This window comes from Bufo gargarizans, chromosome 3 (genome assembly GCF_014858855.1).
Source record: "Bufo gargarizans isolate SCDJY-AF-19 chromosome 3, ASM1485885v1, whole genome shotgun sequence".
Taxonomy (NCBI): domain Eukaryota; kingdom Metazoa; phylum Chordata; class Amphibia; order Anura; family Bufonidae; genus Bufo; species Bufo gargarizans.
This window is the reverse complement of record NC_058082.1, coordinates 572,919,947-572,992,035: the sequence shown is the minus strand read 5'-3', so window position 1 is coordinate 572,992,035 and position 72,089 is coordinate 572,919,947. Positions and strand designations below refer to the sequence as shown.

General features: G+C 44.1%; 1 protein-coding gene across 2 annotated transcripts; it reads left to right on the top strand.

The window, feature by feature from the left end:
- Positions 1-17,050: 17,050 nt before the first annotated feature.
- Positions 17,051-58,430, top strand: C3H21orf91 (chromosome 3 C21orf91 homolog). Of its 2 annotated transcripts, none has more exons than XM_044284315.1 (5): positions 17,051-17,155; positions 32,183-32,316; positions 52,491-53,015; positions 56,416-56,478; positions 57,608-58,430. In XM_044284315.1, exons 2-5 carry the CDS (start codon positions 32,190-32,192, stop codon positions 57,772-57,774), a joined length of 882 nt encoding a protein of 293 aa, XP_044140250.1. In that variant the 5' UTR covers positions 17,051-17,155; positions 32,183-32,189; the 3' UTR covers positions 57,775-58,430. The 2 variants fall into 2 exon arrangements, with proteins under 2 accessions (XP_044140250.1, XP_044140249.1); XM_044284314.1 differs by lacking the exon at positions 17,051-17,155 and adding an exon at positions 17,352-17,620.
- Positions 58,431-72,089: the final 13,659 nt, after the last annotated feature.

Below are 72,089 nucleotides of genomic sequence, written 5' to 3'. Positions count from 1 at the left end.
TTCACAAAGCAAACGTAAATGTGTTTGAAACCTAAATTGCAGCTTTTTCATCACCCTGAACAATGTATTCAGGGACAAGAGTGTCAAAACAGAACTCCCTGCAAACTAATAGCCCATCACTTTACTGTTAGGACGAGGCCTGCATTCATGAATCAGCAAGACCCCAGTCATTATACCATCATACATTACTGGATACATGTGACAATCCAGCTGGAAAATGATGTTACTGAAATGTACAAGTCACCTATTTTGTAGTCTAGTTATATCAAATGATGGATTATTTTCAGTTATTTATGCAATTGTCCTTTTTTGTAACTGATGTTCTTTTTTGTATAACTCAAGTAGTATGTGAAATACATGCATGAAATACAATATCTTTTTAGGGAAAAGGTGACAATTTAAACTGCCAGCAGTTTATTTTCCATTTTCTCTAACTATAGGCTTTCTTTAATGTTCAGAAATTTGCTACTCACAAAAAACAACATTTAGTATAAAATATTCTATAGGATATGCATAGGATAAATTTGCAGCTCCCTTGGCCGGCGTGCAGTAGAAGGATAGCACCAGATTCCTTTGGGGCACTCTCAGGGTTACAGGCGTTCTCCTGCCGGATGGTAGTCGAGGTGCCCTTGATGGTTTGGGTTTTAGGTGCAGGGAAGGCAGGGTCCAGAGGCCAGGAAGCAGAGGCCACGTAACAGTGGACTCGGCCACAATTCTCTGTTCATAAAAAAAACAACTCTCAGAATGGTGTAAAATTAACCCCTTCAGAACACGGCCTTATTTCACCTTAAGGACCAGGCCATTTTTTGCAAATCTGACAAGTGTCACTTTATGTGGTGATAACTTTAAAACGCTTTTACTTAGCCAGGCCACTCTGAGATTGTTTTTTCGTCACATATTGTACTTCATGACACTGGTAAATTTGAGTTAAAAAGAATCATTTTTATTTATAAAAAAATACCAAATTTACCCAAATTTTGGAAAAATTAGCGAATTTCTAACTTTCAATTTCTCTACTTCTACAATACATAGTAAAAAGTCAAAAAATAGTTTTTTGGGTTTTTTTGAACAATGATTTTTATTGTCATTTTCATGAGAATAGGTTACATACTGAATAAGTAACAGTCACATGAACAAAATTTGTAGCAAGGAAAATTAAGGCATTTGTAAATTATCTAGCGTTGGTGATAATTGCATTTCTTAAGACACATATTATTGTATCAATAAGAGTGTACATCGTAACAGGTACATGAATAATAGGGTAAGCACTAGGGTATAAACGTCCATAACATAGAGTGTGAAATTTACAATCTAATGGATGCATTAAGAGGTATTTTACATTTATTATTATTTAGCCACGCACCCCAGTTCTTTAGGAAGAGGACTTTCGAATTTCTAGAGGATGCCCATAGACCTTCATATAAGCAGCTGTTATCCAGAGATCTGGAAATTCTATTAATATTAGGCAAGGTTCCAGATTTCCAACAGGCAGCAATTTTCATTCGAGTGGCAAATATTAAATGGCTGGCCTTAGATCTGAAGTGTAAGGGAAGGTCTAAAAGACCTATAGATAGAAGAGCCATCTTAGATGAAGGTCTAAGAGGATAGCAGGCTAATGATGATATAAACTTAAAGATTGTGTCCCATAAACATTTAACTGTAGGGCAATCCCACCACATGTGAAGATATGAGCCCGGAGCTTGGCCACATCTCCAGCACTCTGAGGACATTTCAGGGAAGATCTTATTTAAATAAACAGGGGTTCTGTACCATCTATACAAAAATTTCTTGCCCCTTCTAAGTGATCAGAGCATTTAGAGAGTTTAGATACAGAGATAAAAGCTTAGTTCCAGTCTGAATCCGTGAGAACAGAGCCCAACTCGGAAAATAGTTATTAATTTACATACCCCATATGTCTACTTCATGTTTGGATCATTTAGGGAATGCCATTTTATTTTTTGGGGACATTACAAGGCTTAGAAGTTTAGATGCAAATCTTGAAAATTTTCAGAAATTTTCAAAAACCCACTTTTTAGGGACCAGTTCAGGTCTGAAGTCACTTTGTCAGGCTTACATAATAGAAATCACCCAAAAGTGACCCCATCCTAGAAACTACACCCTCAAGGTATTCAAAACTGATTTTTACAAACATGATTAACCCTTTAGGTGTTCCACAAGAGTTGATGGCAAATGGAGATGAAATTTCAGAATTTAAATTTTTTGCCACATTTTCAATTTTAATAAATTTTTTCCACTAACAAAGCAAGTGTTAACAGCCAAACAAAACTCTATATTTATTGCCCTGACTCTGCGGTTTACAGAAACACCCGATATGTGGTCATACACCACTGTACGGTCCCACGTCAGGGCGTAGAGGGAAAGGAGCGCCGTGTGGTATTTGGAAGGCAGATTTTGCTGGACTGGTTTATTTATACCATGTCCCATTTGAAGCGCCCCTTATGCACCCCTAGAGTAGAAACTCCATAAAAGTGACCCCATCTATGAAACTACACCCCTCAAGATATTCAAAACTGATTTTACAAGCTTTATTAACCCTTTAGTTGTTCCATAAGATTTAATCGAAAATGGAGATAAAATTTCAGAATTTCACTTTTTTGGCAGATTTTCCATTTTAATAATTTTTTTCCAGTAACAAAGCAAGGGTTAACAGCCAAACAAAACTCAGTATTTATTGCCCTGATTCTGTAGTTTGCAGAAACGCCCCATATGTTGTTGTAAACTACTGTACGGGCACATAGTAGGGCGTAGAGGGAAAGGAGCGCCGTGTGGGTTTTGGAAGGCAGATTTCGCTGGACTTGTTTATTAAAACCATGTCCCATTTGAAGCCCCCTGATGCACCCCTAGAGTAGAAACTCCAAAAAAGTGACCCCATTTTGGAAACTACAGGATAAGGTGGCAGTTTTTTTGGTACTATTTTAGGGTACATATGATTTTTGGTTGCTTTATATTACACTTTTTGTGAAGCAAAGTAACAAAAAATAGAAATTATGAATTTTCATCTCCATTTGCCATTAACTATTGTGGAACACTTAAAGGGTTCAAAAAGTTTGTAAAATCAGTTTTGAATACCTTGAGGGGTGTAGTTTCTTAAATGGGGTCACTTTTTGGAGTTTCTACTCTAGGGGGGCATCAGGGGGGCTTCAAATGGGACATGGTGTCAAAAAACAAGTCCAGCAAAAACTGCCTTCCAAAATCCATATGGCATTCCTTTCCTTCTGCGCCCTGCCGTGTGCCCGTACAGCAGTTTACGACCACATATGGGGTGTTTCTGTAAACTAAAGAATCAGGGCAATAAATATTGAGTTTTGTTTGGCTGTTAACCCTTGCTTTGTTATGGGGAAAAAAGGATTAAAATGGAAAATTTGCCAAAAAATACCGTTGGCACCGTTTTTAGTTTTTATTATTTAGAACGTTCATCTGACAGATTAGATCTTATGCTATTTTTATAGAGCAGGTTGTTACTGACGCAGGGATACCGAATATGTTTACATTTTTAAATTTATTTAAGTTTTACACAATATTTTCAAAACAAAAGAAAATCCTTTTAGTGTCTCCATAGTCTGAGAGCCATAGTTTTTTTTATTTTTTGGGCGACTGTCTTAGTTAGGGTCTCATTTTTTGAAGGTTGAGATGACTGTTTTAATGGTATGATTTTGGGGGTGCGTATACCTTTTTAATCGCTTGCTATTACACTTTTTGTGATGTAAGGTGACAAAATTATGGCTTTTTTGACACCATTTTTATTTTTTATTTTTACATTGTTCACCTGAGGGGTTAGATCATGTAATATTTTATAGGTTCTTACGGACACGGCAATACCTAATATGTATATTTTCTTTATTTTTTAGTTTTACACAATAATATTATTTTTGAAACAAAAAAAAAACATGTTTTAGTGTCTCCATAGTCTGAGAGTCATAGTTTTTTCAGTTTTTAGGCAATTGTCTCAGGTTGGGTACCATTTTTGAGGGATGAGATGCTATTTTAGGGAGCATACGACTTTTTGATCGCTTGCTATTACACGTGTTCATCTCAGGGCTTAGGTCATGTGGTATTTTTATAGAGCAGGGTCTTCCGGACGCGACGATACCTAATATGTCATACATAAAAAAAGCATTATTGAAACAAAAAAATCATGTTTTAGTCTGAGAGCCATAGTTTTTTTAAATTTTTTGGGCCATTGTCTCATGTAGGGGCTCATTTTTTGCGGGATGAGGCGATGGTTTGAATGGCACTATTTTGGCGTACATACAACTTTTTTGATCACTTTTTTATTCCCTTTTTTGGGAAGTAAGGTGGGCAAAATTTCAATTTCATCATATTTTTTATTTTTATTTTTTATGGCCCTCACCGTGCGGGGAATGTAACATGACCATTTTATAGATCAGGTCGTTATAGACGCGGTGATATATAAAATGTGTAGGGAATTTTTTTTTATTTTACTTTTTTCACTTTAAAAAATATTTTTTTTTTACCCAGACCCACTTGGTTCTTGAAGATCCAGTGGGTCTGATGTCTGTATAATACACTACAGTACACTATATGGTGTACTGTAGTGTATTTCACTTACACTTTGTCTGAACAGATCTCTGCCTTTAGCACAAATCTGTTCAGCACCATGGACAGCAATATGCCTGAGAAGGCGTCCTGTTGCCATGGGAACCTTCCCCGTCTGCCACAACTGAGCAGACGGGGAAGGGGAGATAGGGGGGCTCCCTCACTCTGTGACACTATCCTGTCCGGGGACTGCAAAGGCACAGCAGCTCCCCGATGGGAGAGGGAGGGAGGTCCCTCCATCATCACCACTTCAATACAGCGGTCCCTACGGACCGCAGCATGGAAGAGGTTAGAACGGCTGACATATGCACAGATGTCAGCCGTTTGAATCAAAGTGTCAGCAATGAGCTGACACTCTGATTCAACCGCTCGGCCATCCTGAAAATAAACGGAGGGGCGAGCGGAAGATCGCGCCCCCGCCCCCCACACGCCTCCCGCCCCGCCCGCAATCCCCCCCCCACTGCGCCAGCAGGCACAAAAACATAGAGGGCTGCGGGGGGGGGGTTAACTTTCAAAAATATGGGCACTTTAAGGTTTTTGATCCCTGCGGTCACGGACCACAGGGATCAGAAACTTGCATAAGTGCTAAAAAAACACAGGTCTGAATTGACCTGCGGTTTGTATCGATCGGCAATGCGGGGGGGGGTCACAGGACCCCCCTAGGCATTGTCACAGGGTGCCTGCTGAACGATTTTAGCAGGCACCCCGTTCTGATCACTGTCGGCTGTGCGGCAGTGATCAGAACTACACAGGACGTACGGGTACGCCCTGTGTCCTTATTTACCAGGACATCAGGGCGTACCGGTATGCCCTGTGTCCTGAAGAGGTTAATAAAAGAAGAAATACTTACTTTATGGATCCCCAAAGCCCCGTCCCCACACTTCCAGGCATCCTCACCGGCCTCTTTCCTAGTCTCTGCTGCAGTCAATCACTGGCTGTAGAGACCAAGCTACATAAAAGTCGATTCGAAAATACTACATAACTTTCTGCAAAACGCCAATTAAAATATTGCCCATTTTTTATACCAGCCAATAATATAATATTCCATGAATTAAATAGATAACCGAGAAATCATCAAAATCCCTAAAAAAAAAAATCTGGATTTAATGAGCACCTTAAGTCGCTGTGCTAGAATCCAGGTTATTAAGTTTCCGCTATACCGGCTCATGGTGTACATCATGTCAATTATTTCTCAGCTTCATTCCACCCGAGAACCACTCTGGGGAGTTCATGACTGATTATATCCATACATCTGCTTAAACTTTACAGCGAACTACTTAGTAGAAACAGGTCAAATTTATGCAAAAATGGGGCAGATAATTAGCAGAAATATCACATGTTCGAGCAGGACGTGGAAGTTGCCTCATTTTAAGAAATACTGCACATATGGAATATCTTGTCCTGTAGACCATACCACGCTCCCCAGTAATTCTAATATAATAATCTATACAGAATTCAAATGTCCTCCCACCTACAGCCTGCTTATGCTTTAAAAAAATTAGGGTTAGGGCTCATGCACACGGCCGTAACGTACCCGCAAAAGGGATAAGAATATTTCAATTTTTTTGCAGGTGCCGCAAAACGGCCCCATTGACGTGAATAGGTCCACATCTGTCCTGCAAAAAATGCGGATCGGATGTGGACCAAAAAACACGGTCGTGTGCATGAGCTCTAATTCAATGGTGGCTACCCTCAGATTTCTACGATAACAGCAGCATTGATCACTGGTGATTTTATTCTGGAAAAAGTATTAATAGTCATGTTGCAAATTGTATTTTTAGGTGTCCTCTTTTTCTGCAGAACTTTTCTATTTTGATTGGACTTATTATGTTGTTCATTCTGATACAGCAAACCTGCTGTCAAAGCACTTTTCAGGCATGCATCTAAGGGGTATAACTGGCGAAGTAGAGTTACCTCCGATCATGGCAGTTGCATTGGTAGCAAGGCTGTGTATTAAAGCCATGCTCCAGACACACACACACTGGGAAGTGCAACGTGCTAGTCCGCTGGTTGCTGAGTGCTTGTGCGGCTGGGCCCTTGGTCTAGGTTTTGTCGTGACGTCAGCACCTTGAAGGTGCAAAATGTTGAGAGTAATAGTGGTGTGGAGTTAGAAGAATGAGGCAGGTTTAAATTCAACTGGGAACTTAACTATAACCAGGTTCTTGATAACAGTTTACATCCAGTTATTAAACATAACATACACATGCAAGTTGGATGTGATTAATCTCAGTAACAGTGTCACCGCCACTTCTGTGAGAAGGTCTATTAGATGTTCTTCTCTACCTGCATTAAGTTCTTTGTTTTGGTTTCACTTTGTCATCTCCTTTCCTTCTCCCAGCTGTCACCTATTTACACTAATTGTCTCCCTTTATATTCCCTCCCATACTGCCTCACTTTGCGGTTTATACTTCTTCCTGGATTGTGTTCACTGCTGGAGGCTGCTTCCTCAGATAAGTCTGTTTCCTTTATTTGTGTTTCCTTGCTGGCTTGATTCTAGGTGACCCTGACTCCGTCCAGTATTAAAGGGGTTCTGCACTTTCAATTAACTAATGCTCTATCCTCTGGATAGATCATCAGCTTCTGATCGGCGGGGGTCCGACACCCGGGACCCCCGCCGATCAGCTGTTTGAGAAGGCAGCGGCGCTCCAGCAGCGCCGCGGCCTTCTCACTGTTTACCGCCGGGCAGCCCGCCCACTGACGTCACGACTTGTATCAACTAGAGTGGGCGCGGCTAAGCTCCATTCAAGTGAACAGAGCTTAGCCGCGCCCACTACTAGTTCATACAAGTCGTGACGTCAGTGGGCGGGCGGCCCGGCGGTAAACAGTGAGAAGGCCGCGGCGCTGCTGGAGCGCCGCTGCCTTCTCAAACAGCTGATCGGGGGGGTCCCGGGTGTCGGACCCCCGCTGATCAGAATCTGATGATCTATCCAGAGGATAGTGCAGAACCCCTTTAAGTGCAAGGAGTCGGTGGTCGTGTCCCCTCACTATTATAGGGTTTTCAGGTGTCACATAGTATGAGGTCTGTGGACATGCAATCGTCTACCATAAAGACCTTTGCATGGGCATAGCAGTCAGGGAGAGCTCTAGAGGTTTTATAGGGCTCACCCATATGCTCCTTAGTTTGGGATCAAGCCAGTCGGATGTTTATTTATAAGTTCCAGCTTTCTGCAACACCATCCGTGACAAACAGGCTGTGCTGCTAGTAATGTGTCAGGCTTAGGATAGTTAGTTATGTACTCACTGAGAAACAGCTCTTGGCCTTGCTTCAGTTTTAGTTGAGGTAGTCACAGCCTTGATCTTCTACACAAGTGATATGACAGAATCCTTATCTGTCTCCTTCCCCCTTAGCTCCTCACTCCATCTTCTTCACACTTCCAACTCTCAACTGAGAGAACCCCTAACTAGGCCAGAACTACACTATTTATACTGTGGTGCTACCCCATCTAGTGGTGGATGTATGTAGTGCACCTGACAGACTGGTAAATAGGAATATCACAGGATAACATAATACAGCATGATATACAGATGATAACAAAAAGCTTTTTCAGCTTCCAGATAAGCTAGTGGAACGCTGCATACCCCCTTGGTTTAATATGTGTCGACCTTGACACATTCTGGACAAAGTCTCCTGAAAGATACAAAAGAGGCAAGCATGCAGACAAGCATATAGGTAAAAATAACAACTAACATTAAAATGCACATTATAAAAATACACTTTATAGAATTACATAATAACTTTCGCATATGAAACTTTTAAATGCAAAAAGTCTGTTGAAATTGCAAACATAGGAATTGCACATAAACAATTCACAGAAAAATGTATTTCTGGATAAAATAACTTTAAAGAACATGATAGTCCTGTTGCATAACCCTCATCAAACTGAAGAGGGAATGGGAAAGGAAAAACTGTGCGCAAACCAGGCGCAACTTGGGCGAAAACGGTTATAAGGCAGGAAGTCCTGAATGTTAAAGGGCCAGCAGGCTGTGTAGTGGCCTAGTGAACTGCCACTTGCCATGGTGAACTGGCATCAGTCCATACTGGGACAAAAGAAACATTGGCTCCATTTGACAGTTTTTGTAGAATGTCCTACAAGCCTGCTTACGAGTATGGATCAGGTGAGGAGGGCACATCTGTGGATAGTGGACTCCCGGAATCCCACTCATTCGGAGAGGAATCATCAGGGGCAGCTCCCACTAACCAGTGAACAGATAGGGCCGGTAACCTCAGTTGTCTCCTGATTTCATCGAATATATTAGCTTTGTCTCTTGGCACCAACTCGCTCCTCTCTGATGACACTTTCTGCAAGGACAAGCTTTGCAGTCCCCGGATGCACCCCTCTTCGTCACCCATCTTCCCAAAAACGGCGGTCTTCTTTTTCGGGTGTCTTCTCCGAGACTCGGGTCGAGGACCTTGAGGAGCAGATACGATAGGTAGGCTGCCACACTACATTAGCGCTAGCCGTTCCCATCGCGTACAGGCACTGCGCTGGAGTGGTGGATGGCCTTTGCGGGAGACTCAGCCACTCAGGATTAGGGCATCCCTCCCTGGTCTTCTTCTGCCTCCGGTTAGGCCGCGGCCTACTGGCGGATACCGCTGGTGTCCTGTCTGCTCCTTCGGCAGTGTTGGAAGTAAAGAACTGCCGTTGAGCATGCAGAGGCTCCTCTGCCTGCAGGGCGGCCTTAGGTGATCCCGACTTCACTTCTTCAGAAGTGGTAAGCGATTCCAGCTCCTTGTTGGACCCGGCGGGCACATTTGCTGCCATGCTCGCGAGTCTGTCTCTCTGTATGTCTGCAGGCAAGAGCACATCTGGTAGTGTCGTCCACTGATCGCATTGACTCCACCTTTCTTTTGGCACGCCCCCTAGGTTCTGCAGCATAGGGGAGGCGGCTCTCACATTATAATCTATGGTAATGAAGCAGTAGTGGCACAGCAGAAATAGCTTTCCTGCACTTTTGCAAGGGGCGGCACCCTATTTTCCCACCGTACAGGGCGTTTTGCAGAGTGATGGTGCCAAAAATCAGACAAGAAGGCCTCCGGTGGCCATTTTAGGTTCAAAGTCAAAGTCAATTCAATCGCAGCAAGCAGTTCTAGTGACGCAAAAATATCTGATTTACTCAATTTTAACAGTGCGATTTCAAAGCAGTCAATTGGCACAGTATATTCTTGCAATTTTAAGCAGTTTAAACAGTTCTTTAGCCCAATAAAAACAGTCAAACAAATGGGGCTCATTCACATAAGGCACCGAGGATATTGATCACAGTGTCTATCATCTATATTATCCTTCTTCTCCTCTCGATTTCTAAAACTTAACATGGATAAAACAGAATTCATCCTCTTGCCCCATCTTGCTCAGCCACCCCAACAGACCTATCTATCACGATCAATGCCTGCACATTCTCCCCGGTCAACCAAGTCTGCTGCCTTGAAATGACCTTGGATTCTGCCCTCTCCTTCCGACCGCACATCCAAGCCCTTTCCACCACCTGCCGCCTCCAACTAAAAAATATCTTCCGCATCCGCACATTCCTGAACCAGGAGTCTGCAAAAATGCTTGTACACGCCCTCATCATTCCCCGCCTAGACTACTGCATCATTCTCCTCTGTGGCCTTCCATCTAGCACTCTCGCACCCTTCCAATCTATCCTAAACTCTGCTGCCCGACTAATCCACCTCTCACCCTGTTACTCCTCTGCCTCTCCCCTCTGCCAATCCCTTCACTGGCTCTCCATTGCCCAGCAAATTCACTTCAAAATACTAACAAGTACATACAAGGCCATCCACAACCTGTCCCCTCCCTACATCCCTGAGCTACTTTCCCGATACACCCCCACGCGCAATCTCCGATCCTAACAAGACCTCCTTCTCTCCTCTCCTCTTATCACCTCTTCCCACAATCGCCTCTAAGATTTCTCCCGTGCATCCCCCACACTCTGGAACTCACTACCCCAACATATCAGACTCTTACCTACAGTGGAATCCTTCAAAAGAAACCTGAAAACCCACCTCTTCAGACAAGCCTACAACCAGTGACCCTGCTGCCTCTATACCGCCATGACCCGCTTCACCCGCACCTACTGTGTCCTTCTCCCATACCATGTAGATTGTAAGCCCTCACGGGCAGGGCCCTCTCTCCTTCTGTACCAGTTTGTAACTCGTCTTGTTTATGATTAGTGCAATTGTCTGTATTATGTATGTATACCCCTTCTCATATGTACAGCGCTATGGAATGAATGGCGCTTTAATAATAAAAATAATATTGATCCTGTTCTATAAGGCACAGAGGATAGTGAATCCTGTTCATGACGCCAAATTTTTGTTGCAACGTGCCAGTCCGCAGGGGTAGAACACGTGAGGTGCGCGGTGGGCCGGAATGTACATACTGTTCATCGGTTACTCACGGTTTAGCAGTCGCCTCCCTGGGCCAGCAGTGCAGTGAAGAGGAGAACAGCACTGGATTCTCCTGGGCACACTCGATTACAGGGGACACCGGCCAGGTGGTGATTGAGGTGCCCTTGATGGTGAATGGTTGCTGAGTGCTTGTGCAGCTGGGCCCCTGGCTTAAGTAATGTCGTGACGTCAGCACCTTGATGGTGCAAAATTTTGAGAGTAATAGTGGAGTGGAGTTAGAAGAATGAGGCAGGTTTAAATCCAACTGGGAACTTTACTATAACCAGGTTCTTGATAACAGTTTACATCCAGTTATTAAACAGTCTCTGATACACATGCAAGTTGGAAGTGATTAATCCCAGTAACAGGCTGTGCTGGTAGTAATGTGTCAGGCTAGGGTAGATAGTTATGTACTCACTGAGAAACAGCTCTTGGCCTTGCTTCAGTCTTAGTTGAGGTAGTCTCAGTCTTGATCTTCTACACAAGTGATATGACAGAATCCTTATCTGTCTTAAAAATAACGGTGAGGCTGACAGAAGTTAATAAGTCCTTCACCTAATTACAAAGGCGCCTAGAGCCTATAATTATGGCCTTGTCCTTCCTTTGTCTTGATCGAATAATACAAGAAATCCACTTGTTACTCCTGAAGAATGCATAGTAGAATGTAGACTTTCCTCTGCCTGTCTTCCTGGCTTTGATAGTGAGATGCACGATGGCTTCTCTGGGCCGTGGAGCTCCAGAGAGAGCTGAGAGGAGAGGTGACCTCTCCTTCCCCCTTAGCTCCTTACTCCATCTCCTTCACACGTCCAACTCTCAACTGAGAGAACCCTTAAAGGGAACCTGTCACCGGGATTTTGTGTATAGAGCTGAGGACATGGGTTGCTAGATGGCCACTAGCACATCCGCGATACCCAGTCCCCATAGCTCTGTGTGCTTTTATTGTGTAAAAAACCCGATTTGATACATATGCAAATTAACCTGAGATGAGTCCTGTCCCTGACTCATCTAACGTACAGGACTCATCTCAGGTTAATTTGCATATGTATCAAAAAGGGTTTTTTTACACAATAAAAGCACACAGAGCTATGGGGACTGGGTATTGCGGATGTGCTAGCGGCCATCTAGCAACCCATGTCCTCAGCTCTATACACAAAATCCCAGTGACAGGTTCCCTTTAACTAGGCCAGAACTACACTATTTATACTGTGGTGCTACCCCCATCTAGTGGTGGATGTATGTAGTGCACCTGACAGCCTGGTAAAAAAGAATATCACATGATAACGCAACACAGCATGATATTACAGATGATAACAAAAAGCTTTTGCAGTTCCCACATAAGCTAGTGGGACGCTGCGGAAGTATCCTCAAGCACATACATGCGACGGATATGAGGAAAAACTAAAAATGGCTGAACAGAATAGTAAACTACACAAATGGACATTTCTGGGACTTATATTTCAAGACCATTATTTTGCCTAATAGCAAGTAATTTACTCCAAAGTCAGCTCCAAATAAGCTTGTCTCCTGCTGGACCTTTGGGTCACTATAGTATGAGGGCCAGCTATTGCATCAGAACCTGGTCCCATCCGAAGATCTTTTGTACTGACCCATGACCAAATAATAAAATAATCGAAAAAACAAAATGAAGCAATTTTATGCACAATGCACAAGCTATAACCTGCTCTGAAGTCTCCAGCATTAAACATTATTTTCATTGCCATTGAATGCCAAGCCTTCAGGACAAGGTATTCTCGTTCCTCTTCATTTCCTGCCATCTTCTAATTTTATTTAATATAATGTTTGACATTTCAAAGCAATAAATCACATGTAATATTCTTAAATTCTTTAGTTTTGTGAATCCCAGTGATGTACTATAGGATTTTATCACCACTTACTCCACAAGACTCCAAAAATTGGCTTAGAATTCATGTGTAAGAAAGCCAGATTCTTCTTCTGCATCTTGTGTGTGGTCCAAAGAGAGTCAAGTCATAACATTTCATCAAACCATAAGGCCCCTTTCACACGGGCAAGTATTCCGCGCGGATGCGATGCGTGAGTTGAACGCATTGCACCCGCACTGAATACCGACCCATTCATTTCTATGGGGCTGTTCACATGAGCGGTGATTTTCACGCATCACTTATGCATGAAAATCGCAGCATGCTCCTCTTTGTGCGTTGAGGTGCGATAATCCACGCAACGCAGGCCCCATAGAAGTGAATGGGGTTGCGTGAAAATCGCAAGCATCCGCAAGCAAGCAAGTGCGGATGCGGTGCGATTTTCACGCACGGTTGCTAGGAGACGATCGGGATGGAGACCCGATCATTATTATTTTCCCTTATAACATGGTTATAAGGGAAAATAATAGCATTTTGAATACAGAATGCATAGTCAAATAGCGCTGGAGGGGTTAAAAAAAAATTAAAAAAATTTAACTCACCTTAGTCCACTTGTTCACGTAGCCCGGCATCTTCTTCTGTCTCCTTTGCTGAACAGGACCTGGGGTGAGCATTATTTACATGAACAGGACCTGTGATGACGTCACTCCGGTCATCACATGTTTCATCACATGATCTTTTACCATGGCGATGGATCATGTGATGGAACATGTGATAACCGGAGTGACGTCATCACAGGTCCTGTTCATGTAATAATGCTCACCCCAGGTCCTGTTCAGCAAAGGAGACAGAAGAAGATGCCGGGCTACGTGAACAAGTGGACTAAGGTGAGTTAAATAATTTTTATTTATTTTTTAACCCCTCCAGCGCTATTTTACTATGCATTCTGTATTCAGAATGCTATTATTTTCCCTTATAACCATGTTATAAAGAAAATAATACAATCTACAGAACCCCGATTCCAAACCTGAACGTCACACAAAAATCTAAGTTGGATGGATTTTTTTGCAACTGTTGTGCCGCAGTCGCAGGATGTCGCATGTCACAGTGCAACACCAGTGTTTCCCGAAGTGAACATGCTCATGTGAAACTAGTCTTAAAGGGAATCTGTCACTAGCATATTAGCAAAAAAAATTTTTTTATGAATCCATGTGTAATAAAGTACCTTATTTCCATATGTCTTGTTCTTTTTATTCTGTGTCTTGTCATTTCTTCAAAAAAACGCTTTTTATGATATTCAAATGAAGCTGTAAGGAGCCCAGAGGGGTGTTATTCTTTGTCCACGGTGCCCAGGAACGTCCCTCTAAATTTGAAAACTAAGAACTCCTCCAAGATCGCCTAAATCGCTTCCCAGAGGCGAGGCTAAGTGATCCCCCCCAGCGCAGTGACGGCGATTGCCTGCGCGATGATAAGACGACTGAGGGCAACAGCTTCAACAGCGTCACTGGGCATGCGCCGATCCCAGTGACGTGTTCGCTGTTTCCTCAGCCAGCTGGAAGCTGAAGGGGTTGTCCCCTGTCCAGTGACGCTGTTGAAGCTGTTGCCCTTAGTCGTCTTATCATCGCGCAGGCGCAGGCAATCGCCTGCACTGCGCCTGCGCGGGATTTCAGATGTGGGGGAGAGGAGGATCGGGGGTGTTTGCCGTAGAGCGCGGCGCTGGGGGGGGGATCTTGGAGGAGTTCTTAGTTTTCAAATTTAGGCGGGCACGGCACTTCAGAGGGGCATTCCTGGGCACCGTCGACAAAGAATAACACCCCTCTGGGCTCCTTACAGCTTCATTTGAATATCATAAAAAGCGTTTTTTGGAAGAAATGACAAGACACAGAATAAAAAAAACAAGACATATGGAAATAAGGTACTTTATTACACATGGATTCATTTTTAAAAAATGTTGCTAATATGCTAGTGACAGATTCCCTTTAAAGGAACTCTCAAGCTTTTTTTTAACTTTTAACCCTAGCCTATTGCTGAATAAAATCATACTCACCAGCCTTCTGGTCCTGTTAAAGGGAACCTGTCACTGGGATTTTGGGTATAGAGCTGAGGACATGGGCTGCTAGATCGCCGCTAGCACATCCTCAATACCCAGTCCCCATAGCTCTGTGTGCTTTTATTGTGTAAAAAATACGTTGATACATATTGATATAGCCGTTTTCTCCTTTGTCTCGATCTCACAACCGAAAACGACCGCCAGAAGTACAATCGGGAAATCCTTGGTGTAGTGTGAATATGTGTGCGCAATTCCTCCAAATTAACGTCACAGAGACGTTCTCAAGTAGGATCCAATAATGTGCCTGCTTCCAACAGCTAGGCGAGGTTTATTTATACCAGAAGATGGAAGGCGGTCCTTACAATCATGACCAATGGGGAGACAGGTTATGGTATGAAGTGATTGGCTGGCGACGATGTGAATGATCGCGCGAACACTTATTCGCGCCCTTTTCGTTGCCGCACTTATGCTCGCTGATGAAGAAACCTTTGTTCAACGGTCCCCATTCCTCCCGCCTCAGCCGGCGCCATGACACTGGTATCCTGCACCAGGCCGGGCACAAATTAGCTACAGGTCGGGACGACCAGACCATCGTGCGAAAGTTTCTGCACAGATGCGAACGAATCTGCGCATCTCCATAGGATAGATGGCGACCATACGGCGAACAATTATTTTTCCACAACAGTATGCAAATTTTTTGACACAATAAAAGCACACAGAGCTATGGGGACTGGGTATTGCGGATGTGCTAGCGGCCATCTAGCAACCCATGTCCTCAGCTCTATATACAAAATCCCGCTGACAGGTTCCCTTTAACCTCTGGACAGACTTCAGTAGGAAAATAGTTTTACATGACCATCCATGTAATGCCTGCACATGCTGGGCCCATCAGAGTGGCTCTCAATTCTGGCATGTAGAGCGTGGTGCCAAGCAGCATGGACAAGGATTGTCTTGATGAGAGAGGTTTTCCAGGAACAAAATATTTATGACCTGTCCGTAGGATCAGATTGGTGGACCGTGGAAGTCCGACACTGGGGCATCCACGCAGATCAGCTGTTTGAAGGGGCTATGGCTGTGCTTGGTATTGCAGCTCAGTACTGTTCATCTAAATGAGACTGAGCTGCACAAAGGCCACTGTGACCTGATGGACGTGACGTCAGAAGCCGAGGGAGAGGCCGCCATGCTTGCCGAGTCCTACAGCCCCTTCCAACAGCTGACCGATCCTAAGATTAGGCCATCCAAAATTTAAAGGAGTATTCCAGTTGTGTGAAGCTATCGTCGGTCTACAGGATAAGGGATAACTATTAGATAGGGGGGGCGTCCTACTACTGGAACCCCCACCGATCATGAGAACAGGGACCTCGTACCTGTGGAGGCCCCTGAAATGAACAGAGCGGTCAGTCAGGCACATGTCCAGATTCTCCATGCATTTCTATGGGAGTGTCGGAGTTAGCTGAGTAGAGCGCGCCGCTATCTACAGACCTTCCAAATCATGCCCGACCGCCCGCTCTGTCCATTTCAATGGCAATATGGACAATGACAATACATTAGTAAGTGGCTTGTATTAACTTTGATACATGCCACTTGCTGAAGTGTGACAACCGCCTTTAACGGATGAAGCAGGGTGGCGTGTTTGGCCACACGTTCCTCTACCTGCCGCCATTTAACAGGTGGAGGCGCCGTCCTAATTTGCACAGAAGGCTGGCCGAGGAGGTTCGTGGGTTGCTTCAACAATCTACCAAACAGGCGAAAGCGCCACGTGATACATATTAGGACTCTTAGAGCCCTTTAAAATTAGCCCCTAAAACGAAATTAAAAAATCTAATTGGTTGCTATGGGTAACTGATGAACTTTCTTTGAAACTAGTTTTGATAAACCTTCCCCATAATGCTTATTTTTATGTTTTACTTTAGTTTTTTTGGTTTTGTTTTTTGCTTTAAACAATAGATAAAAACTACTGATGTATTCTTGTATATTACTACTGTTCTGCAAAAGACAAGCCAGGGCGGACGGTCGGGTGGCTCTAGAAAAAAAAAAGAAGAAAAAAGCAGAAGGGCGGGCGCAGGACTCAACATAAATGCGTTTGGAAAGGGGAGGGGCCGTGACGCAATTCTACTACGACCGCAGCTACCAATCAGCTTCTGGAGGCGTGGCCACGTGGGATCCCTGTTTTCATTGTCTCTTTCCGTTCTGCTTCACGACGTCTCATTCTATGACGTAAAGAACAGCGTGTACTTTCCTCGGGAATATACACAGGTGGACCGTACCACACACCGTGGACGATACGGAAAGCCAACCGAGGTAAACCACTCTCCCTGTTAAAGAACTACAGATTTATAGAAGCGAGATATATTTATTTCCTGTTGGACTACCTTGTATTTCTTTAAATAACGGGACATATCGCTCCCGACTCCCCTCTTTATAATGGTTTCGTCTTCTACAGGGCATGAGAGTTATGTGATGCTGTTGCTTTTTGAGCAGAACCATAATTGTTACAGAGTAGGGGGGGGAAGCTCGCGCGTGTTCTTACTTTTTTACTACAATTTCCATGCAGTTTTTGTTACTATTTATTAGTAATAGAAAGCCAGGAAATAACCGCTATTGCGACTTTGTTGCGGTTAGTTTAGAAGACCGTTTCCCCTCCTGATGTTGGTATGATCCAGTAGAGTGAGTGGGTGACTTGGTTGGGGATGTCCATGCTGCTTTAGTTCAGGGTAAGAAGGGGAGCTGGCATCTTCCTTGTTTCCTTCAAGAGTACAGCTTCAGGTAAGTACATGGCTTGTCAGTAAGTGCCCTTCCTGATGGCTGTCCACCTCTCTATGGGTTTCTTCTGTTATTATGTGTCTTATATGCAGAGCTTATGTTATTCGCTAGCTGTGCGGAGACCTCCATGCACCCTCTGGTGGGATTTCTAGGAGGACCTTATACTTGTGGTTATTATGTGATGTTGTTGTGTTTCTTATAGGATTGTTACATATATTGTCACCCTTCATAGGATTAGGAGCAAGTAAAAACAAGTTTCCTCTTCTCTACATTGTTTCTTTATCTGCTTTGTTGTGATGTGACTGTACTGACACCATGGGGGGGGTTAGAAGAAGCATTGCCCCGGGGGCTCTAAATCCCCTCTCCTGTAATTACAGTGCCTCATGGCTTGTCCTTCTGGCGTCCTGTCGGGTCCTATCTTAACGGGGTTGGTAAATGTTGCTTGAAATTTTCCTCCTTTTTATAGTTAACTCTTTTTATGGCGTGAGTTTACCAGACAAGAGTAAGCCTGTGTCTTTAAGACGTCTTAGAAGATGACCCGAAATTGTTCTTAGATTCACAAAGGACTTGATGAAAGCCCTGGCGAGGTTCTAGGACTTCCTGATTTTGTTTCAGCCGCACAATGGGTTGTGCTTGATGGTATTGTCAAGTACGAGGGGCTTTTTTCTCAAGGAAATTACATGTAGTAAATAATAATATCGACTTCTTAGTAAAAAACAATAGCAACCTGTAGGCACCAAGAGCTTTCTTGTAAGGTCAATAGTCCTCTGGGTCATAAATGTAGCTATAGAGTATTGTAGAGAGGGACAGTAGCCAAATTATCGGACAGTCAGGGAGTATTTCAAATGTATGGACTACAATGGCGATCCAATGTGATAAGCCTACACACAATGCTTCTTGTAGTCTGAGTTGTCTCCACTCGGTCTTCTGCTTTTGGTTAGGGATGAGCAAACTTGTGCTTTCAAGTTCGGCGCACAAGGTTCGGGTTCTCTAAGAATCCCGTTATGGATTCTGCTACCACGGACCATAACTTATGGTCCGTGGTAGAGGATTCCATAATGGAATTCATAGATAACCCGAACCTTGTGCGCCGAACATGAAAACACAAGTTCGCTCATCCCTACTTCTGGTCTTGTCGCTAACCTAAAGTGGTAGATTACCGGCTGCTGGTTTAAAGGAATTTCACAGAAGTCTGGAACCTGACAAATATCTGTAAAAAAAAAAACATTGGAATGCATTGTGTAGTCGACTACGTAATCGTAATTACAAGAGCGTTTTTGTCATGCATCTAAAGCGGTTTAAAAAAAAAAAAGCCTTAGGCCTCGTTCAGTTTTTGTAAGGCTACTTTGAGATCTGGCAGAAGATCTCAAAACCGAGCCAAAATGGTTCTGTTTTGGGCCAATGCATTCTGAATGGAGTATGCTTCGTTCAGGATGCCATTTTGTGACCGGACACAAAACCGCTGCAAGCTTCGGTTTTGTGTCCGGTCATCGACACTGAACAAACCGGGTCCGTCACTAAAAACAATGTAAGTCAATGGTGACCCGTTTTTTCAGTATCTTAAAAAAAACGGATCCATCACCAATTGACTTTCAGTGTATTTAGTGATGGATCTGGTTTGTACCGTTTCGATTTAACACAACCGCATCCTAAGGGAACGGGTGCATCCTGATGTGTAACTCAAAACTGAACCTTTTTGGTTCAGTTTTGACATCCTCGGCCAGATATCAAAACCGCAGAGGTGAAAGGTAGCCTAAGACAAAACCAGGAGCGGGTCCAGGACCCAGAAGAGGCACACAGATTTCTGTAGCTTCCACTCTTGGTTTTGGCTTACAGGTACTGACTGTGTGAAAGAGGCCTTATGGGTCATCGATGATCAGTGATCTAAAATGCACACGGACGAGACGTGGTCCCAGGAGCTCGGGTGGTGCAGAGGCTGGAATGGGACCTGGCAGGAGAGCCACGTAAGCACCACGGGACGTGAGGATTCCTTTTTCCAACTCGCCGCAGGTGAAATCCGAGAGCAAGCAAATGATTTTGTGCAGATTTCCCTGTGGATTCTTGCGGAATTTCTGTGGAAATTTTCTGCAGAATTTCTGCTGCATGCGCAGGTCGCCTGAATAGCACTGGATATTGGTGTTCTATGGTATAACCCCGGGATTCGCGGCTTCCTTAACTATTTCCCCATAGGCTGCACACGTTCAGAAGACCCCCATTCTCCAGGTAGACCCCATCTGTGGGACTCCAACCTATCCTGTGGATTTGCTGGACCGATCTGTAAGACTATGCAGCAGCCACTAATCTATTCCATAACTAAACCTTGGAGGGCTCCAGGGTCCCCCATCGGTGGACTATGTAAACTGCTGCATCCATAGAGTGCAAAATGGTGGAGGTGACGTCGCTTCCCACGTGACCGCTTTCTGTGCTGTCCCTGGACTGATCCTCTTCTGCGCTTGTGCTGAACATGTTCATTTACTGTTCTGTGCAGAAGAGACTCGGTCCAGGGACAGCACAAAAAGTGTGAAATGCGTCACCGCCACCATCATGCGCCCAGTGGATGTAGCAGTTTACATGGTCCATAGATGGCGGCTTTAGCTGTTTGGCGTGGGTTACATATGATACAGATGTATAGGACTCCAATCATGGGGTCTACTGCTAAATACTGTTTACAAATTACCAACCCCTTTAAGATGCAGCCACATTTATAAGTGTTCTGTGTTTTATAAAGCCGCCATAGATGACATTATATACACCCGAGCAGAGTTATTGCGGTGACACATGTGACGGATCATCCAGTGTGACTTATGCCGCTGATTCCTGTTTAATTGGGCTCGTCAGGACTCTGCGCAGCTCCGGTCGTCTTGTTCCATCATGTCCTATCTGAGTCAAAGGCAAAGGCATGTGCCCTGAGTGTTCAGAACAATGTGTGATCAGCACACATGTTATTGTTGTGGAACTACTACTCCCAGCAGGCTGTGGCAGCATGAGATTTCCAGGTTGTATTGGGTGCTGTAGTTACACAATCACCTGAGACTGGTCACGGGACTACTCCATGCCCCACGCTGACCTGTAAAACACTGGACTATTCTGCCTTCACCCACTATAAAAGCTAGTGACCACCACCCCCACCATCCGCCAGGTCACGGTTCATTTCTGCAGACTTGTTGGAGGCGGTTTCAGCACGGCTAGCATGTTCCGCTTCATTATTTCTCCAATGAGCTGTTTGAACTTGCAAATTATACCCCACTGCTTTGATCCCAGGCCTGATCTTGACATGAGCAGGTGGTAATCTGGGCCCCCAGCCAGGGATTCACATTTACAGAGCAGATGGCCCCGCTTCAAGGTTTAGCCCGTCCTTCTTCTTATTTTACAATATATCTGTTTCTGGGAAAGCTGAGTGATCAGTACGACAGACATTACATCTTTTAGAAGACTCTGGGGGTCATTTACTAATGCCACATTCGACATGAAGGAGTGTTAAGGGCAGAACGAGGGCGTGGCGGGAGGCCGGGACCTGGATTTTACGCCGAAAAAAGGCGTAAAAGTTTCTGGAAAGCATTCCGTAGGATGGCATAGATTTTTCCAGAGGCGCAGGAACTACCAAAGATGCGTCTCATTTTTTATGAGGCGCAAACCCATCTTAAATTGGGCACATCTTCCAGCAGCAACGCTGACGTAAAAGATACTTTAAAAAAAATAACGGTCTTAATAAGTGATCCCCTCTTCATGCATTGATAGATCTTAAAGGGGTTATCCAAAGTCTAAAACATGCCCCTTATATAGATTATACTTGCCCTGCTCCTGGACACCCGTGTCGCTCCTGATACCCGCACGCCACTGCTTCTCCTCTCTAGCGTCACCCACCATGCTGTGGAGACTCGTCCTTATCGCAGCCTGCTATGGGGACTGGATATTGCGGATGTGCTAGCGGCCATCTAGCAACCCATGTCCTCAGCTCTATACACACAATCCCGGTGACAGGTTCCCTTTAATCCTATTTTATTTCATGTTTGTGTGTGTCGTTAAAAGATATAGAGAGTATCCACTATAACAGTGACATCTACAGTACCCCACCCCTTTAACAGTGAACTCCACAGTGCCCCACCACTTTAAAATGGAACCTTCACAGCAGCCCACCCCTTTAAGGGTCCATTCACACGTCCGTTTTTTCTTTCCTGATCTGTTCCGTTTTTTGCGGAACAGATCTGGACCCATTCATTTTCAATGGGTCCTGAATAAAATCGGACAGCACAGTGTGTGCTGTCCGTTTCCGTTGTTCCGTTCCGCATGTCCGAAAAAATATAAAACATGTCCTATTCTTTTCCGCAAAAATCGGATCCTGGTACAATACAAAGTCAATGGATCCGCAAAAAAAGGAAGACATTTGTATGTCATTACGTATGTCATCCGTTTTATGCGGATTCCGTTCCTGGAAATTAAATCCTGCAAACAGAAACTTTTTTTTTTTTTTTCAATTTTTTTTCAAAGAAATCCAAACAACTTTATTTGCTTATTGAAATTTATACATGTTTCCGTTTTTTGCGGATCCGCAAAAACGGATGACATACGGAAACATTTTCAGGAACAACGGATCCGCAAAAAACGGACTGAAATTCGGGATATAGAAAAATACTGACGTGTGAATGTAGCCTAATTCAGTGAGTTTCACAGCACCGCACTCCCTTGACAGTGACCTCCACAGCAGTTGCCCATTTGGTAGTGGCCCCTGCCCCCTTAACAGTGACCTCCACAGCGCCCTGCTCCTTTAATGCTAGGGCTACACAATGACATGTGTCATGCAACATTTTGTCTCAGAAATGTTTATAATGATAGTCTATGGTGTCGCACTGCGACATGTAACATGCTGCAACACGACAGTTGCAAAAAATCCATGTCGCAGTGCAACACCATAGACTATCATTATAAAAATTGTTGCGCGACATTGGTATCAATGTCGCGTGATGCATGTAGCGGTATAGTTGTGCCGTATGTGTTGTGCGACTTATTGTCATGTGACACATGTCGTCGTGTAGCACTAGCCTAAAGCTTACCTACAGCAGTGAAGAAAAAATGGCTGGGTTGTTATGAAAACCTGGAGTAAAACTGTGTACAGAGGTCGCAATAACTCCTGTAAAGGCGTCATAGACGCCTGTTCAGGCCATTTTACACATGCGGGCTGCCATCTTAACTCACAGGTCCGGCCCTGTGCCTGCTCCGCGATCTGGTCTGAAACAAATGCGGTCAGCGGGAGCAGGCAGTTCCGAGAACAGCCGCCAGGGGCCTTCATCGGGCTGTTCTCGGAACTGCCTGCTCCCGCTGAGCGCATTTGTCTAGGGGACCGTCTTCACTACGGCGCTCAGCAGTAAGGAAATGTGGCTGAGCGCTTCAGACTCCTGCTTATAGAAGTCAGCGAGGGTCCCAGCACTGGACACGCCAACAGGAGACCTCAATAACGACAGACCCGTCACCTGTAGACCTCTACCTATGTCGCCGGTCAGCTTTCTTATGAATCCATCAAGGATAATTCATTGCAGCATGTTCCATCAGACGCTGAACTAGACATATTGTTTGCTATAAGGATTTCTTCTGTAATGTGGCGGCACATGGTGCTACAAGGACTGCATGTGGCCATTACAGCCTCCAGGACATACAGCGCCTCTGCCAAGCACATGAAGTCTTCGCTGTAAAACTGTATAATCCAATAACCACAGCGGTGGTGGCATTTTTGTGGCATGAGATAGGACAACCTGGTCATGGAAGACAAACTCCCCTTTATAGCAAGATCGAGCAGAACACAAAATGACAGCCTCTAGATCAGGGATGAGCAACCTCTGGCACTCCAGCTGTCCTGAAACTACAACTCCCAGTATCCTCCTTTCACTTCTTTGGGAGTTACAAGAACAGCTGAGCAAGTGTGCATGCTGGGAGTTGTAGTTTCACAGCAGCGCTGGAGTGCCAAAGGTTGCTGCACTCTAGATCTACAGGTGAGCCTGGTGGTTATTAGTATTGAGCGAACTTGTGTTTTAAGTTCGGCGTCTAAAGTTCGGGTTATCGAAGAATCACGTTATGGATTCTACATTCCGTTATGGTCCGTGGTAGCGGAATCCATAACGCGATTCTTCGATAACCCGAACTTTATATGCTGAACTTAAAACACAAGTTCGCTCAACACTAGTGGTGATCACTGTGTGATGTCATCATCCAGATCCACAACATGTGACTGTGGCGGTGCGAGGGTCTTTCGCTTGTGCCCTTGGCACCAGCATGCACCACCATCCATTGTGCCTGTGTCCTGCTCCGCCAGTGCCTCAGGTCTCTTCAGAGTCTACCAACAGCCCCGGTGGCACCCACATACCCACCTGAGAGCTCATCTACAAGGATGTAACTTTGGTGGGCAGCAATGGCCACATGATGGATGGCATACCCCAGTGACCAGCGGCACAGAAACAGCAGCAAAAATTAAAGGGATTGTCCCAAGATCAACACTCATTACCTATCCGTACTTAACCCAGAGAAAACTAGAACATGGTAACCAAGGTGGGACCCCCAGCAATCATGTACTTAAAGGGGACATGTATGTTTTAGTAACTACTTGCATTTCCCATGCAATAACAATTCTGGGGAGTCAATTCTTGTGCCTCTGTATTGTACCATTCCTCTATTATTCCTACTAGAACTTATGAACTAATTGCTAGTAGTCTGCAATAAAGGTCCAGCTGGATGTTACCAGTTGACAGCACTGATTGAATAATGTCAGGCTGTGCAGGGACATCCCCATCTGGACCTTCACTGCAAACTGCCAGCAAGTCATTCTTAACTAATAACAGGAATAACAGAGGGATTGTGCAACATAAGGTCATAAGAGTAGATGCTCCAGGATTGTTATTACATGGGGGGTGCAAGTAGTTACCAAAACAGACAAATCAGGAGAGGTGAGGGGTCCTCTTTAACGACAGGTGATAAATATAAACCTCATAAAATCACTGCAACAGTGACCTCAGTGGTGCCGACCCCCTCAGAGCCACAGTGACCTCCGTGGTGCCGTTCTAGAGTGCTAGTAATGGTTTCCCTGCATAAATAGTAACCCCTTAATGTTATGTAGGCCTTCGTATTAACTATTTGAATTTCTGTAACTTTCGTACTCCTCAAAAATGGTAAGAGGAGTATTTTTACTCTTCCAGAAAACATGTAGCGCGACCTCTAACTGCGTGTATGTGGAGACTAAGGGCCTGCGAGCTTCTATTGGCTGAAAAGGGACATGTGACTGTGTGTATGGCAGTTGGGATATGAAGAGAAAGGCTTGTAGTGGCTAATGTAGGTCATTTTTGGGGAATATCTCAGGAACGGTACTTTCTAGAGAGCTGAGACCCCCACAAAATTTCTTTTCAGGTAGCAAGTGATGTGTATACCAAGTTTCGTTGAAATCGATGGTTGCGTTTTTGAGTGATCAGGGAATATATATATATATATATATATATATATATATATATATATCCATAAAAAGATTCAGGCAGCACTCCCTTTAGTGCAGAAATAATGCAGGTGCCCGCGGTGGTCCCTCGATATGGGACAAATTCAGTAGAGAAGGAAAGTCCGCAGCACTCCTTTAAGTAAAAAAGTGAATTTTATTCACACATGTCAGACAACGTTTCGGTCCTCTCACAGGACCATTTTCAAGTCAAGTGAACAAAAAAGTGCATAGTGCAAAAATAAATACAGCTCTACAGCATGACACCATCCATTATCAGCCAATAGAGTACTAGTGCACTCCCATTCATGGGTGGACTACAATTCATATAATTAACTCCATATATTGCCGTGCATATCAACTTCAGTAGCAGTACATCAGTGTTACATTCAATAGTAATTCATCATAATATGTGTACATAAAGTGTATATAATAAAGTGAACCGTGCAGTTTTTAAAAAAATTCTTGACTGTATTACCTTGCCTTAAGCCTGCTGGAGAGCCGAGAGAGTTTGTGGAGAAGGTTTGTGGAGAAGGCGTCTCTACATGTGTCTGAACACGCCACTCATCCGCGTCCTCTACTCCTTACTGCGCATGTACTCAGCCCTGTTCCGTTCACGCAGCTTCTAATGCTCCTACGTCACCTCTATGGTGGAAACCAACGCGATGACGTACGGTCGATCACGTCCAGGCGCCGCACACAGACGAGTCTGCGTCAGCGTATGGACAGATCGTTCACGCCCCATCACGAGTACCTATCCACCATCTTTTTTTAGGTAATATTTTCGGGCAAAAGTATCATGCCTCCATAACTCACATATTTATCTCGTCTCCATCTATATACGGCCCGGCACTGGCAAAAAAAGTCAGCTTCCATTTATATCATCAGGCAAATCATTGTAGTTTTCCATTTAAATTCACTGCATATAGAGAGCAGACAACATCAGGGTATAGGCTATGTAAGCTGGGTATCTAGCTAACCATTCCTCCTGTCACCCTAAATTCTACATTTAACCCTTTGGGTTTTAGGGTATCGAGCCGAAAAATCCACCTAAGTTCAGTTTTTTTTAATTTACTTAATCGATCACCTCCTCTTTCCAATGGTTTAACATGATCTATAATCATAAATTTCAAGTCACTTTCTTTATGATTTTTTTCGGCAAAATGCTTTGATACGGGCAGATCTCTTCTTTTATTCCTAATAGACTGCCTATGGTTATTTAACCTGGTCTTTAGATCGCAAGTGGTTTCACCAACATATAATTTTTTACAAGGGCACCATAGTACATATATCACCCATATATATGTACTATGGTGCCCTTGTAAAAAATTATATGTTGGTGAAACCACTTGCGATCTAAAGACCAGGTTAAATAACCATAGGCAGTCTATTAGGAATAAAAGAAGAGATCTGCCCGTATCAAAGCATTTTGCCGAAAAAAATCATAAAGAAAGTGACTTGAAATTTATGATTATAGATCATGTTAAACCATTGGAAAGAGGAGGTGATCGATTAAGTAAATTAAAAAAAACTGAACTTAGGTGGATTTTTCGGCTCGATACCCTAAAACCCAAAGGGTTAAATGTAGAATTTAGGGTGACAGGAGGAATGGTTAGCTAGATACCCAGCTTACATAGCCTATACCCTGATGTTGTCTGCTCTCTATATGCAGTGAATTTAAATGGAAAACTACAATGATTTGCCTGATGATATAAATGGAAGCTGACTTTTTTTGCCAGTGCCGGGCCGTATATAGATGGAGACGAGATAAATATGTGAGTTATGGAGGCATGATACTTTTGCCCGAAAATATTACCTAAAAAAAGATGGTGGATAGGTACTCGTGATGGGGCGTGAACGATCTGTCCATACGCTGACGCAGACTCGTCTGTGTGCGGCGCCTGGACGTGATCGACCGTACGTCATCGCGTTGGTTTCCACCATAGAGGTGACGTAGGAGCATTAGAAGCTGCGTGAACGGAACAGGGCTGAGTACATGCGCAGTAAGGAGTAGAGGACGCGGATGAGTGGCGTGTTCAGACACATGTAGAGACGCCTTCTCCACAAACCTTCTCCACAAACTCTCTCGGCTCTCCAGCAGGCTTAAGGCAAGGTAATACAGTCAAGAATTTTTTTAAAAACTGCACGGTTCACTTTATTATATACACTTTATGTACACATATTATGATGAATTACTATTGAATGTAACACTGATGTACTGCTACTGAAGTTGATATGCACGGCAATATATGGAGTTAATTATATGAATTGTAGTCCACCCATGAATGGGAGTGCACTAGTACTCTATTGGCTGATAATGGATGGTGTCATGCTGTAGAGCTGTATTTATTTTTGCACTATGCACTTTTTTGTTCACTTGACTTGAAAATGGTCCTGTGAGAGGACCGAAACGTTGTCTGACATGTGTGAATAAAATTCACTTTTTTACTTAAAGGAGTGCTGCGGACTTTCCTTCTCTCTCTATATATATATATATATATATATATATATATATATATATATATATATATATATATATATATATATATATATATATATATATATATATATATATATATATAGCGCTATGGAATGAATGGCGCTATAATAATAATAATTATTAATAATAATAATAATAAAATATATATATTACACACACACACACACACACTAATTGAGGTGTAGGCCAGGCGCGAGGCATGTGGTCTCTTGTGAGGCACCATATTTTGGAATTGTGCCTACATGAAAAAATTTGGAGGTATCGCATTGGGATTTGTGGGACCCTGGTATTAAAGGAGTTGTCCATAATTAGAAAAACATGGTTGCTTTCTTCCGAAAACGGCACCACTCCTGTCCGCAGGTTCTGTACGGTATTGCAACTCTGCCCCTTTGACTCCGTTGGAGTTGAGATGCGATACCAGACACAACCCACGGACAGAGGTGGAGCTGTTTTGGGATGAACACAGCCCTGATTTTCTAATTCAGGACAACCCCTTTAATCTTTGTGTTGTTGACGCCTTAGGACTCTGGGTATTTTTGCATGCTGTGGTATATACATCGCCAAGGGCCACGCAGCAGTCTTAGAAACCCGATACACGGCAAGAGCTTTGTACTTATGGCCTTGAGGTATTCATGATTAGGTTTCAGTTCTCAGGTTATATGTGACCATGTGCCGTATTGAAAGAGGTTTTCACACCCAACGTGTCAAACAACTGTGGTCTGTGTCCAAAAAAAAAAGCTACTGATCGGATACGCTGAGGTCTTGTTTGGTGCTGCAAACAGACAGCAGATAAAGCAGCCAACAGCGGAAACATGCATTACTCTGAACTGTACTGCATGCGCCCCCTGCAATGTAGATATTGGGGTTTTATTGTATTTTTTCCAACTTCTCGTCCAGCAATTAAGAGATACAAAATTATAATGGGTCAATCAATGAGACATCACTTAGTCCAGCAATAGAAATAACCCTTATGAGAAATTTATATATATTTTAATAATAATGTTACATGAATGACGTACACGAACTCGACTATTTAGGTAGAACCACCAGAAACTAGGTTAGCTGATATTGGGTGGGGAATCTCTCCCTGAGCTACACCTCAGCCCAGGGACAGCCCCTAATGGTGGGGACTCCCTGTCCTCGAGCCTTGGCTAACGCCTCCTACTGTGCCCTCGATTAGTGACAGCGGATATGGTGCTGGCCTTGTGGTAGACTACCGGATAAACAGACAGACAAACAAACAAAAAAGATGCCCTTTGTGGAATATTACCACCTCCGGACCCGCTCCGATCTCCAGAATGGGGGCCCCGGAGGTAAAGGGAGAGCAGCCACGCTCCATTCACGATGGAGATGCGAAGATAGCCGAGCATGCTCACTTAGCTATTTATAGTGGAGAATGGAGGGTGACTGCGCATGCGTGGATCCTCCTCTTTGGAGCACAGGGTTCTGGAGATAGGTGCCAGTCCCACCTTTGGACCCGCTCCTATCTGACATGGTGGCATATGCTATACAAGGCTGTACATACCCAAGTGGTTTTGGTATGAAACTAGTTACCCTTTCTTCAGGGTCAGGCTGGGGCTACACAGCGTTCTTGGCTACAACATCTGTCACGCACCCAATGATGGGGTTGTGGCAAAGCTGATTTTTTTTATTATATATATATATATATACATATATATATTTTTTGTGATTCTGTGGTCACACAGCCAATTGCAAGTCACAGTGCACCGCACTATAGGAAAACGCACCAGCCTATGTGCGCTCCCACAGTCCTGGCCACCAGAGAAGCCGCAGCTTTTTCCTATAGTATGCAAGCACGACCACCACTGATGGATTGCAGGGTGGTCGTAACCGTGGAAACCAGCAGTGTATAATGTGATGGAGAAATCAATTCAGCCAGCAAAGGAGGCAATATGGATAATAACCATGCATTAGTAAGTGCCTTGTATTAACTTTCTCTGCATATAAATGCTACTTGCTGAAGTGAGACTACCCCTTTAATTCTGCACCCATTCGGATGAATCCTTATTGTACCTCACTTTGCCTCCAGTTTCGTACAGAGACGAATGGAGCTTAGGGTACAGTTCACATATGCGGCAGCGGATCTGGCAAGTTTTTGTGGCAGAGAGTAGCTTGTCGGATTCTACACTTCACTGCCGGACCCCCGTTCACTGCAACAGGGTCCTGCCAGTCATCCGGCTGCTTTCCAGCATAAGTGCTGGGTTTTGGCCAGTCAAAACCCCTTGCGAGACCAAAGTTCACTGACCATCCACGGAACAGAGTGAGGGTGCAGTCTGGCTGCACCGCTACACAGCGATCATTGGGTGCGTGAGATGTTGTAGCCAAGAACGCTGTGTAGCCCCAGCCTGACCCTGAAGAAGGGTAACTAGTTTCATCCCCAAACCACTTGGGCATGTACAGCCTTGTATAGCATATGCCACCCATGTCAGATAGGTGCCAGTCCCACCTCAGGACCCGCTCCTATCTCCAGAATGCGGCACCCCAAAGAGAAGGAGAGCATCCAGGCATGCGCAGTCACCCTCCATTCTCCACTATGGAAAATAGCTAAGTGAGCATGCTCGGCTATCTTCGCATCTCCATCGTGAATGGAGCGTGGCTGCTCTCCCTTTACCTCCGGGGCCCCCATTCTGGAGATCGGAGCGGGTCCGGAGGTGGTAATATTCCACTACTTTCAGCCTCTGCATTGCAAAGGTTGACCGCTGAGGGTAAAGCCTGCAGCATAAACTAATATGCTGTGGATTGAAAACCTGCAGCGCTGTACGGTGACGCTGTGTTTTGTTGTCCGTCCCAGAATTTCCTCACAGAATTTGGATGCAGTTTCTGAAATCTCATCCACTTTGCTGGCGCTGTGACTGCTGTGGTTTTTCCGTACTCCATTCTGCTGCAGAGGATCCACAGTACGTGTGGCTGTCAAGTGGTATCACAGTGACACATTGGTGCACACAATTCCTAAATTTGGTCCCCGTGTCAGGACTGCCGCTGCGGGGGACGGATGGTTTATTTGCTTGCAGATTAGGATTCAGCCATGAAGGGTAATGTGAGCATCAATGCAAATCAATGGTTTCCCAGCCTTGTGTCCGCTGCCGGCTAACCATATCGGCACACATCTCTCCTGTTCAATGTATCGCCCAGACCATAGAGACCTCAGACTACCAGATATCATTGTAGCAAAGTGCCTGCTGTGTATACCCTGCAGGGTGTATCCGAAAGGAGCAGAAGTCTGTTTACAGGGATTCAAAGGGTTATCCCATCTTGGATATTGGGGGCATAGCATTAGGCTATGCCCCCAGTGTCTGATAGGTGCGGGCACCACCACTGGGACCCGCACTTATTTTTAGAACAGAGCCCGCAAAGTGCTGGAGGGTGTACCGTGCGTGCGGCTGCGCTCCATTCCTATGGGACTGCCGAAAATAGCCGTGCATTGGCTTGGCTATTTCCTGTAATCCCCATAGAAATAAATGTAGCGGTGGCCGCGCTTGAACGGTGCACTTTCCATTCATCTCAATTGGACTGCCAACAATAGCAGAGTGCGCCACTCGGCTATTTTTGCCAGACCCGTAGAAATGAATGGAGGGCGGCCGTGGCTGCTAGCACTATGCCGACCCCTCCCCCAACTTGTATCACCCAGCTGGACCTTCATTGCAAACTGCAAGTAAGGGCTCATGCACACGGCTGTAACCATATTGCGGTCTGCAGACAGTGGGGCATCCATATGCGGGCACCGGCCGTGTGCATACCATATCACGGATGCGAATCTATTCACTTGAATGGGTCCACAATCCGCAAGGAGCGGTGCGGAACAGAGGCACGGAATCCCGCGGATGCGCTACATAGCATTTCTGTGGGGTTTCTCTCCATGCCTCCGCACCGCAGAAAAATAGAACATGTTCTATTTTTTTTTTTTTTTAGGTACGGACGGTTCACGGACCCACGCAAGTTGAATGGGTCTTCATCCGTCTGCGGAAACCGCACGGATGTTACCTGTGCACTGGGGACCACAAATTTCGGTTCTCAATGCACGGAACGGCCGTGTGCATGAGGCCTTATTCATTTATCACTTCTTGGAGGATTTGTTATTACATGGGGAATACAAGTAGTTACTAAATCAGACATGTCAGGAGCGGTGACGGGTTCTCTTTAAGGCTAGGGCTACACGACGACATGTGTTGCGCAACGTTTTGTCGCACCAATGTCGCAGGACAATTTTTATAATGATAGTCTATGGTGTCGCACTGCGTCATGCGACATGCTGCGACACAACAGTGGCAAAAAAATTAATCCATTAAGATGGATTTTTGTGCGGCACCATAGACTATCATTGGTGTGACATCAATGTTGCGCGACACATGTTGCAGTGTAGTTGTGCCCTCTGTGTCGCGCGACTTATTGTCGTCGTGTAGCCCTAGCCTAAGGCGTATAAAAAGAAGAAAAAAGTTGATTTAAAATGCAAATGCCGCTGAGCGTAAGATCTCCTTAAAATCTAAAACTATTTTTTGAATTTTTTTATATTATTCTGCATAACCTGGTAAAGTCCGCCATTGTTTTCTGTCTATTAATAACGTCTTTCTGGTCTCAGGGGCACCATGACTGAAGAGGAGCAGTTTGTGAACATTGACTTGAATGACGACAATATATGCAGCATCTGCAAGCTGGGCACTGACATCGAGACCCTGTCGTTCTGCCACATCTGCTTCGAGCTGAGCATCGAGGGTAAGACTGACTTGTCTGATTTAGTTTGCATAATGTAACGTGATCTGGATGAGCTGCCGAGAGGTACGATGCGTTCCAGAGGGCATCGCTTTTTAGAGGGAGGGGAACAGATGTTGATTGTTGCTGATTATGTCGTTATTATGGTTGTGTATATATATTTTTGAAAGAGCACCAAATAAAAGGTTCTAAATGATCCAACGGTAAAACTATTTGTGCTTTATATAGAAAAAATGATCTTTTTTTTTTTTTTATATTATTTTTGTTCATTACATGAATGAGACCGCCGAGGTTTCCGTTGATTTTTGGATGTATTAATAAGGACACCTTATTGCTATGCCATAAATCACAGCTTTCATTCTATTCTTTTTATGCCCTTTTGGATTTAAAAAGTATTTTTGTCATAGATACATAGATGATCTCTCCTTAGGATAGGCCTCCAGTGTACAACTGTTCCATCCAACCCTTGGGACACCGTCTGATCAGCTCATACCAAGCATAGCCACATGTGCCAACAAGCCACAGTGCCCGGGTGAATGGTAATGAAGAGGCCGGGCGCTCCGGAAAGGATGTTGCCCCCTTTGTTCTGTTTATCGTGGATGCTTACCAACGACCATACGCTATTAGGCTGGCCATACACATCCTACAGGGGTCAGCAAGCATATGTAATCAATAGGATGAGAACAAAAGGCTTGCACATGTTGAAATCGCACTGCCTGATCCTTCTTTTCCACGACATCTGCCACGAGGTTAGATTCGTACAAATTAGACGGTTGGCCGGTATTGTAGAAATAGTCAGGTCGACCCAAGGTTCATCTAATGTGTGTGATCAGCTATACTTTGCTATTCACAATATTGGCTGACAAAGAGGAGGTTTGTCATCAGTTTGCAAAAGTGTGCAAGCCGCTCATCAGTCGGAGTCTGTCTTATAATACGTGACAATACTTTTCTAACAAAGCTAGAACCAACCCTGTACCTCGCATGGATCCAGATGCGTTCCACGTGTATTCCTCTGTTAGGTTTATATCAAGCTGACCACTCAAGGGGAGTGTCCTTACTGCTGCAACACTCTCCCTATTGCAGCTCACAGGGTGTCTTTTCCGTTGCAGCTCTCTCCATATGAGAGCTCGGGCTCGGGGGGTGTCCTTTCTGCTACAGCTCACTCCCTGAAGCTGTCACAGTTATTAACAGTAGATGTAACTGAGCATGTGCGACCACCTCAGTAGGTGGATGTGCACATTACTGTACAGATTAAACACTGAAGAATTTGAGCGCCCAGGTGTCTGGCAGTGGCCTTTTTCCTCTCTTGCCATTAACGCACACACTCATGCTCTGCCAAACCAAGAATGCAGGTGTATGGTGGAATCTGATGGAAGAGCTGTTGGTCTTTCCAAAAATCTGCAATTCTTCTGTCTCTGGAGTCGTCAACAAGCCTCTCATTGGGAGAACCAAGAATCTGGTGATAAGTCCATATACATAAAATAAATGCCCGCAAAATTGCCAGTTTTGACCAACAGTTCAAAAATTCCAGTCATTTGCGATGGCCAGCTGCCGACTGTCGCACGAGCCTCTCCTTTTAAGTCCTTTCTTTATGGTCCCTCCCTTTACATGGATCGATGCACAGACAATTATCAGGAATGAACTGGAACATTCCCGATAATTGCCTGAATGTAAGCGGAGGTTACATGCAGCAATCATTTCCTCTGTATGGGAAAGGGCAATCACTACTGCGCTCACTTGTCCCCATACAGATTCATTGTTTCTGGGCAGCGGATTGCGTTGCCCATTTATCGGGTGATTAGTGGCACCTTTACACAGGGGGATTATCGGGAACTAACGTAAATTAGTGGCACCATTTGTTCCCCTTATCAATTAAAATATCACCTGCTTGTCCCCTTCTCAAGCCCCCTTTTTTAGCCAGGTCAGACTGTTACTGTTACTATATGTTGTTACCATATCAGCAATGTCTCATTTCATATTAATTCATACAACATAGCAGGGCGGTAGTAATTACTAACAGTACTATGTCTATATGTGAATGGCATTTTTAAAGGTATATTGCCCTACCTTATCTGTCTAAAATTCAGAGACTGTTTCTTTCCTCTAGTTCTACACGTCTTGGGGCCACATTTACTTTCTGAGCTGTGAATTCCTTGGTAGAAAACCTGTTGTCAGGGCACTGAAGGGCACCGATAACCAGTTCAAATAAGGCAATCTAAGTAAATGTACGGGACGATGAGATTTCTGTCAATATTGTGTGTGTAGCCTTTGAAAGCTTTCCCTAGACCATGGATAACCCAACTGAACTTTGTTGTTTATAAAGGCTATGGAAGTGTCCCTCCCAGTAATAAATGCTGGATGTGAGGTCAGTGTGCCCACTAGCGTTCTCTTTCTCTTTTCTCTCTTTCTCCTTTTCTTTCTTTTTTTTCTTCTCTTTTTTTTTTTCTCTCTTCTTTCGACAGACTCTGATGCTCAGGACTGTGTGATATTTCCAACTCTGGGACCAGCTTTCTGTGGGTGCTCTCCTTTCTATTTACCCTCACACACAACCTGCTTGACTCGGCCTCCTCCCTTTTCAGATTGCTGTGTGTCCACTATTCATCTTCCTTTCACTCTCATACTGGCAGCCTGTGTGAATAATATATATAAATATTTTTATTTTTTTCTCTCCCTGTAGACCTGGATGCTTTCCTCCCTCTCCACACTTTGATCTTCCATGTGCAACCTCACCCCCTTCCCCACTGATATCTCCAAGGGTCTATTTAGATGTCTATCCGATCAGCCCTACCAGGCAGTATGTCTAGTTTAATAGGGTTGATCCTGGTGACAGAGCCGCTTTAAATATAGATAGTGACATGGAAAATGTTAAACATAAAAAAAACGTGATTTAATACAATAGGTTGTTTCTTGATTACACTTTCCCTTTAATTTTAGAGAACAAACAATTAAAAAATTCAATGAAAAGGTATCCATATGGCTTTTGAAGGGGCTTCCAGGAAAAAATCATTGATGACCTAGCTATAAATTAAACCATTTGTGTATATTCGCACACCAGAAATTGTTATGGCTAAAAAAATCATCTGAATGGGGTTGTATCTGCAGCATTGGCTGGATTTCCACAAGCCCCATATGCACAGAACACCTATGCCACCCAAAAATACTAATGTGAACGTAAAACCCAAGTTTATTCCTCTTTGACTGATCTGTGAATATTTGATCTAGGTGTGTTAATATTTTATAGTTGTGACATTTGTCATAGTCTTTGTACTGTAACAATGCAGCTTTGGATTTTATTCGGGCTCCGTTTTCAGCCTCCATAGCAGATCCCATTATATGTGAGGGAAGAATAGCTCTGCATACAGTGCTGTTTATCTCGCCAAGTCTACATTGGCAGTACCCGATGGACCCAGTTGTAGGCTCCGTGAGGTCCGTCAGACGCTATTTGTATCTGTCGGATCAGGGGAAGGTACCTTCAACAGAGCCCTAAGAATTTATTCGAACTTAATTTTTGTCACAAACCATAGTATTCAACCAGTTGTTACAAAACTATATTTCCCAATGTTCCAGAGTGAACCAGTTGTGATCATCACCAGGTCAGAACTGAGACATCTCCCAAGTACTGACCACATTTAGTAGTCTACGCAGAATAATCTTGTTATTTGGCCAGACGTAATTAGTCTAGTTGTTTACTATATAGCTTGTTAATGGAGGTGGTCCTCTGCAAAATGATAAACTGAGTCCTGTAAAGTAAATAATGTAATGTGTCCGACCACCTTGAAGGGAACCAGTCACATTGAACATGGTGCTTGAGCTGCAGGCAGCTTGTTATAGAGCAGGAGGAGCTGAGCAGATTGATGTAGAGTTTTATGGGAAAGAGATTCAGTAAAACTTGTATTACATTCACCTAAATTCCTGCTCATTCTTGGCCTTGAAGTCCAGGAGGCGGTCCTATCAGTGATTGACAGCTCTCTCTGTATACACAGTCATAGAGGGAAGGCCGTCAATCACTGATAGGACCGCCTCCTGGACTTCAATGCCCAGGATGAGCAGGAATTTAAATGAATGAAATACATGTTTATACTGAATTCTTTCTCACAAAACTATCTATCAATCTGCTCCGCTCCTCCTGCTCTATAAAGTGCTGCCTGTAGCAGCTTACATTGCATTTTTAAGTTCCCTTTAAGCCTCATGCACACGTCCGTGGAACGCGGAGCGTGAGATACCGGCCTGTATTCCTGCTGTGTGCAGGAGCGCACAAGCGTTGTTGGTAGCTATGACGCCGTGTGCTTTGTGCTACTGTACAGTACAGCAGCGGTGGCACGAAGCGCATGACGTCATAGCAACCAGTGACTCCGTTGATAGAAGCCTCTGACCAATATCTCCGTTGATAGAAGCCTCTAGAAATATCCTTTTGTATTTCAATTTCTCATCGGTATATAGACGTTCTTTTGCCATCTGTGAATGAGGACACTCTTGTTTCCGTTCATCGGCTGTAATCCTGTCCATAGCTGGGAAGTACATAGAGTTGTATCCAGTCTAGACAATGCTACGTGAGATATCCAGCCTGGACTGCAGACTGATACATTGCAGCAAACTGCCAGATATGTGCAGCTACTGGTGATGTACTTCGCTCACAGCAGAATTGTCTCAACAGGATTCAACTATTCCCACTTCTCCTCTGAGAGCCGGGCTAGCTGTATACAGGTTTGCAGCGTTCTCATTCACAAAAGTGTTATAGTATTAAAGGGGGTTTCTGGAATTATTTAACTATCAGACTCTGATCTGTAGGGGCCCAACACCGGGGACCCCCGCCCATCAGCAGTTTAAGAAGGCACCGGCACTATGAGCAGCTGACAGGCCTAGGCTGAGTGACAAGTTCATCAGTCACTGTCCCATTAAAGTGAATGGGGCTGAGCTGCGATACCAAGAACAGCCACTGTACAATATACGGCGCTGTGCTCGGTAGAGCTGAGAGAAGGCCGCAGTGCTACTGCGAGCGTCGAACAGCAGATTGGCGGCGTCCCGGCTGTCAGACCCCTGCCGATCAGATACTATATCTCTGAAAAAAAATTAAATTAACTACTCCCGTTAGTAGCAAGAATGACATAAAATTCACCATTCACTTCCCAGGTAGTACTTTTTTGTATCCTTTCTTTAGTATAATTCAGTAAGTGGTTAGGCTACTTTCACACCAGCAGTAAAGCTATCCCAGGCTGTTCCTTTGGAGTTCACCGTATCCTAGTCGCATAGTCGTGCACTGATTATAATGGGATCCAGCTGGTTTCTGGCAGGAGCACCAAGTTTCAGCCTGATGTAAACCAGTGCATTCACCCGTTTTTGTCTGGCCAACACCAAGCATTCAGGCTGGATCCCGGCAGTGCACGCTAGTATCTGGCTAGGCTGGATTCGGTGAACTCCGGTAGGCTGTACCTCTGCCGGGTAGCTTTACTGCAGGTGTGAAATTAGCCTTAGTATATTCACAGTTAGGACTCATTCCCATGACCATATGTATTTTGCGGTCCGCAAAACACGGATCCACAAAAATTACGGATGACGTCCGTGTGACATCTGTATTGTACCGTTTTTTGCGGATCCATTTGTAACCATGCCTATCCTTGTCCACAAAACGTGCAAGAATAGGACATGTTCTATCTTTTTTGCGGAACAGCCATGCGGACACACGGAAATGGAATGCACACAGTCAATTCCATTATTTTTTTTATTTTTTTCAGACCCATTGAAGTGAATGGTTCCACATACAGGCCGCAAAAAAAAAACGGAACGGACACAGAAGCAAAATACCTTTGTGTGCATGAGCCCTTACATGTATAGATGATGTAGGCCTTGCATATTGTTGTCGGTAGAGCGTGAGGACCATAGGTGCGGTATTCAGCGTTCATGCATCTCCTTGCCATTTACCAGACCCTCGGCTTGGGAATATTGGGTTCACGCCCTATTACATTCAGGCCTCGTGACATCTCCTGTTTTGTACCATGTAATAGGCAGAAAGGGACCTTGTAATGTGGAATGTCACCCTCCTGCCGCATGATCTCCGAATCTGTGTAATCAAGTTGTATAATGGGGAATTAGCAGAGAGAGGGAGTTTTCTCTGAGCAGACCTAATGAGCTGCGAGAGGTTCGCCCTGTGGAAATGAGAGCGCCTTTATCTGGTGACTGTACGGCAGCCTTGTCTTTCTGTTTCGGAGATAACATTTCACATAGCACATTAACCGCTCTAATGTTTCCACACTCGGGTCTTTTGGTTTCACTTGGCAGATGTTTGTTGTGCTTTTTTTCTCATTTTGTGGGGGTATTTTTTCCGTAAGAGCCGTTTGCCTTCACCATTCAGTGTTCTTTATACTTTTAATTCAAATCCTTTTAACAGATAGCAGCCACTTTGTTCCTAGAATTAAAGGGGATTTTTCAGGAACTTTGCATATTAAAGGGGTTTTCCAGGATTATGCCCATTTTTATTAGCCCCAGTGGTTTCAGTTTTTTTAACCATGCTTGCTGCTCCGGCACCCGACTCCATCCAGTGATCTTCTGGTCCCCGGCTTGTTTATGACGGGATCATGTGCAGCAGTGCAGCCAGCGACTGGCCTCAGTGGTAATGTGTCCACAACCAGCACGCGACCCAGCAGTGATATGCTGCTAGGAAACATGTCACCGCTGAGGTCTGTTATTGGCTGCAGTGGCGCATGTGACCCTATCCATAGGGGGTATAAATACAACCCTGCAGATTAGTATGGGGAACTTTGCGGCACATCTGGTGGCAGTATGAGGACTATATATTCATGATCCACCAACTTTCTCAGTCTCTTTGGTTGCAAATCTGAACAATTTTGGGAATGTGAGATGTTTTACAAGGCATTTATAAATTTTAGGTCTCTGCAAGCTCTGGCTGCATGTTACAGACACATTGTGCAACGCTCCAGTGCGTTCTTTGGTTTAGGACTCCATGGAGAGTGTTCATCGTTGGCTTTCCTATGTGTGATGAACATGTCAAATTATGGTCTGGGACTTTGAGACCTTGATTGTACTAATCAGTTATGGATCAGGATCAGAATTGACACCTTTCCCCCATAGTGTGCCCAAATTAATGTCATCTTCCTCGTCTGCCGGGGCAGGTTGACATGAGCACAAAGGGGTTCAGGCTTGAGGAGCTAAGCCTCTACATCCTTCCTTGGGACTATAGATGAGGGAAGTTTTATTTTATTGCATCTTAAGGGTTTTATGTTTTACTATTTGGCAGCTCCGCTCTGCACAGATGCCGGCTCCTCACCTGAGTGCTCATGCATCCCCCGATGATGACAGCGCTCGGGCTGCTCATTTACAGCAAGTGACAAGAGACTCATCAAGACATGCACTCGATTTTAAGTGAAGCAACTGAAACCTTCATTGTGTATTCCATGTTCCTTTGTTGCCTATTCTGAAAATTCCAGGAATAGCAGCAAAACTAGACAAACACAGTGGACGATCCATCGATAGCATTTGCAACATTGCATTCCTTTTATAGAGATCATATTAATGTTTAATTTGGAACTAGTTAAAGGCTATGTACACCGTTGGCGGCAAATTTGTTTTTATGATCGCATTTTACTCATTTGGGGCTAAAAAATGTTTTTCCTCAATTGGTCTTTATCCAAAATATTGAGCCTTTCTGTTAGAAAGGGTTAACAGTTTTTCTAGTTGTGTGCATTCTCACTTTGGGTCATCTAATAACACTTATCTGTAAACTACTAAGAGGTCATAAACACTTATTTATGCCACATTCTTATCAGTAAGATAAGGATTGAGCTTTGACGAAGTTGAGAGAAAATTCAGATCTTCCTAGTAGAGCGTCTCAGCTCTGTACGGAGAAAAGGACTCCAAGTTTTTAATAGCGACCAATTGGAAAAAATATTTTTACCTAATAATGAGTACAATGCACAGTGTACATAGCCTTTACATTTCATTTAATAAACCAAGGCAAGCAATTCACAGCCACATAGCTCACATTCACTAGTGTGCATTTTAAACAGTGGGCCCTGCAGTGATGATAAATTGAGCCCTTTGGCCTATACTCCAGGACCTCATGGTTAGGAGACCCCCATACCATTTTCATTTCTGTAGTTCATCTTCCTTATTTGCGATCATTGTAGCACCTATGGAGACCACATGACTGTGCAGGTTCTCACCACACATTAAATTGTGTTGGCAAGATCAACCTCTCCAGGGACCCTTAAGCAGCCACATGGTCTGCTTCTACATATGACGTTGTCTCCTTGTGTAGGACTTAAACTCTTGTATGCCTTTTAGTCGCTCTTCACCTAACATTTATACATTTGGCAAAAGCTTCCAGAGCATACACTGAAAATAACCATAGATCACCATTCGCCTGAAGAATATACTTTTGTCCTCCATATTGGTCAGCCATCGAGGGGAAAAAAAAAAAAGATACCACATGTTAGTTTTTAATACTGTGTCCAATCTGTGATTATATCTGGAGGAAACCAGGCACTGCTCATCACCTGCACAATACAATCCCTACAGTGAAGCGTGGTGGGGGTGTTTTTCAGCGGCTGGGACAAGGAGACTGGCCAGGGCTTGGGGAAAGCTGAATCAAGCAAAGTACAGAAATTTTTTTTTTTATGAAAACCTGGCCCAGAGTGCTCTGGACCTCATTCCCGATCCAACCTGACAGAGCCTGAGAGGATTTGCAGAGAAGAATGGCAGAAAATTCCCAAATCCACATTTGCAAACCTTGTGGCATCATCCCCAAGAAGACTGGAGGCTGTAATCCCTATCAAACGGGATTCAACTAAGTCCTGAATAAAGGCTCTGAATACCTATGTCAATTCAAGATTTTATTTAAATTTTTTTTTTCCTTTTCAGTAAATTTAAACAAAGATGTCATACATTCTGTTTTCCCTTATTATGGGGTATTGAGTGAAGAATGATGGGGGAAAACGGAATGTTTTTATTTTATTACAAGGCCGCAACATGACAACACATTAAAAAAGTGAAAGGGTCTGAAGACTTTCCATATGAATTGTAGGCCACTACGTGGCTTACCCAGTGGTACATGTTGTATTTCCAACTTGTACTTCTGATGTATAGCTCTGACATAATGTATTTAGAGACCCTGCAAAAATAAACTGAAAGAGGGGGGTTACCACAGGTAAGAAGTCACTCTCCTTCTTGAGAGGGCCAAGCAAGATGACTGTGCAGGAACCTGGTCCTTGTCAATTAAGGAAGGGGCTGGCAGAGGAACCAGGAGAAGCCGGGTTGCACAGGGTGGCTTGGGTCTACCCCCAATAATGAAGCAAGGAATCGCATTCAGCTAGGCCTACAAGGCTTTATGCCTGGTTTATCAGTAGTTTTCCTGGTGATGGACACCCTAGGTATATAGGCATTTATCTGTATTCAGAAGTCTTTACCTCTTACATTTCTGACCCATTGTTTCAGCCAACCAGTCAGATACACAGACATATAATACAGAATAGCCCATCTTGGGGCTCTGGTGTTTTGTTCAGTTTATGGTCCCTTTCATGTCTTTTTAGGGAATGTTTAGCTGAATGTGGAGATCTCCATTTGGGTCCCATTTTAGCCAAGGCAAACCGTTGTGTTGGAGTACCTATTGGCCCTGAAGGACCTAAAGTTCGGTCACTCATTATGAAATTTATTTTTGACTGTCTTCTTTTTTTTTTTTTTTTCTCTGATACTCAGTACTCCTGATACTCTGTTCCTAAGTAGATTAAAGCCATGAGTGCTGGGTAGCTGTGGGTCCCTACGTGTGGTTTTAAGGGTGCTGGCAGCTGCAGAGCCTCTGCTGAATAAATGTCACTTGACAGAGCGGAAAGACTAAACTCGCTGTTAACAGCTTACCATGTGAAATGCACAAACATAATAGAGGTTAAGCAAGCAGCCGACCGCTTGCTGATTCCTACTTGTTAAAGTGACATTTGTCGGTGTAAATGATGAAGAAGCCTTCACGCTCAAAAGCTCCCCCTCTGAGACCTCTGTTGTCAGTGTGTGCGCCATGGAGTATGTGATGTTTTGTGCTGATTTCTGCACAAAAGGACCATTTGGGCAAACAAAAAGCGGAGTCTGCTTGTGTTTTACCCTAATTTCTTCTCTAATACTAGATTTCCAGGCAGTGAAAGAGATGGTCCTGCCAGGTCTTACTTCTAGGAGCAGATCCCTGAAGACAGCGAGATGGCCATTATTCAAAATTTTGGACCGCGGACAAGTGTGGCAGTTTCTAGGATGAGCGACTCCTTTGCTGAGTATTTCTGCTCCGATGCAGGAACAGTGGACTGGCAGGACCAAATGAGCTGATTTGTGTTTATGTCTTTAGTAAAAATGTTATCATCTTTTTATTTAGGATTGATGCTGTTTAACTGTGTGGTTGTATATAGTTTGTTGAATTGATCTAGAAATTTGTTTATTAAAGTTTTTATGAAAACATAAATTGAGTCTTGTGGCTTCTATTGATCTATCTACGCTGTAGTAGCGACAAGTACTTGTGTCACTTCTCCACCCCTGGGAGATTGTGTCAGGCCTCTCTTCTGCACATTACTCCTACACAGAATCTCCCCAAACTGGAGGAGCGACAAGTACTTGTGTCGCTCCGCCAGCGCTGGGAGATTAGGTCAGGCCTCTATACTTCACACTTTTTCTTGGCAACATATTCTCCCCACCCTGGCGGAGCGACAAATACTTCTGTTGCTCTGCCAGTGTCGGGAAATTTTCAATGTTCCAAAAGAAGCCTTTTTGGATCCACTTGTTTAAAAAAAACTTTTGAAACTTTGAACTTGCCACAAGATGCAGTCCACCTGTCTTCTGGGCTCAAACAACTGGTCAGGTCACAGGGAGCAACAATGTCAAATAGTGATGCACCGGACTCATTTGTGACGTCTACGCCGCCCCCTCCTGCAGACGTCGCAAATTATCCTCCAAAGCGGCAACTCTATTTGTGAATCCCATCAAGGACTCGTAAACGAGCCTTTTGAGATCCTCGTAGTCCGCCTAACTGCTCCTACAGGACCTCTGGCGACGCATGAGGGCCTCAAAAAGTGGGGCTAATGTCGCCATCATTGGATCGCTAGGGGGCACAAGTAGGGGAACATTGAGGTCCTGACCAGTTGGTTGAGCAGGACGAGAAGGAACCGCGGTGGCCGGCTCCTCAGGGACCGCTTCCGGAGGAACTTCAGGCACCCAAGTACTGCTTGCTGTGCTGTAAAGCAAAGAAAAGAAAAACACAATTAGCAATTATATTTCACTGGAGAACCTCTGGATAGAGGTGAGCAAAGCAACTTGGGATTCTACATAGGAAGTTGCATTACAAAAAAAAATCATAAAAATACTGTACATAGAACCCATACATTCCATTAGTGTATAGAGAAGTGTGTATGTACAGTATGATTTATTAATTTTTTTTTTTAAAGCAACTTCAGATGTATAATCTGAAGCACGCTTCGCTCATCTCTACTACACAAAATAGTATGTGGATATCCTAGACAGAGTGCCAAATGACAGTCTGCCAGGGCCATACTCATACATTGTAGAACAGAATTCATAATCTGTATAAACCCCAAGATGGCAGCGTACCGATTTATAGCCGCTTGCGGGTTCCTCCAGAACCACTCGGGCACCGAACTTCCTCATTGAAGTCCTTTTTGTAGCGGCCCCGAATTGACCGCCACCGAACAAGAATTGTCTCCCCTGGTACAAGAAAAGGCGCAAAAAAAAAAGCATACAAATTGATGTCTTTAAAATACATAATTTGTTGACATCAAAAATAGTTTACTATTTTAATTGAACCTGCCACAATAACCGTAAAAAAAAAAAATGGTATTAAACTATCGGTGGCAGTGACCCGCATCAAATAGATGGTAAACCACTTTTGATCAATGAAACATGTGTATGCTATTTACAAATGAAATACTGTATACTTACGGCACTCGTCCCGTTGACTGTCTCTGAGGTCGTCCCAATTTGGCACAATGGCCTCATATCTCGAGCCAGAGGAGCTGTGTTGCATGGCGGCAGTTGGTGTGGTCCCACAACGGTGGTCGTTCCTCCACCATCTGGATGAGGAGATCGTTGTCAATTTAAAACCGGCTGACCTCCTCCTCCTTAATTAAATTAACATAATGTTTTAAGTTTAACAATAAAAAAAAAAACTTTATTGAAAATACTCACGACCACGATTGCCGCATGCTCCACGATGTCCTCTGGCTGCGGCTTGACAACCTCTCTGAGAGGTAACAGGACGATGTCCTCCACCTCCGACTTCCTCCTCTCTCGCACTTTCATGGCTGGGATGCATCTCCTCCACAGATGATGGCTGAGAGGAAAAAAGACAAAAAAAAACATTAGAATACTGACACAATATTTAAGTTGGGAATGCTACCCAACTTGACATACCGTATCGCGACGTAGACAAGGAGGAGAGCTCCCGGCCTCACATGAAGATGATGTGCTTATAGAACCAAAAATCAATTTTAATATTTGCATTTTAGAGGATACAACAAACCCACGAAAATCATACTTACTTGACATTCTTGCCAAAATTGGCGGGCAGGCTAGCAGTCAGGTTGGCAGTCGTGCTTTTTATATTATTATTATTATTATTATTATTATTATTTGCTATTAAATTAATAAAATTTAATGGTAGTCATAATCTTGTGCGTAAGACTACTACTCCTGGCATCCACTATGTACTTATACAACTTGCAGTCCCTATACAAACATAGGGAATGCAGTTGGTATAAGTACATAGTGGATGCTAGGAGTAGCAGTACCTAGGACTACCTGCAGTCCCTGTGCAGCATTACATAGGGACTGCAGGTAGTATAAGTACATAGTGGATGCTAGGAGTAGCAGTACCTAGGACCACTACTCCTACCATCCACTATGTACTTTATACTACCTGCAGTCCCTGTGCAAAATTACATAGGGACTGCAGGTAGTATAAGTATATAGGTGATGCTATGAGTAGTAGTACATAGGTACTACTACTCCAAGCATCACCTATGTACTTATAACATACAGCTCCTATGTATAAGTACATAAGAGCTGCTTATATTTAATTTTTCTACTGTTGCACAAACTAAAAACTTTATACTCGCCTTCAATGGCGTCCTTCCTTCTCCCTCGCAGGCTGTAGCAAACAGACAAACAGGAAGTTTGCGCCGCCACCTCCTCCTATATCACGGCGCAGACTGGAAATCCGGATCAGTCAATGCAGCAATTTACAGAACACTTTGCAACGGATCCGGCATTAATACATGTCAATTTAAATTAATGCCGAATCCGTCATTCCGGCAAGTGTTATGGAATTTTGGACGGAGACAAAACTGCAGCATGTTGCGTTATTTTCTTCGTCCATAAACCGTACAGTGACTGAACTGAAGACATCCTGAACGGATTGCTCTCCATTCAGAATGCATGGGATAAAACTGATTAGTTCTTTTCCGGTATTGAGCTCCTAGGATGAAACTCTATGCCGGAAAAGAATAACGCTATTGTGAAAGTACCCTAAGTCAAAAGTACCCAGCACTGACACTATGGATTGTAATTTTATATATAGTTGTATTGGGAATAATTATTAATGGGGTTTTCTGGGAGTATAATTCTGTTGAACCATCTTCAAGATAGACCATCATTTTCTGTTTTGTGGGGGGTCCAACTAGCGATCAGCGTTTTTGAATCTTTTTTGACTGCGGCCTTCACACGGCATACCAACACAGAGCTGTGCACTGTATAGCGGCTCTGCTTGGTATTAGTTCAGCCTAATTCACTTGAAAGGGACTGAGCAGAGTGCCGCGGCCTCTTAGTACAGCTGACCTGCGGGGGTGCCGTGAGTCGAACCACCACCGATCAGATATTGATAATCTATTCTGAGTATAGGTCATCCGTAGTGTGTTCCTGGAAAACCCCCTTAATGATGGTAATGTGCAAACTACAAAAGGTACAGGCATACTGGGTTCTAGGGCTGCAACGATTAATCGACTATCGATAATATTCGATAACTGGGTTCGTCGACAACGAATCCAGTTAACTAATAATCGCCGATTTGTTGCTATGTGGGCGGGCGGTTTACTTTAAATCGGCGCATCTTTATTTTACCTTACAATGAAGCTCCAGTAACAGGCAGAGCAGGCGGCGGCGTAACCTCACTTACTCACGTGACGCGCCTGGTTCATTCATAAAGTGGGCGGAGCAGGCGCGTCACGTGAGTAAGTGAGGTTACGCCGCCGCCTGATCTGCCTGTTACCGGAGCTTCATTGTAAGGTAATAAAGATGCGCTGAGTAAAAGTTACTGCCAGAATAGTCTGTTATGAGGAGGGGGATCTGTGGATGGCACTGTTATGAGGAGGGGGATTTGTCACAGATCCCCCTCCCCATGACAGCGCCGTCCAAAGAATCCCCATGACAGCGCCGTCCAAAGAATCCCCATGACAGCGCCGTCCAAAGAATCCCCATGACAGCGCCGTCCAAAGAATCCCCATGACAGCGCCGTCCAAAGAATCCCCATGACAGCGCCGTCCAAAGAATCCCCATGACAGCGCCGTCCAAAGAATCCGTACACATTCTCCCCCCCCCCCCCCATAACAGCGCCGTACACATTCTCCCCCCCCCCCCCCATAACAGCGCCATCCACAATTTGTTTTAATATGGCCTTTGAACATTTTTCAAGTAAAATCATATAAACCCCTTTTTTTGTAATTTTGGTGTTTTTTCCCGATTTAATCAATGAAATTATCGACAACTAATCGATTATTCAAAAAATCGTTAGCTGCAGCCCTACTGGGTTCACCTTCATTCAAACGGTTTTTCCAATCTTATAAAGTGGAGGTATACTGAGTGACTATGCCATCACCTTATGATCAGTGGGGGTCTGACCTCTGTTACCCCCACAGTCCATTTTTTGGCCGACCCAAAGAAATGAATGGGCAGATCGGATACAAAATACGGCCGTGTGCATGAAGCCATAAACCTGCTTATACCCCAGATAGGTTTTTACCATAATAAAAAAAAAAAATCTTGAAATGTGATGTATTTGTATTGTGATTTTTACTTGAAACATTTTTTTTTTTTGTCCTGTACATGAGATACTTGTCACTGCCATGATTATCTCTCCCTGTAAACCAGGTGATGAACAGGACTAATTTTGCTGGGCTGACTGATGCAAAGAAGTATCTCCCAGGGAAAGAGAACCACCTCGCTAGCGCCACCTTGTGGAAGTGGCTCCTTATGAGTCAAAAAAGGACTTTTTATCAAGCCTTGGGGCATGACCAGGGAAAATAGCCAAGCCAGATATCCATCCGTAGACTGGAGGTGCTCGCCCTTAACAGTACGGAGTGGGACTCTACCTGGCTGATCAGTCACCAAGCAGCGTCTGTACTATGGAGACACTGGCTCCATCCGTCCATGATGATTCATTAGGCCAATCCTGAATGACGACATTTCACATAGCTGTAGGTTATACAGAAATGGTGCGGTAATGATGCATTCCCTTCATTATGTCCTGGCCGACAGATTATATAACGCTGCTATTTGCTTTCCTGTAATAGGAGGCACCATAACCATGTAATGTGGTTGCCTAAAGGCTACGTATATCCATTTTACAGTTCCTATATAGAATTAAATAGTGTAACTGTTCAGGTAGTACATTACATTACTTAGCTGGTACTAATCCTGATTTACAGCCTGTATTGTAGCCCAGAGCTGTATTTACAAACTTGGGCTTCAGAGGTGAAATCCTCCAACGTTGGTGTTTTCCAGGAGTAGAATATCGATGGCCTGTCTTCAGGATATGTCATCAGTACCTGATCTGTTGGGGGTCTGTCTCTTGTCACTGCCGTCTATCAGCTGCTTGAAGAGGCCGCAGCATAGCAAGCATAGTGCTGTACAGTGGCTCTTCTAGGTGTTGCAGTCCAGGCCCATTCACTTCAATGGGACTGAGCGTCACTTAGGCAATGGGACCGATGAAGGTAGCTTCCCTTACCAAGGAAGAGGCTGCAGCACTCCCTGGAGCACCAACACCTGATCAGCGTGGCTGCTGGGAGTCGGACCCCCAACAATCTGATATTGATGACCTATCTTGAAGATAGGCCACCAATATCAGAACTCCATGAAAACTCCTTTAATATGATTAAAGAGTAGTCTTCATAGCAGGCAACACATAGTAATCTGTTATCGGAGAAACCTTGTCCATTTTTCTTATTGGAACTCGGCTAAGATGTTAGGTGTGTCTGACGACAGGCTTGTCGACAGTTTCCAGTAACTACCAGCTGAACACTGAATTCGGCTCTGAACTGTACAGAATGTAGGTCAAGATAAGGATGATAGCAGGGTATTTGTGAATATTCCATGGAATGAATGTCTGCTTGTTATTACCTGGCCTATCGAGAGAATGGGGGTCCACTGAGAAATATTTGGCAGGCAGTGGAGTCTGCGTGTAGACAGGGACAGGTGGTTCTTTTGTGCCACTTGGACTGAAACGATTACTCGATTAAATCGAGTAACTTGACACAAAATCCTCGTGGGGGGGAGGGCGGGGGAAGCAGAAAAGCATTCTTTAAATTTGTTTTTTCTTATTAGAGTACTCAATCATGGATTACTCAGTAGAATATGCATCCCTATGTGTCACCTATGCTATTTTTAAGGAAGGTCTCCCATCCCACAGTCTGCACTGTCCAGGGGGTGAGCACTGTGCGCGTCATGTTTTCCATAGAGAAGGCGACTTTGCTTGAGTTTTACCTTTATAAAGAATCTGAAGGGGGTGGAGGCCGGAGCCCAGCTGGCGGCTGCTCGGCAGCATTTGTCCGCTATCCACATAAGGATAAACTGAGCCTCCAGATTTATACTTTAGCAATATGCTCTGAGCTGGAGATGCACATTCCAAGCCCGGGGCTTAAATCTACACTCGGGCGAAAAATTCCTTTTTTATTTTATTTTTTTTCATATCACAGATGACCAGTTTAGTGACAAATCCGCCGGCTGCCTGTCTCCTTCAATGTACAATTACAGCATTTCTCCCTGAAATGTCTGGACATATGAATATCAGTTGTTTGATGTTTATTGGTTCCTTCAGAAGCTAAACATCCAAATGTGACAACCATTAATGAGTCCATTGAGGTTGTTTCCCGGTCTTTTCTACATTCTGTGTAAGCAGCACAGTACTTAACATAGTTTTGATATTCTTGCATGAGGTCCATGAACCAGGATGGACAGTGCTATAGATGTGCCTCCTACATAGTGGGAGTCCTGGCCCTCACTGTGGACAGAACTAAACTTTCAGACGTGTTGGCAGTGTCTCTCCAGAAGGCAAAAACACTAGAGAGGTTCTCCACAAAAATATAAATGTGCCCCTTCTCTCTTAACTCTGTTCCGTTTTCCCTTAAACTAATAACCTGAGTTTTCTGGTGGACAGACCCGTTGCTAGAGGTCTGTTTTCTAACAAAATAGCTTGTTGGTCGGCAGTTTGTCCATAGCAGCAGGTTTCAAATGATTGACTAAGAGTTTCCACCGTGCTGATAGAGCAGTTACTTAAAGCCATTCCTCATCTCTGGTGGTGGTATCATTTTGATATATTAAAGAAATATTAAGTAGAGAACTCTCCTTAAAGGGGGAACCAGTCACCTGGTTTGGGGCCACTGCATTCTGGTGGTGTAGTTTTCCCAAACCAGATGACAGGTTCCTTTTTAAAATTATTTGCTTTTTAAAGAGTTTCTCTCATCAGAGGAAACCTGTTCCATTTTGTTGCCCTCACCCACGGCTTACTTGCTCCCTTGGCAAACAATAGATTATGTCAAGGGGATCCGGGGTCATTCAGACCTGCATAGGCTGGCTATTCTGCCTCATAGAGGGGGTCCCCCGTTCGTACTCTCCTCTAAAATGTCATTGTTCAGCGTCTGTCTCGGTGTCTGTTTCCTTCACTTTAAAGGGGTTGTTCATCCTCAAGAGTCTTTCAGGCGTGATGCCGGGCATGGCCGGCTCTGCAAAGGGAATCATACTTGCCTGATCCCTGCCACTGGGTTTTGGCTCCTTTGCTCCCATCGTGCCGCTGCTGCTCTCCATTGTCCCCTCGTCAACGTCATTGGCTGCATCGACCAAATGTCCCACATCAAACAGGATGTTGACATTGGGACACCAAAGAGCAGCGGGGAAGTGAACGAGCTGGAACCCAGTGGTGGGAATCAGGTAAGAATGATTCCCTGTGCAGGTCCAGCCATGCTGGGGGTGGCTTTCCAAAAGGCCCCCAGAGGTGAACAACCCCCTTTTAAGAAGGGACGCTGAGAATCCTGTTAGAGCGATGAGTTTAGTAGACAGCTGCGCTCATTCGTAGTGACCTAATTTTCACTCTGTCTTCCTTTCCGTCAGACGTTTCATGTCCATAGTCCCGCTCAAGAATTTCAGCTCCTTTGCAGAATCAGCTAATAGGCATGAAATTAAAACCTCCTCAATCCTATCTCGGCTCTGCAGTCCTACCTGCTTTCAGAATAAGCCAGTTGTTCAGGGAAAAGTCTTTTCAAGATTTTCAAATATTCTCACTTGAAGTCCCAAAACTGGAGCTTTTCATTTGTGAGCGGGCGATGGGCGGCCGGAGCTCTCCGATGTTGTTTGTATAAGAGCCATTAATCTTCCCCTCAGAATGAGGCTTGATGTTAAGCTTCAAAAGTTTAGCCATTTTATATAAATGTATAACGTCGAATGGCTGGTGTCCTTGGTGGTCACTTCAGTGGTTTGTTTGTGCACATCACAGAAACACACAAGGAGGAACGTCACATCCCCTAGCTAAGACTCGGGCGTGGACAGGAAGATTTGCCTCTGGCTGATGAAAGGAGAACAAAGTAATCCTAATAGAACGTTAATTCATCATCTTGGTAGAAAAGCGGTCCCGAATTTTAAATAATGGCAGCTAGGGTGCAGCTTCCTAAATCATCGATCGCTACAGTGATCCCTGTTATGTGCTCATGGGCGAATGTGCCTGTCTGTTAATGGGGAGAGTGGAGAACGTCGATGCTGGACAGTTCTGGCGGCAGTTTATCTCCCGGGAGAACAATATTGATTTCACGCAATACAGATGTCCGAACCCGCCGTTCTCCACAGTACACTAATATGTATGGGGGCCTTTAGTCTGTACTTGGAAGAAGAAAAACCCCCCCCCTTCCCTCGCGCATACATACCTGCTCCTCCCCACCACTGGATTTCGGCTCCTTCAGTCCTCCACTGACGCGCTCCAGTCCCACATGTCAACATCCAGTTTGACACCGATCACATGGGCTTCTGCAGCCAATCACTGTTCTTAACAGTGATGTGTTCCTCCATGCCTCATGTGTCGGACAGTAATTGACTGCAGCAGGACATGTGGCCATTTGGTCAAACTGGATGTTGACCCACGGGACCAGAGTGCGTCAGTAGCAGCAGGGGAGCAGGAACTCAGTAAGTATGCTTCCCTCTGAAGGTCGGGGGGAGGGGGGTGGAGTCCAATCTCGCAATGCCCTCAAACGTGGGCAATCCCTTTTACTGGAGTGTACATGTGATGTGATTGAGCTTACACGTTATCGCCCTAATTAATGTGACCTTCATGACTGGTGAACATATTGGGAGGTGTACAAACAGTTTGGTAATATTATGTGAATCTTTCCTATTAGCAGCTTGAGGGTTATTATACTGTTCATGGCAGCCTGTAGTCTGTTATTTCCATGATAGTAGGTTACAGGCTCTTGTAAAATTAAGGCTATGTTCACATGCCCGTTATTGAACTCCGGTAGTCTGTCCCAGTAGAGGAACAGACTACTGTTTTACCCTATCCAGTATAGCCTGACACGGCCACGCACGTCTTAATCCACATTGACTGTAATGGGACCCGACTGGAATCTGGTGGGTTGCCGGCATAAATGCATACATGACTTTTTGACCAGCTGAATCCTTGTCTGATCCTATTATAGTCAATGGGGATCCAGCGGTGCGTAGCCGTATTTGGCTTTGCCAGATACGGTAACTCCAGTAGTCTATTCTGGCAGAGGAGCAGACTACTAGAATTCAAAAATGGTGATGTAAACTTAGAATTCAACTCTACCCACTTCCTGTATGTTCTGTTTTCAGGAAACCTTAATCAGATTTATATGCAACTGAACTATTTTATTTCTATACATTTTTTGTGTGTTTTTATTTTTTAGGAGTAGCAAAGTCAGATCTTCTGCACACCAGATCGTTACGAGGTCACAAAGACTGTTTTGAGAAATATCACCAAATTGCAAACCAAGACTGTTCCCGGTCCAAGCTTACCAAGAGCCCCTACGAGGAAGTAAAAACTATTCTCGGCAAAAAAATAAACTGGATCGTCCAATATGCACAAAATAAGGATTTATATTCCGATTCGGAGTGTTCCAAACCTGCTCAACATAAGCTTTACAAATTCAGACATCTGAATGACAGGAGTCTGATTCCCCAGCATGACTCGCAGGTTCCCAAGTATTCTGAAAAGTGGTTGGACGCTGGAGCTGGAGCTATAGCCTCGTGTGGAAAAGAGGTTTTAGAGCGGGACGGCAGGGGTTTCAACGTGAGCGAGCTACAGAATGCCAACTCCACTTTCTGCCGTAATCAGCTGTGGCTGAATCCCTGCAAGGAACAAAAGCCTGATGACTCTAACCACCCTGGACCCAACGTTCGGCGAAGACGCCAGCATTACAACAAAGAAGAACGTATGTATTTACGACTATACATCCTATATTCATTGCAGCAGATCTGGGGCAGACATTTTTGTACATGGTCCGTACAGTACAAGAGACCCTGTATGTGCGACCCTAGGTTTAATGGAGGGTCAGGTGGAGATGTATACAATCATTATATTTATCCCCTATTTGTACCTATGACACTGGCTGACCTGTTACATGGGCACTTGGCAGCAGAAGGCATCTGTGTTGGTCCCATGTTCATATGTGCCCGCACAGGTGAGAAAATGATTTTCTAATATATGCAAATGTGCCTCTAGGAGCAACGGGGGCGTTGCTGTTACACCTAGAGGCTCGGCTCTCTGCTACTGCCACGTTTTTTAATTGTATTATTTTTTTTATTTTTTTTACCACTATATAGTCCCACAAGAGGACTATAACAGACAATATTCTGATTGCTTTTAAAATACAATGCACTTTCCCTATAGTGCATTGCATTTTAATATCGGTGCTATACTGACATTGACCAGCAGGCTGCGCCAGAGAGGCACAGCCTGCTGGAAAAAGGCTTGGGGCCTGGCCCCAGTCAAACTTTACACACATTGCGGGGTGCCGATGGGAGACAGAGGGAATCTGCTCCCTCTGTCAATGCTTACATGTGGCGGGTGCCCTTTCCCGCGGCATGTGAGGGGTCCAGGCTGTTAGAGCAGGAGCGCGGCTCTCATGTGAGTCCCCGCTGCACGGTGGAACTGTGACTTAAACCGGGCTGCCCAACAGCCTAAGGCCCTTTAGGGACCGCTGTAAAAATGCGTATTGGTGGTCACTAAGGGGTTAAAAGTTCAGATGCAACACAACATCCAGTTTTATAGGTACAAATCTGCTAACATAAGCCCTCTAATGAAGCGGTGGTCTTACATGTACACCTATTAGAGCAACGCCACACAAAACCCACAAACAAGTGTGATATTTGACAAAGAAAGCAGCCATGTTTTCTAAGGCCAGATTTGGGGGGGGGGGGGGGGTAACTATTTCTACTTGTGGAGAGCACAAAGTGGATGTAAGAAATCTTATAGGGCAGGCAGTGCTTCCTGGGAAAAAGGTATGCAAATTAGCCCTCTTTCCAGAAAGAAAGGAAAGCTGAGTCTCTAATGCCACCAGGTGGAAGGTTTCTGTCAAGTTTCAACCTTGAGACATAATTTAAGATTATAGCTAAGCCAGTACCTCATCTGCAGACAGCTATTTTGGAGTGTTCACCCCTCATCAGTGCAGAGCAGTGTGAACTTAGAAATAAATTAAGGCCAGATTCACACATTTGTGTTCTTGAATTATTAAACTTCCAAATTACTCGTGTCATGGCCCGACCACGGGTTTAACTGACTCGATCTGTGATTCTGTGAGGTTGGAATTAGTTAAACCTGTGGTTTAGGACAGTGAAAATGAAGTGACAACCACTTTGTGCACAAAACAATTGATACAGAGGAGGTTTTTTTTTACCTCTAGGAGGTCTCCTGGGTTCTATCTACTCTATAGTTTCTAGACCTGTTCTTGGTGTTGGTTGCATTGTTGGCTACAAGATACTTTATTCCACAGGGTTACAAAGTGAGGTTACTGTCGAGTCGGGGGCATTGTCATTCCTGCTCTGTGTCTGCCCTCTGCAAAGAACAACCCAAGGTCACGTCTTCTGTAAAGCTTTGCCTCCATATTAGCCGCCTAGGGATGTTTGCTATAGAAAATGTGATTGACAGGAAGACAAATAGACAGTGACTTGTAGAACTGAGCAAATGGAGATAATTCTCCAGCACACATTTGTGGATTAATGCTTGAAGATTGGTTCCTTTTTTTTTTAAATACAGATTATTTTTATGCACATTTAAATGTTTAACTCTGGTCTCTGACCTGTGAATTCTCCTGAATGGCACCGGAGTGGGTATGAGTCTAGTTGTAGCCATGGATTGCCTAATGGAGAACGTGGTGGTGGTGTGTACTGATTGACACCAACAGACAACCATATAATATGTATCTGGTGTCCCAACTCTTCCCCTAGTGACAGATGTTGGAGGGAAGGAGGATCAGGCATGTTGGATTTCAGTATACCCAATCTTTTGTTTTCTCAGGAGACAAGCCGCTGCTAGGGGTGTCTGGCAGTGGCTTGTTCCCTTGTCTCCACTGAGGAGACCTGCTTTACAAAGCATGCATTTGTACAGGGGAAGGGGGTCCGGAGGCAGCCAGACGAGCATTTGGCTGACCGCTGGGTAAGGGTACAATCACAGTAAGAAGTCTGCAATTGCAGCGTGGCCAACCTGCGTTTGAGTACCGCGTGGCCCTACAGACCACAGCTGGCTCTTATTAAACTAATGAGATCGCCCTATTGGTTGTCATTAGTTAACCAGAGCCAGCTGCGGCCTGTATAACCGCACAGTACTTGACTGCAGCGGGGCAGCGTTGCAGACACGTGAGATTATCGGGGACCGGACCCTGCACATGTGATTTAAAAACCACTACAGCTGCTCACCTGCTCCTTTGTTACTACTACTTCCATCATCCATTGACAGCAGCAGATTTGGGTTAAAAGAAATCCCTTTTTTTTTTTTTTTTTTTGGCCATTGAGACCCCCAGCCATCGACTGTAATTTAATGGGGGAACCTGACAGTAAGTGTTCAATTTCCCTGCAGCGGCACGGAGGAGAAATGAAGTATTACTCAATTGGTAATCCATGGGATTTAAATGGGTTTTCTGGGATTTTCATATCGACGGCCTCTCCTTAGATAGGTCAGCAATATGAGATTGGCGGAGGTCCGATTCCTGGCACCCCCCCAATTCAGCTATTGGAGGAAGTTGTGGTGCCTACGAGAGCTCTGGTAAGCGACGCAGCCTCTTCGCAGCTTACCAGGCATAGCACCGTCCATTGGTATCGCAGCTCAGCTCCATTAACTTGAATGGGGCTGAGCTGCGCTTGGTCATGTGACCAATTTAAACGGGACATCGCAAGGCCAAATCTGTCAGTGGGGGTTGAACCCCTGCTGATGTCATATTAATGACCTGTCCCGAGGATAGGCCATCACTATGAAAATCTCGGAAAACCCCTTTAAGCCATGCCTGGTCTCCAGTGTGCCGTACACTTACAGCTGCTCTTGGCCCCCTAATGGGTTATCTGAAAATGGGTTTTCTAAGCCAGACGGCCCCTTTAATGGGTCCACATTAAAAACATTAGTAGTTGTACTATTAGCTGCCACAATAAATGAATACTTCCAGTCCTTCTAGCGAATCCGTTTTTCTTTCCTGCCACACTATGTCCTGGCTGTAGCTGTACACTACTGTGAGCGGATCCTAACCAGAGGCGTTATTATTAACTTTATGTTGGTTGTTTTCAATTACTTGGATTACTGTGGTGACGCTAATTGATTTTTGTATGTTTCTCTTCTGCTTCCAGTGAGCTCGATGAGCAGAGAAGAACTGGGACGCTTAAATGATCATCTCCGCCGGCAACTCCAGGGTAAGCCTCAATATCAAATGACTTGGGCATCCTCTGGAGACCTGGAGGCTTTGCGCTGTGTAACATTGCCTCTACCCATGTGTCTCCACGTTCCAGAGAACATGAATTTAGTAGAAATACGTGAGGGATTTTTTCTTGTAATAGCACTGTCTCCCCTTACTATTGCTTTAAAACAATGCTTGGCATAAAATCAATGTGTCAACCAGTGCGGCCCTACACGTCCGTGGCAGCTGCAGATGTGCTGTAATCTAAGCTGCCAGCTAAGTATAGGTTACAGTAAAGCTCATCAGCGCTTGATGGTATTAGAGCCTTATTTTTAGACTCCATTTTACAAGCTAGAATAGATTTACAACGGCATTAAGTGGCATCGTTTACTCAGCCTACCTTTTTCGACAAAAAAAAAAGACCTTGATTCACAAAAATGCTTTTCATCACTGAGCTCATGAAATAGCCTCGTCTTTTGGTCCAGATCCAATGAGGGACATTTTTTTTAAAGAGTTTGCACCACAATTGTGATGTAAAAAAAGTCGCAAATTATGGCACACACCATATGTACGCCTTCATTAGAAAATTTTAATGCTTCTTCTCTGAAGTGGTAAAAAATGAGGTATTGCTTAGTGGGAGGGATGGGGCTTCACAAGGCCCGCCTGATTTAGGGCTCATACACACGACTGTATGTATGTATTTTGCCATCCGCAAAAGTCCTGAAGATATCTCATAAGGATGGTCTCTGTTACATCAGCCTAAGGTTGGCTATGCATATAGCTGATTTTGGTGGGACCTGCCAACTGTGTAATGTGTATGGGGACCTCCTGAATCTCTCCAACAACATATGTTAGAGGGGAAGTAAGCATTGTGTAGTTGGATTTCAAGATCCCTTTACAGGCAGCCAAGGCAAGTTGACCTTGGTATGAGGGTCAGGAGAGATGGGTGTCAGTCAAACTCATCTATCTACTGTGCATTATTATTGCATTGGGCTTCTAATTAGTTCTCTACTTTGGTACAAACAAGCCTAGTTGTTTAGGGCATTTGACTGATTTAAGCCTTCAGACATTTTAATGATCTTGACACCATTTGCGTAACAAAATCACAATTAATGCAGAACTTTGCTTATTCTTTTTTTTTCTAGATGTATTTGAAGACCTCAGTTGCGTTCTACAGGAAAAAGATGCACTCTCCTCGGAACTCCATGTTCGCCACGTCGCCATAGAACAGCTGCTAAAAAACTGCTCAAAACTGCCATGTCTCCAGATGGGACGGGCAGGAATGAAAGTTAACATGACAATCAATAACTAGGTGATGGGACACAAACCTGCACAAGGAACACCCAGCTGGCCTCAAGTAGATCTCATGCAACTATCTTTTTACATTACTTCTGTCCAGTGATAAACTCAGACTCTTTGGTTGGTGTTTCCACTCTTCATTTGGTATTTAAAAAAAAAAAAAAAAAAGCCATTCCTATGGGTTTAAATGAAATTTGGTTTGTCTTTTGGCCTGGGATAACTTGAAATTATGGCTCCATATGTGGTATGAGGAAGACCAATAAGTAGCAACACTGAGGTATATTTACTTAAGAAGGGCTGTGCCCATCTCTCCACCAGCTAGTGTTGTCAACAGAGGTTCTCTTTTGGGTACACCATCTAAATAGACCACTTGTCTTACCAAATCCTACAAATTGAGGCAATAACTCCAACTTTTGCTCCTTGAGGAATTAAAAACCTTCAGATATTATTATTATTTTTTCTTTAAACTGGTCAGTATTGTGACAAATCATGAAGCTATTGTGCCTGTTTGGGCTAAGGACTAAGGCAGATGAGATGATGCGTTCTTTCTATCGGCATTTATACTTGTATATTGTTCTTCCAAGAAGCAGCTGCCGTCTGTGTACTTTTTTAGACAAGAGTCTTGTAACTTGCAGAAGATGGATTGTTTCCTTCTAAGAAAAAAGAAAAGAAAAAAAAAGAAACCAAAAGTCACCATTGTTTGAAATGCTTAAATTGTATTGCTAGAAACTTTTTCAAATGTTTACAAGAAAACTTTTTATGACCTACTGTTTTTTACAAAGAAATATTTTGGGTACTTTTTAATAGTTCTAGAAGTTTGCTTCATGTATGTATACCGCTTTGCACATGTGATATTACGATGTCTGACAGTGAGGGAGACATTGTTACATTGTTCTTTTTGGGGAGTTTAGGTTGTTAAATGGAGCGTCTTTTATACTTTGAGAATTGAAAGGATCTCAAATTAAAATAGTTTTCTGGGGTGATGACATTGATAGCTTATGGTAAAGCTAGGCCATTAAAGGAGTTTATCACAAATGCTCATGGGATGCGCTTACTACCTGCTTTTGGTGGGCGGGCTGTCAGGCAATTGCCCAACAGTTCCTATGCGCAAAGCTCCATGCATCAGCCAGGTTACAACAGTGCCCATTTGACCCTCCACACTGCCAGCGTGTGCATGCAAAAGCGACCGATGCGACCCAAAAGTGTGGTCCTAGCTTCCCAGAATGGAGAGCAGGCATTGCTGACATAGCGAATCGGCAGTTGGACAACTGTTCATGTGTGACCACCAAACTTGATTGCCATTGCTGGATGTTGCCAGCGGCACACATGGAGGAGTATTAAAGTATAACATTAACACAGTCCAATTTTGTAACTTACCTTTTAAAGGTAACAAACCCCTTTGGAGCAATTTTTGATTCTTGCATTTTACTCATTTTGGGCAAAAAATTATTTCTTTCTTAAAAATTTTCAGCAGTTTTTGTCATAAAGGGGTTAACCCTTTGCCTAGCTGTGAGCATGTTACTTTTACCTTACTTTGAGCTGTTATCCTCCGGCTATGTATAGTTCATATCTTAGATCTACTAACACCCCATAAACACTTGTTTAAGCCGTATTCTTATCAGGAAGATTGAAGTATAATCTGTGTTTATGAGGTCAGGAGATCGGAGATAAGGAGCCGTCAGCTGAGCTGCCTGACAAGAAATTGTATAAACACAGAGCCTGGTGCTAGAGAATCTCAATGCTGTACAGAATAAGAGGCTTTAAAGTTGTAATAAATTCTGAGTATTTTATAAAAAAAATCTAAAAATTAGTACAATGCAATAATTTTAAAACAAAAAAGGCCCCCAAAGGTTTCCATAGCCTTTAAATGTAGTAGCTCCTTTTAAGTGGCCTCACCTGATGATTGGGCAGATGGGAATGGAAAGATCTCTCGTCGAATGTTTTCAATGAAACCTCTACCCATGGCTTGAGCTACACAGATGATTTCTAGTAGGTCAATCACTCTTAAAAAATCACCAATGAGTCCATTTCGAATGTTGGCACAATATATGCCATTACAAGCGTCCGTCATAGGAGGTATTTTAAATAAATGAGAATTGATTGTGGTCGATTTTGGTAGAATGATCACGGTACTAGGAATCCATACAAGGCAAATACAATAGGTGTCCAAAAGCGAATCCTCGCATCCAATTTTCCCAAATTAGGGAGTCAATATGACTGAATCTTGGCCTACAATTAAATAAAGGAATGCACAGAGATGCTTTACTAATGTCTTGGTGCTTCACATATAAATTGTGATGACATCATCATGATATATTCTATTTATGATAAAAAAAAACTGTTGCTATGCAATATCTGATTGATCACGATGTAGACTGTCTGATGCAGCGTTAACAGAGTATTAAAAAAAAATTTTTTTTGTTTTTGTTACCTTTTTGCTATTTAATAAGCAAGTTGATGGCGGTATGTTCTAGTACAAGCAGTATATATAAAATAATTATTGCAAGTCTCAGCCACAGGGTAGCATTATGATTTACACTGAAGATGTCTCGTCAGCATAGTAAATTTTTTATTAAACTATAATTTCATTTACTTCTCAATATTTTCATCACTGCCAAAGGAAAATAATTATTTTCAATGTAGTTGCGACTTTGTATTATTTTTTTTATTGTTTTTATTCTTTTATGGTGTGAATTTTATAGTAGTTCTTGTGTGTTTGTTTGTTTTTTTTTTTCTTTTTTTTAGAATTTAACCATATTTATTTTGAGAACAATGTATATGTGGAGCTAATTAAAGAAACCACAATTTGATATGTTTTGCCGGCCAGGCTTTTTATATTTGTCTATTCAACATGTAGACCATGGTATGACCGGACAGTGTGGCCCTCGTTTATGAAAAGTCGAGGTGTTGACTTCTGTAACCAAACAACAGCTTTCATGTTGCTGTAATTGTATTGGTTGCCTCAGACCCCGGCTTTTCTTTTACTCTGCACTAGTAAGTGAGGCCATGTGTGTTTTCTTATGTATATATTGTCCTTGTCAGATCTTTACACTGGTTAAAAGCTGTGCTTTTTATATATAATATATATATATATCAGTGCTGGCAAATATTAGGAGACTGATTTCACTTTAGGAAAGTGAAGCTTTATTAACTTGCTTTTTTTTCTGCTTTGGAATGTATTTAAGTTTATTTTGCTTTGTGTTGCAATGTATGCTTTTCATATTTTTTTTCAGTTTTGGAATAAACATTTTTTAATATTTGATGTACAAGTGTCTGAATTAATTGTTTTCAAATTAATATTCTCTTGTGGTTTTACCACCTGTAATTCTGATCGAGGAATGTGTCATCATAAAATGGCAGGCAGGCTCTCCATAAAAACTAATGTGCAGCAGCCCTGTACCAATCCTGAGTACAGGAGCTGCCGGGAAGCCAGAGCACGGCCAGGAGCGCGCGCTCCTAGTCTTTAACTTCCCAGCTGCCGTTGTCACATTTGACCATGGCATCTGAAGGGTTAAATGTGTGTGATCGACGTTATGGTCGATCATTTACATTAGTCCCAGTGTCACTCTCTAGTGTGGGAGGAAAACCCCACACCGAACTTAGGAGGCAAAGGAAATAAGGCTTGAAAACTAGGGAAGGAAGATGGACACCTCCTAAAGAAAGCCCTGACTGACTACCAAAATGAACAGACCCCAGAGGTAGGTGAGTTCATACACATGCAGTACGCCGCCCTGCAGGGTGAGGCGAATGGTGAGGTCACGGGTAGTTACTAACCGAGGGTGATTATAGTACTCAGTCTTTTATATACCCTGGGTAGACATACAGCAGTGATGGAGAGGCTGGCACAGGGGACCTCTGGGGCACTCTGTGTATAGGTTTGTTTAATGTGCCGGTGGCAAGATCCCTTTAAATTCGTGTCGCCAGTGCCGGTAACTGTGGCACACCGATTTATTGTAGTAATAATTGAGGAACGCTATGTTGTGGTGAACCAAAACTTCTGTTTACTGGAACAGTTAACTATATACAGTCTTTGGTCAAAGTTCCATATGCTAGAGATAGTAAACATGCAGGCTTTACATCAATTGGCAGGCACAATGTTCTTGCAAGATACTCAGAGGGTTAAACACTTACAGATCAGGCTGCACTTTCCTCAGAATCCTGTCTGTCTTCATCCCAAGGCCCGTATGCCCTACTGCTGGCTTTATCCTTGGTTAGGGAAAACTTCCTCAGGTATATGTCTCCTTGCTTTAAATAGATCCTTTTGCCCTTCAGCTCTGGTTCAGCTGGAATCACTTTTGCTTTGCACTGTACTTTGTAGGAACTTAGTTTTTCTCAGGAAGTAAACCCTTCTCCTGGTGGCAGCTTCTGAGCTTACTTTGCTCAGCACCCTCAGGCAGGCTAGACTGCACTGACTAGCCTACTGGACTATACTGCACTGCACTGACTCTTTCCTGTCTGGGCCTAACTATATATACTAGGGGTTCCCTAGCTCCCTCTACTGTCTAGGAGGAGGAACTACACCCTAACAGGCCTGATACACAGATAACAGGGAAAATGCACATAAAATACAATGACCCTGTCCCGCAGGAGGTGGGAACAACGTGGCCCAATTGACCCTTGTGTAGTGCCCACATTTACCTAGTGGGACACTACACACAGGACTGCCTAAAGTCCTATCTAACCCTAAAGAACCCTCGTACTAATGACAGGAATGAGACATCCTGTTCCTCCAAAAGGAAGGATGAACGGGAGTCTCCCTAAGGCCTAGTACAAAACAGCAAAGAAATGCAACAGACAGAAAATCCAAAAAACAAAGGGAAAGGTAACACTTAACTACCAAGAAGCTATGGCAGCACCAGGAACGAGATCCAAACACCAGCTATCCACAGGTCCAACTGAAGCTATAAACCGTACGGCATCGGGGGAGAACCAACTATAAATAGGGGAAGTTAAATGATCACAATAGAAACACCTGGAGGTTAAGGGTGAGGCCAGTACCAGAAACAACACAGGCGCCTATTGATCCACAAGGTAAACATGTCAAATCAAACAATGTGTTGCCAGTCTTAAAGATCTCCTGCCACTCACTGTCGCGCGGATGTCCATATGTCTCTATACGTCCGTGACACCAAGGTGCCTGCTGTTTAAAATAGCAAGCACCCAGCGGCTATGGTGCCCGCTCGCAAGCAGGCACCATTTTTAAATGCCTGTCCACTGGCATAAATTTACGTGGGGTGGTTGGGAAGGGGTTAAAACAAAGTTTTCTCACACCATACGCAATATAGAATGGAGCCATTAGAAAACAAGCCCTCGCAGTACTATGTGAATGGAAAAATAAAAAGCTATGGCTCAGGGTGAGTAAAAATGAAAACACAAAAACTGCCCTGAGGCATTACGGGACAGCAGTCGCATGACAAACCAGGAAGTAGGAGGAAGCGGTTACGTCCTGCATTGGAGCCTTCTAATGTAGGACGCACAAGCTTCATGGGTAAGAACAAGGGGCGTGGCTAGAGTCACATGTCCTGCTGATGTCAGGACACGTCTCACTGCCCTAAGGCATGATCGCACAGCAAGCACATGAGCGAAAAGAAAACGGCAAATGAGGGGAAAAATAATTCAAGGAGGAATGGTGAAAATAAACTTTAGAGAGAAAAGTAGTTTACGACACAACCCCTTTAACTGGCAGGAAAAAAAGGACAGGTGATACATTTCCATTTCAAGGGGTATTTTGGCTAGAATACGTTATTCCCTACCCACTGGTCGATAACTGACTGCTGGGACCCCATCGATCACAAGAACTGGGGTGCCATGCTGCCATATGAATGGAACAGCAGGACAAGCATAAAGACTGTCACCCCATTCATCTCTATGGAACTGCCAGAGGTGCGCATGCTCAGCCATCGGTCCATGGAAACGGGGAGCACAGGCCTCATTCTCAGGATCAGTGGCGGTCCCAGTGGATAGGGGTCAGGGTTAACCTATAATACGGTATTTTCTGAATACGGCCAAATGCATGGACCTTTTAAAGGAATTTTCTGCGGATGGAAATAAAATTCACACTTCCTAAAATGCCAAAAATAATACTATTGTGGCCTGCCTCAGGGACCTAGTGAAGTGCAACCTGGATGCAGCGCTGACCTCGTTTCACTATGCCAGCTTTTTTTGGGAGGGGAGGGGTATTCTGTTTTGTAGGCAACCATTAGGGCTCATGTGCCAGCCATGCCTGTATTGCAGCCCGCAATATACAGGCATTCAACTTGAATGGGTCTGCAATCTGGAAAATACGGAGTGAAAGGCCACAGAACGTTTCCGTGGCATTTCAGACCCTGCCTCTGCATCACAAAAAAAAAATATAGTACATGCTCTATTTTTTTGAGAGCTGAATAGTTGAATAAGTCTGCATCCATCAACGCTGTGCAATTTGCGGTCCCCAATGCGCGGCTCACGTTAATGTGCATGAGCCCCTATTTATATGCCCCATTAAACCTTATGGAAATCACTGGAATTTGAGTTTCACTGGGTTTCTGTTTGGTGGTCTGACCTGAGGTCTAATGAAAAATATTTTTTAATTTGTCCTCCTCTAAAACCTAGGTGCGTCTTATGGGCCGATGCATCTTATAGAGCGAAAACTCTGTATATGCAAAGAGATGTTTCGCAAGAAAGAGAACCCTCTCGGCAGCGCCACCTATTGGAAGTGGACTCAAGATCCAAATTTCCAGCAAGCCTTGGGATTTGACAAGGGAATACAGCCAGACCAGATATCCAACCTTAGGCCTCATGCACACGACAGTTTTTTTTCACGGTCCGCAAAAACGGGGTCCGTGGGTCCGTGATCCGTGACCGTTTTTTTCGTCCGTGGGTCTTCCTTGATTTTTGGAGGATCCACGGACATGAAAAAAAAGTCGTTTTGGTGTCCGCCTGGCCGTGCGGAGCCAAACGGATCCGTCCTGAATTACAATGCAAGTCAATGGGGACGGATCCGTTTGATGTTGACACAATATGGTGCCATTTCAAACGGATCCGTCCCCATTGACTTTCAATGTAAAGTCTGGAGTTCTTTTATATCATCGGATTGGAGTTTTCTCCAATCCGATGGTATATTTTAACTTGAAGCGTCCCCATCACCATGGGAACGCCTCTATGTTAGAATATACTGTCGGATATGAGCTACTTTGTGAACCTCAGATCCGACAGTATATTCTAACACAGAGGCGTTCCCATGGTGATGGGGACGCTTCAGGTTAGAATACACTACAAACTTTGTACAAGACTGCCCCCTGCTGCCTGGCAGCACCCGATCTCTTACTGGGGGATATGATAGCACAATTAACCCCTTTAGGTGCGGCACCTAAAGGGGTTAATTGTACTATCATATTCCCCTGTAAGAGATCAGGGCTGCCAGGCAGCAGGGGGCAGACCCCCCCCCTCCCCAGTTTGAATATCGTTGGTGGCACAGTGTGCCCCCACCATCGCCCCCCCTCCCTCCCTCTATTGTATTAAATCGTTGGTGGCACAGTGTGCCAACCACCATCGGCCCCCCTCCCTCCCTCTATTGTATTAAATCGTTGGTGGCACAGTGTGCCAACCACCATCGGCCCCCCCTCCCTCCCTCTATTGTATTAAATCGTTGGTGGCACAGTGTGCCAACCACCATCGGCCCCCCTCCCTCCCTCTATTGTATTAAATCGTTGGTGGCACAGTGTGCCAACCACCATCGGCCCCCCCTCCCTCTATAGCAGTAACATTGGTGGCAGTGTGCGGTCTCAACAGTAGAAGATTCATACTTACCGGCTTGCTGCTGCGATGTCTGTGTCCGGCCGGGAGCTCCTCCTACTGGTAAGTGAAAGGTCTGTGCGGCGCATTGCTAAAGAACTGTCACTTACCAGTAGGAGGAGCTCCCGGCCGTTCACAGACATCGCAGCAGCAAGCAGGTAAGTATGAATCTTCTACTGTTGAGACCGCACACTGCCACCAATGTTACTGCTATAGAGGGAGGGGGGGGGCGATGGTGGTTGGCACACTGTGCCACCAACGATTTAATACAATAGAGGGAGGGAGGGGGGCCGATGGTGGTTGGCACACTGTGCCACCAACGATTTAATACAATAGAGGGAGGGAGGGGGGGGCGATGGTGGGGGCACACTGTGCCACCAACGATATTCAAACTGGGGGGGGGGTCTGCCCCCTGCTGCCTGGCAGCCCTGATCTCTTACAGGGGAATATGATAGTACAATTAACCCCTTTAGGTGCCGCACCTGAAGGGGTTAATTGTGCTATCATATCCCCCTGTAAGAGATCGGGTGCTGCCAGGCAGCAGGGGGCAGTCTTGTACAAAGTTTGCAGTGTATTCTAACTAGAAGCGTCCCCATCACCATGGGAACGCTTCTGTGTTAGAATATACTGTCGGAAATGAGTTTTCACGAAGTGAAAACTTAGATCAGAAAAAGCTTTTATGCAGACGGATCTTCGGATCCGTCTGTATGAAAGCAACCTACGGCCACGGATCACGGACACGGATGCCAATCTTGTGTGCATCCGTGTTCTTTCACGGACCCATTGACTTGAATGGGTCCGTGAACCGTTGTCCGTCAAAAAAATAGGACAGGTCATATTTTTTTGACAGACAGGATACACGGATCACGGCCTCGGCTGCAAAACGGTGCATTTTCCGATTTTTCCACGGACCCATTGAAAGTCAATGGGTCCGCGAAAAAAAACGGAAAACGGCACAACGGCCACGGATGCACACAACGGTCGTGTGCATGAGGCCTTAGACCGTTGTTTCCCTTTCTTGGGAGATACGTCTTTGCCTATTCATTTCCCATGGAGCATTGCCAATAAGTCTCCCTACCATGGAATACTTCGTTAGTTTCCATACAGAACTGGTGTCTTTTAAAGGCGTTGTCACAAAACATATTATTCCGTTTTCAAACCAGCAGCTGGATCTGAATAGTTTTGTAATTGCATGGAATTAAACCTTTTATAGAGACTGTGAGCTATTCAATAAACTGTATCTGTATAGCTCCACCTGCTGTTTGTTTGTTTCCTTATTTTTTTGTTTTGTCCACCTCGCTGAGCTGGTCGCACGCGCTCAGTTTAAATCTTCAACTGCCACCAGCCATATGTTCTGTTAGAAGTTGTGGCGGTTACAGGGAGAGATCTGCAGCAGAAAGGACACAGGCTGAAGATAATCTAGCGGAGCAATGACTGAGGAGATCTCTGGATCCATGGGAGGTACAGGGCTGAGGTTGTCTTTTACTATATGATGTCTGATTTTCAGTTTCTATATCAGTCATGGCAAAACCCCTTTAAGGAGATTCTGCGCCCCGCCTAAGCCAAGTAAAAGCAAGAAAAGTGTATATGGGTCTTGGAGTATATGGCCGCGCTGAAATCCAGATTTAAGGCCATCATATATCTGCTGACTTACATTAGTCACTTCTGAAGCTTTTCTCCATGCCAGCCCCAGATTTCTGCCGCTCTACCCAAGGCCTTTTATCTATATGATAATTAGCTAATGCAGCCTGTGCTAATCTGTGATGGGTTTAACACGTAATTAGGGCTGCGCCGTCCTGTTCCTGCCAGTCCCGTTACTCCTTTCTTCCTGTCGTCTCATACCAAATAATTAGCAGTTTCCACATTTGAGCTGTTTTTCTCTGAATTTCAGCTTTATTATATTGATCAAGTTAAAAGAATTTTGGAGCCTGTTCTTAACATGACTCAGATTATAGCGTCTGTGGTCTGACGAGGCTCGGATTAGGCTTCTTTCTGAAGATCATCTTGCAGAAAAGAGTCAGGATTACATGATGCATGACAAAATATGCCTTGTGATGGTTACAGCGCAGAATGCTGGGTATTAGTAATGGAAGATTATACTAGATAAAGAACTCTTGTTGGAAACATATTTAAAGGGATTCTGTTTTAGCCTATAGAGCTGCGGACATGCACGGCTAGATCGCCGCTATCATGTCCGCAATATACCTGTCCCATAGGGCTGTGTGCTTTTATTGTGTTTAAAAAAGTATTTTATAGATATGTAAATGAGCCTGGTAAGGTGCCCAAGGGGCTGCACTAACCTTCTTGGGGCCCAGCCATGACCCCCCTGTGAAGGAGCCCAGCACCGCCTGTATCCAGGAATCTCCTCCTTGCTCACAAAGTTAGATTGCCGTAATTTCGCGATGCTCAGTTCCTTCCCTGAGGCTGATGCCAGCACAGGGAAGGAACACTATGCCGACACTGCGCATGCGTGAGTTCGTGCATCGCGAGATTACGGTAATCTAACTTTGAAGAAAGGAGGAGATTCGGAGGACACAGGCGGTGCTGGGCTCCTTCACAGGGGGCGTGGCTGGGCTCCAAGAAGGTTAGTACAGCCCCTTGGGCTCCTTACCAGGCTCATTTACATATCTATAAAATTATTTTTTTAAACACAATAAAAGCACACAGCCCTATGGGACAGGTATATTGCGGACATGCTAGCGACGATCTAGCCGTGCATGTCCGCAGCTCTATAGGCTAAAACGAGGTGACAGAATCCCTTTAAAGGGAGCCTGTCGCCGGATCTTCAAATACTGACAGGCTTCCTCGTTACAAAAAACTATGGGGGTCATTTATTAACCTGAAATACGCCTATGTTAGGTGTATTTCAGGAGCAGATTGAAGTTGGTAGCGCCACAATCTATGACTTTTTCCCACTCACGGCAGCTCTAAAAAACAGTGGGCTTGCCGTGGCTGGGGAAGTGGACGGGCCCGTCTCATTCATCCTTTTCTACGCGTGTTTTAGGTGTAGCAAATGGTCTAAATGTAAGCCATCTGCCTGGGAACCTGTCTTACATTTAGACTGGCACTGGATGCGCCAAAGTTATGTAGAGGCAGGTGCCTCTACATAACTTTAATAGATTCATCACAAGATATAGGGGTTATTAACACGCCGGTCTTAATAAATGACCCCCTATATATTGAGGATGATATATGCACATTGAGAAAGATCTGTCAATCAAGCTGAGCCGGGAGGGGGGCTCTCCAGTAGACCCTTCTCCCCATTGTCAGTAAATTCCAAAATATGTTTTCTCTGACCTGCCACAGTGCTGGTGGTCACACATGCTCAGTCACTCTACCCAGGGCCAGGTTGATCCTCCGTTCACTGCAGGGTAGCCAGTAGAGATGGCTTTCTTGTCAGGGATGGTCCAGAGCCTCTGCGGTAGCATGGCAGTATGGCTGAGAAGATTCCTTCTGCAGGGAAAGTAAGAAAGGGCTATACTGTTTGCTGCCAGAAGAGGAAGGAGACTAATCCTCCCCAGAGCACACTTTAGCAGCAGCTAAAGAGGAACAAATGGAAAGATTATTCAGCAATATTTTAAGCAATGCACCTGTAGCCGTAATTTCCCAGATCCTGATGGAATGACTCTCCAGTGCATAGATGACGGTTCAGCCAGGATTACACTGTCTACATTACTTTCATTGACTCGTTGGTAAGTAATAGTTTACTTGCCCGTTTAGATTGGGATTGACTTTGAGCTTTCCCTGTGCTCATCTCCTTTTCTCACAAGTCACTATGTGATTCATAAACAGTGACAGGAATCATAGTAATTTGATGGAAGGTCAGAGTCCTCAAATCCCTGCCAGACATTTCGAGATCGATTACCTGTGAAGAATTCTTCTCCCTGGGTCGTGCAGCAGCGACCGACAATCATCTGTGAATCCAGATCAACACAGATGGAAGTATGAAAGTGACAGATGATTCTTACGTATATTCAAGTTCCTTGTCAGAAAAAATTAAAGTGAACCTGTCACTAGAAAACACTAAACAGCAGAGAGACGAAGCATACAAATACATAGTTGCCAACAGTCCAGTATTTGCAGGAACAGTCCTTAATTTTCAGAGACAGTTCCTGCAAATGTGGGCTTCCCTGAGCAGAAAATAGGGGGTCGTGTGGGGGAATTGTTATATAAGCCATGGTCATAAATGGGTGTTCCTATACTGTCTTGGTCTATTTGTCCAACTGTAATGTTTGTAAGTATTCAAATAGGACAATGGTGATTGGAAACACACAACATACAACACACAATTTTAATATATGTAGTACTCACCAGAGAGAAATGTAAAAAGGTCCTGTAAAGAGAACCTGTTGCCACATTTGCAGTGCAATCTGCAGTGAACATGTTATACAGTAGGATGAGCTGAGCAGATTGATATACAGTTTAATGGATAAATATTCAATATAACTTGTAATTTATACATTTATATGTATGCCCTTTCAAAACTTGAGACTGTCCCCATGCACAACTATCAGTGACGAACAGCTATCTCCTTATACACACTTACACAGGGAATGCAGTCAATCACTGATAACACCTCCTCTTGTACAGCCATCAGTGACTGACAGCTATCTATATATACATACTTACACAGAGAATGCTATCAATCACTGATAACACCTCCCCTGTGTACAACTATCAGTGACTAACAGCTATGTCTGTATACACACTTACACAGAGAATGCTATGAATCCCTGACACCTCCCCCATGTACAACTATCAGTGACTAACAGCTATGTCTGTATATACACTTACACAGAGAATGCTATCAATGACTGATAACACATTCCCTGTGTACAGTTATTAGTGCCTGACTGCTATCCCTGTATACACACTTACACAGAGAATCCTATTGATCACTGATAACACCTCCCCTGTGTCAAATATCAGTGACTGACAGTTATGCCTGTATACACACCTAAACAGAGAATGCTGTCAATCACTGATATCACCTTCCTGTGTACAACCATCAGTGACTAACAGCTATCTCTGTATACACACTTACACAGAGAATGCTGTCAATTACTGATAACAAATTCCCTGTGTACAGTTATCAGTGCCTGACTGCTATCCCTGTATACACACTTACACAGAGAATACTATTAATCACTGATAACACCTCCACTGTGTACAGCTATCAGTCACTGACAGCTATCTTTGTATACACACCTAAACAGAGAATACTATCAATCACTGATAATACCTTCCCATGTACAGCTATCAGTGACTGACAGATGTCTGTATACATACTTACACAGAGAATACTATCAATCACTGATAACACCTACCCCGTGTACAGCTATCGGTAAATGACAGCTGTCTCTGTATATACACCTAAACAGAGAATTCTTTCAATCACTAATAAGACACCCCCCCCCCCTGTGTACAACTATCAGTGACTGACAGCTATGTCTGTATACACACTTACACCGAGAACACTATTAATCACTGATAACACCTCCCCTGTGTACATTTGAAGTCAGAAATGGCAAAAAATAATAATACCCTCTTCAGGACACAGACAGTTTGCAGCTTATGGACCAAGGGTAATTTAGCAAATCTGACATGCATCACTTTTTTGTGGTAATAAATTTTAAATGCTTTTTACTTATTCAACCAATTCTGAGAATATTTTCTCGTGACGCATCGTGCTTCATGGAAGTGCTGAATTTTGGTCCATATATGTTACCTTTATTTATTTTAAAAAAATTGATATTTACAGAACATTTTGAAAAATTCTCAATTTTCTACCTTAGAATTTCTCTGCTTTTAAGACAGATAGTGACATCTCACAAAATAGGATGTTAAAAAAAGGCTTAGAATTTTAAAAGTAGTTTTGCAAATTTTCAAGTTTTACTGAGGAGCAGCTTCTTTCTGGCCACTCTACCATAAAGCCAGATTGGTGGAGTGCTGCAGTGATGACTGACCTTGTGGAAGTTTCCCCTATCTGCACACAGCATCTTTGGAGCTGAACCAGTGTGACTGGGTTCTTGGCCACCTCTTACCAAGGTCCTTCCCCTGATTACTTAGTTTAGAGTGGCAGCCATCTCTATGAAGAATCCTGGTTGTTCCAAACTTCTTCCATGTAAGAATTGTGGAGGCCACTGTGCTCTTGGAACTTTCAGTGCAACAGTTCTTTGCCTCCACACAATCCTTGTCACGTCCTTACCCATCTGCTCTCCAGTGGTGATTCTGATCGCACTGTGGCAACGCCGTTGGTGGTGCTCTGTTGATATGGCAACCAGCCCTCCTGACAGTGGGACTGGTTGACATATCAGGGAGCAAGGATGCAATAAGGATGTAGACTTTTTGTCTGTTTCTCTGACTTTGCCACTGTATTCTACCCACATGTGGTAGAAGCCAATTCTCCTCATTTTAGGGGAAACAATTCCTTCCCGACTCCAATCAGGCAATCAGAATAGCTCCCTGGATCAACGACCCCGTTCTAGTAGCTATAACCTGTGTAAGAAGGTACCTGGAATCATCGTGGATGGAAGATATGTGTCACCGAGGTTC

Bases quoted from the DNA above. Each gene is read 5' to 3' on its own strand.
- C3H21orf91 (XM_044284315.1), top strand. From the start codon at position 32,190: ATGACTGAAGAGGAGCAGTTTGTGAACATTGACTTGAATGACGACAAT. The intron at 53,016-56,415 runs GTATGTATTTAC...TTCTGCTTCCAG, and splicing joins GCATTACAACAAAGAAGAAC to TGAGCTCGATGAGCAGAGAA. The intron at 56,479-57,607 runs GTAAGCCTCAAT...TTTTTTTTCTAG, and splicing joins TCTCCGCCGGCAACTCCAGG to ATGTATTTGAAGACCTCAGT.